The 70,605-nt window shown below is 50.8% G+C and overlaps 3 long non-coding RNA genes across 3 annotated transcripts; all 3 read left to right on the top strand.

Moving 5' to 3' along the window:
* The first annotated feature begins 9,964 nt into the window (after positions 1-9,964).
* On the top strand, positions 9,965-11,764 carry LOC135293039 (uncharacterized). Its single transcript, XR_010355192.1, has 3 exons — positions 9,965-10,082; positions 10,711-10,876; positions 11,407-11,764. It is a non-coding gene; the product is annotated as an uncharacterized LOC135293039 (long non-coding RNA).
* Positions 11,765-43,971: 32,207 nt separating this feature from the next.
* LOC135293008 (uncharacterized) lies at positions 43,972-45,133 on the top strand. The gene is made up of 4 exons (XR_010355149.1): positions 43,972-44,066; positions 44,704-44,775; positions 44,864-44,944; positions 45,032-45,133. It is a non-coding gene; the product is annotated as an uncharacterized LOC135293008 (long non-coding RNA).
* A 453-nt stretch (positions 45,134-45,586) lies between these two features.
* LOC135293022 (uncharacterized) lies at positions 45,587-47,273 on the top strand. The gene is made up of 3 exons (XR_010355173.1): positions 45,587-45,691; positions 46,320-46,485; positions 47,016-47,273. It is a non-coding gene; the product is annotated as an uncharacterized LOC135293022 (long non-coding RNA).
* The last annotated feature ends 23,332 nt before the right edge of the window (positions 47,274-70,605 follow it).

The raw sequence follows: 70,605 nt of genomic DNA, 5'->3' as shown, positions 1-70,605 counted from the left end.
TCTAAAAATATGTGAACTTCTACCATGTTCTGTGGCTGTATTTCTTAACTGCACAAGTTCTTTATTTGTAATAGGTTCCCATGTCTTTCTAGTAGTGGCACCTCCTCTTTTTCCCTTCTTATAATCTACTGGAAAGGCATTAATTCTCTGAGCTAATTGCCAGTCCCCTGCCTGTGTGGCTTCCATTTTTATTATTGCCCAAAGATCAACATATTCTATTTCCAAATCAGAATCGCTGTCACTGCTGTCATCAGATGACGAGAAGTGAGAGCTATCAGGCCTTGCCTTATGTTTCTTATGGCTGGCTGGAGCAACATTTGGCAGAGGTGCATGTGGCTGTGGAGAGTGTAAGGCAGCACATGGCAGAACGTGGCTACAGGGAGGCAGCAGGGCTGGAGTGGCCGTGCAATGCGTGATACAGCAGGCACAGGACTGGGGGGCGTGGGGAGGGGGGGCAGAACTGAAGGAAGTCTGGGGGGTCCCGACCAGGGGCTGTGGAGCGTGGGTATGGGGGCAGGGGAGGTGCGGGATGGAGGAGGCGGCGGGACTGGAAGAGGGTGCGGCGGATACAGGGTGGCTTGGGTCTGGGGCCGATACGCGGGCAGGCACGATTCCGGCGGCAGGCGAAAGCGCGATGGTGGGGGGGGGCGCGGATACGCAGGCAGGCTGATCCCCTGCCGCAGCCTGGATGATGCCGGGGGCAGGGAAAGACACGATGGTAGCGGGGGGGGCGAGGGTGGGGGAGGGAGTGGGGGCGGGCGTGGCAGGGGCAGGAGGGACGGCAAAGGGGGTGGGGGGGGCCCCAGTAGGGTCGGGGGGAGCAGGGGGAGGGGTGGGGTTTGGGTCGGTCCTGGCGGGAACTGGCGCAGATGCTCTCGGAGATAACACAGAGCAAGGAGGCACGCAGGGTGTGGCTCCCGAGGGGCAGGCAGGGGGGAAGAGGGGGTGGGCAGGGGCCATGGGCGCCCTGGGGTCGGGGGGTTGCGGCGCAGATGGCAGGACGCTTGGATCCAGAGGAGTACTGGAATCCATGGTGGAGGGGGTGTTATCTCCTCGATTAGCATTTGAAATAGGCGCTTCTGTTGAGTCAGATAAGAACTTCCCCTTTCGTTCAACAGAAGTTAGCCCTGAAGTTACTATCTTTTTGTTAGTTTTTTCTACAGCTTTAGTGATAGCGTGAAATATAGGTAAAAACCGGGTTACAGAAAAGTCTTGGTTAGTTTGAAACTTATATATCGTGGTCCCAATTGTATCCCAAAAGGAGTCTAAGGTAATAGTCTGTGTATTAGTGTCTGGGAAGTGGCAGAGAATCCACTTTATAAATTTTTTCAGGTTAGTTTTTGAAAGGTTACCTTTAGAAAAAGAAAAGTTGTTAGAAGATAGGATTTCTAGGATTAGTGAATATAAATCTCTCTCGTTCTGGGATGGCTTAAACGTACTAAGCTTTGATCCCATTTTTCAGTTCCCGCCAGCAGAAAAAAGAGAAAAAAAAAAGAAAAAAACCCAAAAAAAAAGGACCCAAGGAAAAATATTTTGTGCGCAAGAAAGGCTGTGTTAAACTTACACTTTTCAGCCTGTTGTGGGTCAAAGTTCTGCTGGGGGTCGTCTGCTCATCAGCCTCCATGAACAAGTGTTCAGGTGTCGGGGTGCGGGTCGGCTGACCTCCTGTCCAGAAGAGTCCTTCTATAACGGAGAGCTTCTCCTTCCAGGATTTCTGGCGCGGAGGCAGTGACAATTTCACGAAGAAATGCTGCTCCTCTGAAATGCCAGGTCCGGCATTCAGTTCCGCGGCCAGGATATCACGGCGGTTCAGATGTCGGCCCAGGGGCCCCTCGCTGTTCGGGCGTCCGCTATGTTCGGTGCACCATCTATGGCTGGGCTATTACCCTCAGGGCAGAAGCCCAGCGGGGAATGCCGGCCGGCCAGGATAGCTCAGCGGAGGGCCAGGATAGCTCAGCGGGGGGCTCAGGCAACCCAGGCAGGCTATAGTGATTTGCAGTCAGCTCTTTAGTGATTTCAGCTCTTTTAGCTTGCCTGGTGCCATCGGTACCGCCGCCGCAGCAGACGCAGAGAGAGAGGGAGAAGCGCTGTATGGGTTCCGCAGGGTTCTTTTATTCGGGTCTCCGCGAAGGGTCCAGTGACAGCTCTTCTCTCCCGAAGTGGGCAGAGTTAGGGGTTTTATACCTTACAGGGGTTTTGAAAACTGTCCAATAGTAAGGGTCAGGGGAAAAGTGACCTATGGATATACAGGGAGATAACAGGGTCCGGAAAGGCGGAAGAGAGGGGTTTCTAAAGCCTTAGTCATGCTACTCTTTGGCATTTCCTAGCTCAGGCTTCTGATCGCCAGGGAGGCCGTGCAGGCCCTGTGCCTGCTACAATAAACATTTTCCTGGTGTCCAACCAAATTCTCCTCTCTTCCAACGAAATTTAGTCATAGTTATCTCTTGCTTCCTCCTGTTCTGAACATCTGCAGGAGAAGGTTGGGGGTGGACCCCTCCTCTCCCTTTCTTGCTTGGCATGACATCTTTAACTGGTTTTTTATTTCCAAATATTAATTATCAATATTGATTACTGTTTCAATTTTGTCAGCATGAATCATATCTATTTATCCATTGTTCTCTGCTATCTTGTCCTCATCTTTCCACAATTCCTGTGCCTATTCAAGTCCAGCCTGGGACCGTGCACGCATTTGCTTTAGTTCTGTAGTGATTTATGCCCAGCCATCCTGCCAACCACACCCATTTCAATGTTGCAACAACCTAACTCTGGGCTGCAGTATGTGAATCACACTCTGCTGTGTGAGATGGCAGAGCACCAGAGCAGGCTCTGAAGAAGGGGCATTCGGTACATTAGTGAAGTGAGTGCTGGAACCTGGGCTAGCTCTTAGAACTCCGGCACTACGGCAGGAGTCGGGAACTGCCTCGCTATGGGGATTTACCAGAGGCAGAGCCTTTAGTGCCACTTGCTCTCCAGTGCCAGACACAAGCCACGACAGGGACGAAGCACAGGAGAAAGGAGGAGGCGTCCCGTCTTCAGGTTCCACAAGGAACAGCTTAGTCCAGGCGAAGAGAACAGGATGAAAAGCCCCTAGCTGTACTGCCCAAGGGGTTTTGTACACATACAAGTCATGGGGTGGATGCAAACAATGAACCAATAGGGAATCCTCAGGAGAGGAGTGAGGGGATTACATCAAGTGTCTGGGGCCAATTGGGGTAGGAGGGTGGAGAGGATGGGTCACAAGGGCCAATGGGGCTCCCAGGAGTAGGGGAATTCCAAAGGGGAGTTGCAGTCAGGGATTGGCCCAAAGGTTTGGGAACCAAGGGGCTGGGTTGCCTTGACAGGCAGGGAAAGAGCTGGAACAAGGGGTGGGGAAGGGCACGAGGGACAGTTTGGAGGGAGGGTAAAACCCACAGGTGAACCAAGTCAGGAAAAACATGGGGGATAACAGAGCCCTTAAACAACACTTAAAATGAAATCAATAAAATAAATTTGAACTGCAACAATCAAGAGCATCTTGAGGGACGCAGCCTGACCAGCAATGTCAGCAGGCAAAAGAAAGGTTTTGCTAAGCAATGGCCCTTTGATGAAGCAAAACATTTACAATCAGGGCAGTCCATTCATGCGGACGGGCGCACACTCTGGGGGTAGAGCTGAGGCCATGAGGTCACAGCAGGGCTCTGGGGTCACAGCAGGCTGAGCTCTCAGCAGGCCCTGAGGTCACAGAGGTGCCAGAGGTGCCAGAGCTCCGTGGTTGCACAGCAGCACAAGGAGCCAGCACTCAGTCCCTGAGCACAACTGTTGCGGCAGCAGCAGCGGTGGCAGCAGCGGTGCTGACGTTGGGACAGCGGTGTCGGGACAGCGGTGGCAGCAAGAGCTGCAGGACTGGCGGAGGACAAGGCACCATGGCCCTTGCTCTGCGCCTCCTACTCCTGCTGCTCCTGGCCGTGGCCCTGCCTGCCAGGGCTGCCCAGGCTGCTCCGCTGCAAGCGCGGCGAGCAGGTGAGCCGGCAGCCTGGCTGCCGTTTCCCGGGACAGCGCTCCCGGCTCCCTGGGAAGCGCTGGGGATGGTTTTGCCCAGGGCTTTTGGGAGGGTTTCCTCTGTGGGAGGGAGAGAGACCCCACGGGCCCTGGGTTACTCCAGCCACCCCTCCAGAGATGTTGCAAAGGGCCTGCAAAGAGGTTGGAGAGTGACCAGGAGCCAGCCCAGAGCTCCCCAGGCCCCTCTGCACCTTTGGCCATGTCCATTCACATCTGGCTCCCACAGCCTTACCCAACACCCCTGCATTGCCCAGTTCTCTGTGGCAGAAGGGGATCCCAGCATGCCACAGATATGGTTCTGATCTCCGCTCCCTTTTAGACTGGAATCGTGACATGGGTTCTCAGGAAATCCTGATGAAGGATGGTTTGAAGTTCCTGGAGGATGCTGGAGGCAAGTTTTCATTCTGCCTTTCCTTAGTGAATAATAAGGGTCAGTGCAACAGAAGCTCACTTATAAACCATTTCCCTTAATATAATCTTAAGATTAAAAGAATCTGGAAACCTTGCCCTGCTCCCTTCTGGAGGCCTGCGGGCTCCCACAGGATCACTGTCAGTGGGAGGAAGGAGCATTTAGCTATCAATCTTCCTCCCGTGTGCTGTGCCAGTGTGTCCTTCCGTGTGCTCTGTGCAGTCACAGAGAAGAGCAGAGAGGGAAGGTGCCGGGCCCAGGGCTGTGCCTCGGGGCTGAGCCTTGTGGGCAGCCTGAGGATCTCCTGCAGTGCCACAGGAGCTCTTCTGTCCTGCCTTTCTTTGCAGCTGAACCTGCCGGTGAAGGTCCCACATCCAGGACTGAGGCTCTGGGAGATGCTGAGGGTAGGTCAAGGCCTTTCCCCTGGGAGAGCTGCCAGCTCAGAGCCCAAAGCTGGGCCAGGGAGGCAGCGCTGCAGGTGCCAGCACAGAACCATGCACGTGTGTGCCCGCGCCCTGCACGATCCCCTCACCGCTGCTGCGGCTCAGTGGTGCCCGTGCAGATCAGCAGAGATGGCAGAAGCTTCTGTGGCTGTTGAGTTACAGGTGTGTCTGCGGGGAGGACTTCTCAAGCTCCAGGGCTGGATGCTTGGCCCCAACCCAGCTCCCATGGCAGGGGTGAGTAGTGTGTCCCTGCTGACCCCACAGGCTGAGCCCCGCTTTTGTGGGATCCATTCCTGGGAAATGGAAGTATTTTTCTCTAAGTTCTTCTGACAGGGAAGATCCAAGACACAAGAGACAAGATATCCCTGGAACCACCCACACAGATGAAGCAAGAGCTGAAGAAAATGCGGCAGGGAGGACAAGGTGGGTGCATTTCCCTCGTGCTTCCCGTGGAACTCAGCAGCCGGGGGCTTTGGCTGCACATCTGGACACGCTGTGCCCGGCACAGCGTGAAGGGATCCATGGCAGCCTCACTGCCCCGCTGCTGCTTTCACGCCCTGCAGGGGTGTTTCCCAGCCCACCTGGCTGCAGCTTCTGCCCAGCCTCTGCAGGAAGGCATTTGGCATCAGCTGACAGGAAGCCCAAACTGTAACACACCCTGAGATCCCCCACTATATCCAGCCCTGCAGATTAGGAAAAGGGTGGCTGTTTGGAGGTGGAAGTGCTCTCATCATGCCACTGTAATCTGGCCATTTTCCTGCTCCGTAAATTTCACAAATATTACCTCTGATGCCACCGCCCAAGTGGGGAACAGCTCCATCTGATGCAGCTGTCTCACTTCCTTTGTCAAGAGATAGACATAGAGCTTCAGTGGAAGTTGGCATTTCCTGAAGGAAGCACTCCATCTTTGGTGCCAGCCCCTGCTGCAGGAAAGAAGGCAATGCCAGACATGGGCACAGGCACAGCAGGTAATTGCTGTGCCGGGCTCAGCCCTGGCCGGGGCTGTGTGGCAGCAGCTCTTCCCCCAGGGCCTGCCCTTGCCTGGCCCAGCAGCAGCCAAAGCTGGAGGCGCCTCGGCTTCCAGGCCTCTGGAGCTGGTTCAGAGCCCCGGGGAAACGGGACGGGTGCAGCAAGGTCCCTGGCGCTGCAGCTGCTGCGGAGCTGGCCCTGAGTGCCCAGAGGCCCAAGGCACAGGAGCAGCCCCGAGCGGGAGCCCTGCCGCCAGCCCAGGGCCAGAGCCAGCCCTGGCACACAATGGAAACAGTTCTCATCTTGGTTTGCTTCCAGACTGGGATGCTGGGACGGTTCCTCCATTAGCATGGCCCTCTGAAGTTGTGAAGCCCTCTGAGCATTCTGCAGGTATGTTCTCACTGTCCCACCAAGGCGTAATGTTTGACTGACTGGTAAGAACTAGGTGACAGAAGCTTCTGTGGCTGTTGTTTTACAGCCATGTCTGAAGGGACAACTCCACCAACTCCTACCTTGGATGCTGCACAAAAGCCCAGCTCCCATCACAGGGGTGAGTAGTGTGTCCCTGCTGACCCCAAAGGCTGAGCCCTGCTTTTGTGGGATCCATTCCTGGGAAATGGAACTACTTTCTCTTAAGGTCCTACGACAGGAGAGACCAAAGACATGGCCGGCAAGAAATTCCAGGACCCATTAGAAATCATGTGGCAAATGCTGAAGGAACGTCTGCAAAGAAGGCAAGGTGGGTGCATTTCCCTCATACTTCCCCCGGGACTCAGCAGCCGGGGACTTTGGCTCCACATCTGGACACGCCGCTGGAAGGGATCCATGGCAGCCTCACTGCCCCGCTGCTGCTTTCACGCCCTGCAGGGCTGTTTCCCAGCCTGGCCTGGCTGCAGCTTCTGCCCAGCCTCTGCAGGAAGGCATTTGGCATCAGCTGACAGACAGCCCAAACTGGACCAACGGACATGCCCACCCTCAGATCCCCTGCAATTTCCTGGTGTCCAGGCAGATCAGATGTTGGGGCTGTTTGAGGAAGGAAGCAGCCATGGGTTGTCCCAAAATCCTGGGTGTTTTCTGATCCTTATCCATTCCTTTCACAAGTGATGCCTCCTGAAATTGTCCCCTTCCCTATTCCCAGTGAGGAATGTTTCCATCTGATCCAGCTGTCTCTTTTCCATTTTCCAGAAATGAAAGGAGAGCCTGTGCAGATGGAAGCATTTCCCAGAGGAAGTAGTGGTTCCGTGCCAGCCTCTGCTGCAGGAAGGGAGGCCATGCCAGGCACAGACACAGGAGGTAATTGCTGTGCCTCTGGGCCTGAGCCCTGCTGAGGCTTGAGCTGCCCTCTCTGCTGCTTGGCAGTGCGGGCACAGCCTGGACTAGAGCAGCGCAGCCCAGGGGAATTATCCCCAGCAGGCTCAGGGCACTCGGGTCCTGAGCAGTCCTGCTGGGGTCCCTCCATGGGAGACATGTCCTGAAACCTGGCAGTGACTGCACGGGGTGCCCACGGTGGGGAAAGGACAGAGAGGGAGAGCAAGGCTCCAGTGTGTCCTGAGAGGGCCTGGCTGTTTGCCCTTGGGATCTGGGGGGTGTCCCCACAGAAGGAGGGCAGGAGGGACAGAGGGAGGTAGGGAGGCATAGCTGTGGCACTGCCTGCTGCAGTCTGCCCCAGGGCTTTAGGGAGGATTTCCTCTGTGTCTGAGGGAGAGAGCCCCAGGGCCCTGTGCTGCTCCAACCACCCCTCCCTGGGATGTTGCTGAGGGCAGGGAAACAGTGTGGAGAGTGACCAGGAGCCAGCCCAGAGCTCCCCAGGCCCCTGTGCACCTTTGGCCATGTCTATTCACATCTGGCTCCCACGGCCTTAGCCGACCCCCTTGCAGTGCCCAGTTCTCTGTGGCAGAAGGGGATCCCAGCACACTCTGGAAAGTGTTTTAATCTGTGCTCCGTTCTAGATGAGGTTGCTGGGAAGGCTTCTCCATCAGCTTGGATGAATAAAGTTTTGAAGCCCTTGGAGCCTCCTGCAGGTATGTTCTCAGTGTGCTACCAAGGAAGTATTGTAGACAAGCGGGCAGGAACCAGGTGACAGAAGCTTCTGTGGCTGTTGTGTTACAGATGTGTCTACAGGGAGGACTTCTCCAGCTTCTCCAGCTCCTACCTTGGATGCTATACGCAAGCCCAGCTCCCATCACAGGGGTGAGTAGTGTGTCCCTGCTGACCTCAAAGGCTGAGCCTTGCTTTTGTAGGATCCATTCCTGGGAAATGGAAATATTTTTCTCTAAGGTACTCCAACAGGGAAAGTCCAAGATACAACAGATAAGATGTCCCTGCAAACTTCCAAACAGATTAGGCAAGAGCTGAAGGAACCCCTGCAGACAAGAGAAGGTGGGTGCATTTCTCTCATGCTTCCCCTGGGACTCAGGAGCCGGGGGCTTTGGCTGCACATCTGGACACGCCGTGCCTGGCACAGCGGGAAGGGATCCATGGCAGCCTCACTGCCCCGCTGCTGCTTTCACGCCGTGCAGGGCTGTTTCCCAGCCTGGCCTGGCTGCAATTCCTCCCCAGCCTCTGCAGGATGGAATTTGGCATCAGCTGACAGGCAGCCCAAACTGTAACACACCCTGAGATCCCCCACTATATTCAGCCCTGCAGATTAGGAAAAGGGTGTCTGTTTGGAGGTGGAAGTGCTCACATCATGCCACTGTAATCTGGCCAATTTCCTGCTCCATAAATTTCACAAATATTACCTCTGATGCCACCGCCCAAGTGGGGAACAGCTCCATCTGATGCAGCTGTCTCCCTTCTTTTGTCAAGAGATGGACATAGTGCTTCAGTGGAAGTTGGCATTTCTTGAAGGAAGCACTCTATCTTCGGTGCCAGCCCCTGCTGCAGGAAAGAAGGCAATGCCAGACACGGGCACAGGCACAGCAGGTAATTGCTGTGCCAGGCTCAGCCCTGGCCGGGGCTGTGTGGCAGCAGCTCTTCCCCCAGGGCCTGCCCTTGCCCAGCCCGGCAGCAGCCAAAGCTGGAGGCACCTGGGCTTCCAGGCCTCTGGAGCTGGTTCAGAGCCCCGGGGAAACGGGACTGGTGCAGCAACATCCCTGGCGCTGCAGCTGCTGCGGAGCTGGCCCTGAGTGCCCAGAGGCCCAAGGCACAGGAGCAGCCCCGAGCGGGAGCCCTGCTGCCAGCCCAGGGCCAGAGCCAGCCCTGGCACACAATGGAAACAGTTCTCATCTTGGTTTGCTTCCAGACTGGGATGCTGGGAATGATTCTGCATTAGCCTGGCGCTCTGAAGTTGTGCAGCCCTCCGAGCATTCTGCAGGTATGTTCTCACTATCCCAACAAGGCGTAATGTTTGACTGACTGGTCAGGACCAGGTGACAGAAGCTTCTGTGGCTGTTGTGTTACAGATGTGTCTGCAGGGACGACTTCACCAGCTCCTACCTTGGATGCTGCACAAAAGCCCAGCTCCCATCACAGGAATGAGTAGTGTGTCCCTGCTGACCCCTCAGGCTGAGCCTTGCTTTTGTGGGGTCCATTCCTGGGAAATGGAACTACTTTCTCTTAAGGTCCTACGACAGGAGAGACCAAAGACATGGCCAGCAAGAAATTCCAGGACCCATTAGAAATCATGTGGCAAATGCTGAAGGAATGTCTGCAGAGAAGACAAGGTGGGTGCATTTCCCTCATGCTTCCCCTGGGACTCAGCAGCCGAGGGCTTTGGCTGCACATCTGGACACGCCGTGCCCGGCACAGCGGGAAGGGATCCATGGCAGCCTCGCTGCCCCGCTGCTGCTTTCACGCCCTGCAGGGCTGTTTCCCAGCCTGGTCTGGCTGCAATTCCTCCCCAGCCTCTGCAGGATGGAATTTGGCAGTAGCTGATAGGGTGCCCCAACTGTACCGTGGGCCTGAGATCCCCTGCCATTTCCCAGTCTCTGAGAAGATCAGGCGGTGCAGCTGTTTGCACAAGGGAGTGCACTGGCCCAGCCCCATTTACCTGGGCTTTTTCCTGATCTTTACCTGTGACTTAGACAAGCATTGCCTCCTGAAGGTGCCACCTCCCCAGTAGGCAATATTTCCATTTGATCCAGTTGTCCCTTTTTTCCTTTTTCAAGTGATGGACCAAAAGGCTGTTCAGGAGGAGGAACACTCAGGGAGAAGCAGTGGCTCATTGGCAGCCCCTGCTGCGGGAAGGAAGGCGATGCCAGACACGGGCACAGGCACAGCAGGTAATTGCTGTGCCGGGCTCAGCCCTGGCCGGGGCTGTGTGGCAGCAGCTCTTCCCCCAGGGCCTGCCCTTGCCCGGCCCGGCAGCAGCCAAAGCTGGAGGCGCCTGGGCTTCCAGGCCTCTGGAGCTGGTTCAGAGCCCCGGGGAAACGGGACTGGTGCAGCAACGTCCCTGGCGCTGCAGCTGCTGCGGAGCTGGCCCTGAGTGCCCAGAGGCCCAAGGCACAGGAGCAGCCCCGAGCGGGAGCCCTGCCGCCAGCCCAGGGCCAGAGCCAGTCCTGGCTCCCGACTGAGCAGGGGCTGCGCTGGGTCCTGACAGGGCCTGAGCCTGTCCCCTGGGGCTGGGGGTGCTGTCACAGGGCAGGGAAGGCCAGGGCTGGCAGTGGCTGCTCAGGGTTGGCTTTGGCCTGTGTCCCTGGCAGCAGCCACTGCCCAAGCAGCTGCACTGCCCCCGGGCTCTCCTCCCGGCCTGCTGGGCTTTGTTGGCTGGCACAGCCTTTTCCCAGGGCCGGCAAGGTGCCTGCAGGCCCCAGCTCTGGGGGAAACAGAGAACGTCCTGCCCGTATCCACCGTGCTGCCAGCTCAGCAGTGCAGCACAGCATGGGCTCACGCTCCCCATCGCTCCCACAGATGCAGCTGGCACCACAAGACCTGTTACCGATGCCCAGGATGGCCTCGGAAGGGGTTTCTGTCAGGGAACAGTCTGCTGGCTAGGGTTACTGGGAGGCGTGCTTTCTTTGGAGCTTGTCTTCATGTTGGGCTGCTTTGGAATCGGGTATTCCTGGAATAGAAAACAGTGAGTGTTTTGTTGCTCTCCCCCTCAAACAGCTTCTTTTGAAAGTCTAACATGGTCAGGGAACATTCCCATTGAGACTGCAGTGGGGTTGTGGCCAGTCCATGATTGTCCAAATAACTCTGCTGAGGGTTCTGCTGCTGCCCAGTGCTTCCATTGGCCTCTCAGTTGCTGGGCCTTGTCCTGGGGGCCCCGCTGGGGCTGCAGCCAGAGCTGGCTCCCACTGAGGCTGCCTGGCCAAGAGCAGCCCCAGGGGCACGGGGCAGAGGCAGAGGGAGGTGGGGAGGAGAAAGAGCAGGGCCGAGATTGCCCTTGAAAGGCAGAGGCGCTCTGGGGCCCGCTCCTGGCCAGGGACCCTGCCCAGAGCCGTGCCCTGCTGGCCGGGGCCTTGAGGGGCAGCTGTCCAGCTGGGCCCAGCTGTGCCAGCAGCTCCAGCCGTGCTGGGGAGCCTTGCCAGCTCTGGGCCCTGCTGTGCACGAGGGTCCCTGTGTGCCACTGGCAGCTGGGGCCTCAGCCACCTCCTCTCTGCACAGGAGCACCTCAGGACAGGAGTTGGAAGACAGTGGCTGCACCTCACACCCAGACAGCGTGAGCAGCTCCTCCAGCAGCAGGAACAGCCTGGACAGCCCTCTCAAGTGTTCTGTGAAGAGGACCCCAGAACAACCGTCTACGACGAAGCCACCTCTTACACTGTAGATCCCACTGTGACCTGCTCTCTCCATGGGCCTCCCCAAGCAGCCTTCATTCCTTTTTTTCTCTCCGTCTGTCCCATCCCAGCCAACCCGAGTTCCTCCAGGGACCCCAGGACCAGCCCAGCACATTCCAGCACCTCCTGAGACCAACACATCCCTTCCCCTGCCCCTGAGCCCCCTGGCCTTGCCCTCTAGGCAACACTGAAGGTGACACCCCACCCCACCCCACCCCACCCCACCCTCCCCCCCCCTCCAACTCCCGCTTGCAGGGTAGGCAATGGCCCATTCCTATGTTGAAATAAAGAGATGGATTTGTGTCCTAGTTTGAAAGCAAAACCAGTGAGAGGCTCCAAGTCAGAAATACAATTTATTAGGAAAAGGGAAAAAAAACCAAAATACATGCAATAATACAAAAGAAAAACCACTGACAGGGTCAGAATACAGCCTGACACACTGCTAGTTAGGGTGGTGGTAGCAGTCCAGATGAAATGGACTTGTGGAAGTGGTGATCCTGTCGAAACAATCTGGTAGCTCTCATCCTCTGGAAAAGCAGTGGGTAAGGGCGGCGGTTCCTCTGGGAATCCAGTGGAAAGACTGCTTGTTGTGTCCCAAAACCCAGATTATATCCAGCTGGGGATGCTTAGCTCCTCCCCCATGGGCAGAGCATCTCACAGTGGGCTGATATCATTCTGCCTCATGCTGTGGGTCCTTGATTAGCCATGAAACAGAAATGGCTCTGGGAGGGAGTTATCTCTGAGTCATGTGGCAAGACATTGATGGGCCCATTAACAGGAGATAAGGAAGAAACAATGCCCCTCCTGGTTTCAGCAGCTCTTCAGGATGGCATTAGAATACATCTTTACACTGCAACCCAGGACAAGCGGTCACCCCAGTGTCCAGGTGGCAGCAGCAGCAAAGCCACCCAGCACCAGCACTGACTGACCTCCATGCCCAGGAGGAGCTGTGGATGCCCACGGTGTGGGCAGGCAGAAGCCAGGCAGGGGCTGCTGTTGAAATGGAGGTTTTGGGGGGTTCAATTAAGTTAGCAATATGGACTAAGCATTTAAATTTTAAATTGTAGAATTATGTGTTGAATTTTAACCTTTTACTTAAGGAACCTCTGCCATGGTACAAAGGGCATAGGAAAATGCAAATTTCTGAAGCTTCTTGCTATGAAGGACAATACCAGTATCAAAAATAGGGCAGGAGATCTTTCTCCTTTTTAATGCCTTTATTAAAAACATTCAGCTCAGGTTGGGGAGAAAGGACAGGTTGCCCGCACCCCCACTGCTCCCAGGAGTGGCACAGAGGAGGAGGATGATGCAGCTGTGCCCGCTGGTATGCAGGCAGAGCTGAGGCTTCCATCATCGAGGGAGTAGTGGGAATTCCACTTTTTTGGACTAACATTCCAGGTCCTCTTTCTAGCTGACATCCTTTCAGGTTAGGGTGAGGAGTAAAAAGGATCTTAGCAGGTACTGGATTAAGTTCCTCACCTTTAGACCTTACTTAGGTTTCTTAATTTTATGTCGGCTGATTGTTTTTAGGGGTTTTTTCCTGGAAAATTGCAAAATTTGGTGAAATGCATTCTCATCTGCATACTAGCTCTGATGTCACCCCCCCCCCCACCCTGCTACCTGCAGGCTCTGGGGAAGCAGCAGGGGGACAATTGCGCTTGATTTCTAACCATTAACAGGTAATTGAAGAAAAACTGTTAACAAGAGGTGATTGCAACATGAAGCTATCAACAACAAATAGTCAACATTTCAACTCACAACAACTGGCCCAACCTGTTTAACTTTGCAGCCTTAAAAAAAATGGATAATTTGTTGGGGCGAACACCCCAGGTGTGGAGACACGAGACTTGACTCCATTTCAGAGGGCTGATTTATTATATATTCTATTAAAATACTACATTAAAATACTACAATACTATACTAAAAGAACAGAGAGGAAAAAATGACCAGAAGGCTACAAAGAAGAAGAATAGAATGGAATGCATAACAAAAATCTTGTGACTGCTCACAGGCTCAACACAGTTGGCTGTGATTGGTCATCCAGTGAAACCAATCCACATGGACCAATGGTAGATGCACCTGTTGCATTCCACAGCAGCAGATAGTTATTGTTTACATTTCTTTCCTGAGGCCCTCAGCTCCTCAGGAGGGGAAAAATCCTAGGAAAGGATTTTTAATAAAATATCATAGCTACAGATAACTTTTTTACTCATAACACCAGGAGAAGACCAGGGAATGCAGGAAGCCTAGACTAAGGAGCTCCTCTGTCTCCAAGCTGATCCAAACCAACAGACGTACTCAGATAAGCACCAGGGGACCACAGTGCACGCACAAAGGAGAAAAGTTCAAAAGTTCAGCCATGAGGAAGACCACAGCCTTCGGCCTCAGAGACCACCAAAGACCCCAGTGTGACCACCACAGGAAACAACGCGTGCCCAGAAGGGCGTGGATCTAATCGCCATGTGAGGGGAGGACAGGCGGGGCCAGGGGTTGAATGTGCATGAAGAAATTGTGTAATGCATTGCATATGGAACAGGTTTGTGAACAAAGATGTGGCTCGGACCAGGGCTCGGGGCACAAGTTTTCATGAGAGCCATCTCGCCTGTGCCAGGCCCTGACACACACACCCACTTCATAACTACATCAGGTTGTGGAGTGTCGCTATAGGACATGAAATAAAACAACGCAGACACGCATCTCTCCAAGGTAAAAAAGGGGGCAGTTGAATTTCTGACTCCAACATTTACAGATTTCCAAAAGTGAGAGTGGATTGGAGGGTGAAAGTGCCACCTCTCCAATGACACTGGACAAACCAACAGTCCATCAAATTTCTCCTCCTGCAGAAAAGAATGCATAACAATACGTTATTTGCATAAAGTCTGTGACAAAGTTTGTTACAAGAATGTAAACATCAGAAGGCTTAGAAGAACTTGTCCTAGGGTGAGGTTATGATGCTTGCATCCCCAGTCGTGTGTTCTGTTAATGCTGGATATTACGTACTGTGCCTTCACGACTGGCCCTGAAGAGCAAGGTTTGTTTTGGTTTGTTATCAGCCTGCTCCCCCACGGCTGGCAGGACAGACAGATGGCGCAGTTCATAGTGCAGCTTTTGCTTTCTGCTTTGCTTGCTGTTGCTTGCTTTGCTCTTGCTTCTGCTGTGCTCCTGCTTTACTTTTGCTTTTTGGCTTCTGCTTGTTAGTTCAGCTAAGCAGTCCAGATTTTTCCCTGGACTGTTTTTGCTTTCCCTTTTTGGAACCACTCACACCTGCTCCGGACTGGGACCTGGGAAACACCGAGAGTTTGCATCCTGTGGCTGCAGCAGCTATCCCCAGCGCCGGAGGGAGCGACAGCAGAGCCACCACTGCCAGGAAAGACTTTCTGAATTTGTCATCCTTTTCAGATCGGTGAAAGCATTGTCATCTGGTATTGTTCATTTTGTGTGCTGGGGGTGTTTTGCCTGTCAAATAAACAGGTTCTTTCCACTTCTCTCCAAGGAATCCTTCCCGAACCGCTGGGGGGAAGGGGCCATGTGGGGTTGCTTTCTGGGGGGCCCCTTTGGAGGTTTTCTCCCAGAGTGACCCTAATCCAGGACAGAACATTAAAAACCAGGGTGACAGTGGAGTCTATTCATTCTGCATATGGCTTCACTGTGATCAGCGGTGGGGCCCCGAGGGGATGGGGCAGCCCATGCTGAGCGTCCCTGGGCTGAGGGACATTTCCTTCCGTGGGATCATCTGGGCCCAGACCTCCTCCAGTGCCGTGCCCAGGAAAAGAGGGAAGCCATCAAGAGTATCTCCAGGGACACAGCCTGACCAGCAATGTCAGCAAGCAAAACAAAGCTCCTCCCTAATTAACACACACAGGATAGGACCTAATTGATGGGCCATCACCAATGCAGGGTGCTGCACAGGGTCTTCTGCTCTCAGCCAGGGCCAGAAGGAAGGGAAGGGAAGGGAAGGGAAGGGAAGGGAAGGGAAGGGAAGGGAAGGGAAGGGAAGGGAAGGGAAGGGAAGGGAAGGGAAGGGAAGGGAAGGGAAGGGAAGGGAAGGGAAGGGAAGGGAAGGGAAGGGAAGGGAAGGGAAGGGAAGGGAAGGGAAGGGAAGGGAAGGGAAGGGAAGGGAAGGGAAGGGAAGGGAAGGGAAGGGAAGGGAAGGGAAGGGAAGGGAAGGGAAGGGAAGGGAAGGGCTGTGTAGCCTCAGGGTCCGACAGGGCTGGTGATCAGCCCCAGAGACACAACAACCCAGGTGCAACCAGACTTGATTTCCAGGTCGAAACACTCGGCATAGCTGGCCTGGACTTCCCTGTAGGGCACGTGGGGGCTTTGGAGTCCCCCGTAAGGTGCACGACGGGGTGGGGCCCCTTGTGACACACCCAGGGATATTTTAGGTTTCCTCTGAGGCAGGGAGGGCAATGGGGTCCACTTCAAGTCATGCAAGGGATTTGGAATCCTGTGTGAGGCATGTAGAGGGTTTGGGATCTCTCCCAAGGTGTGCAGGGTGCTGGGATCTCTCCTGAGGCACATGTCGGGGTCCTGGGGTCTCATTTCCCATGTAGAAAGGGCTGTGGACTCTCGTAAGCGTGCAGGTGCTTTGTGTCCCTCCTGCTGTACACAGTGGGGCTGGAGTGTCTGCTGAGGCACGCAGGGGATGGGGACCTCCGGCAGTCCCTCCCGGGCCCGTGCGGCTCGGGGCTGCCGCGGCCCAGGGCCAGCCGCCGTGCCGGGATGGCGGTGGCGAGGCGCCGAGGCGGAGCTGCCCCGCCGGGTCACGCTGCACCAGCACGGCATGGGCGGTGCTGAGTGCCGGGCAGTCGGCACCACCAGCCCAGGGGCCACAGCCCCGGCCCTGCCTCTTTTGGGGCCAGGCACAGACAGCCCCGTGGGACGGGCACCGCTCAGCGCCTGAGGGGACGGAACAGATGCCAGAGGAGCCCCAGGAGCCCTGGACAGGGCCCTGGCGTTGCCCGCCCGGCTCCCCCGGGCCTGTGGCCATCCCGGGCAGCAGGGGCTCGCTCTGGGCCGTGCTCTCCCCGGCCAGCGGGGCTCCGGGCCAGCACCCGGCTCCTGCCACTGCCCTGAGAATGCTGAGGGGCTTTCGTGGCGGAACTGAACTTGACAGGGACAGAATTCATAGGAGACTTGTTTTGGCCTTTTACAAGGTTAACTGAGAAACAACTTAAAATCCCAGGCTAAATCGTCTGCTTTAACGTGTGGGGATTCCTTCAAGACCCTTCCTAATTCCCGTGGTGCCGGGCCGGGCCACGTCCCAGCGAGCACCAAGACCCAGCAGCTCGATGGATGCAGCACGGCTGGCACCAGGGAAATGAGTCAGTGTCCCTACAGCTGCCTGCTCTGCCTGCACGGCTGTCACACAACAGCAATGTTACAGAAGGAACAGGCATTTTTACATCCTCACGACCGTGTGATCTTTGGTCCTGGCGGTGGATCAGAGAGAAAAGCCAAATGTGACAGAGTAAACGTGACTCTAGGAGAGGGATGCCTCAGCAGAGGGTCTGGGGACCTGTGGTGCCAGCCAGTGGCCCGGCACTTGGACACAGCAGCAAGACCCCAGACTATCACACTTCACCTGGGAGGGTAGAAAAGCTCAGGGCTTCTTTGTTCAAGGTCCTCCAGAGGCACCAGCTGAAGCTGCCACAGTTCCACCTTGATAAAACTGTTTAAAAAGATCCAGAGGTCTGACACTCTGCTGTGGAGGACATTCCACATGTTATATTTGCCCAATTATCCAATTTTAAAAGAAGCCACAAAAACAACCAAACAAAATGAAACGAAACAGCAATTTGAATTATGTAGCTTAATATATATACAATTGAATACATTCAAAATATTGACAGTATCATTTGCTGGAAGTAACGAATAATTTGGTCCTGATAATAGCGTATAAGCAAAACTAACCATGCGGGGTATGCGTGGGGTACGGAGTGCAGGGCTTTTGGACCCCCGTCACCTCACGTACTAGCGTGTCAAGCCAAAATTCCCCTTTTTATGCTGTATGTCATTACCATCTCCTCCCATTTTCAATTCATCACACTTGTATCACTGCCCTCATCATCACCTTTACCACGCATGCTCCACACTTCTTTAAGTAAGTTGTACCACTGTTTGGGGATCTTCTTTGAGGAAGGCCTCTCCTCTTCCTCCATGTCCTGTAGTTCACCTTTTGGATTACACATGCGCACCAAGCTGCTACAGTATAAGCCAATACTGTGTTCTAACATTAAAGCAGTGGATCTCATATAATCAACATTTTCCTGGTGTCCAACCAAATTCTCCTCTCTTCCACTAAATTTAATCATAGTTATCTCTTGCTTCCTCCTGTTCTGAACATCTGCAGGAGACCTGTAGGGAGAGGGATAAACCCTCCTCTCCCTTTCTTGCTTGGCATTACACCTTTAACTGTTTTATTATTTCCAAATATTAATTACTTTATTAATATTGATTACTCTTTCAAATTTGTCAGCATGAATGATATCTATTTACCACACACAGTTCTCATCTTTTGGGCATTTAGGAGCTTTTCATTTTGCTTTGCACCCAAGAAAAATATACCCCCAAATGTGCACAAATAACTCCTTTCGCATATCCTCCTTTTCAGCTGGTTTTTCCATTTTTCTCTGCTATCTTGTCCTCATCTTTCCACAAGTCCTGTGTCTATTCAAGTCCAGCCTGGGACCGTGCACGCATTCGCTTTAGTTCTGTAGTGATTTATGCCCAGCCATCCTGCCAACCACACCCATTTCAATGTTGCAACAACCTAACTCTGGGCTGCAGTATGTGAATCACACTCTGCTGTGTGAGATGGCAGAGCACCAGAGCAGGCTCTGAAGAAGGGGCATTCGGTACATTAGTGAAGTGAGTGCTGGAACCTGGGCTAGCTCTTAGAACTCCGGCACTACGGCAGGAGTCGGGAACTGCCTCGCTATGGGGATTTACCAGAGGCAGAACCTGTAGTGCCACTTGCTCTCCAGTGCCAGACACAAGCCACGACAGGGACGAGGCACAGGAGAAAGGAGGAGGCGTCCCGTCTTCAGGTTCCACAAGGAACACCTTAGTCCAGGCGAAGAGAACAGGATGAAAAGCCCCTAGCTGTACTGCCCAAGGGGTTTTGTACACATACAAGTCATGGGGTGGGTGCAAACAATGAACCAATAGGGAATGCTCAGGAGAGGAGTGAGGGGATTACATCAAGTGTCTGGGGCCAGTTGGGGTAGGAGGGTGGAGAGGATGGGTCACAAGGGCCAATGGGGCTCCCAGGAGTAGGGGAATTCCAAAGGGGAGTTGCAGTCAGGGATTGGCCCAAAGGTTTGGGAACCAAGGGGCTGGGTTGCCTTGACAGGCAGGGAAAGAGCTGGAACAAGGGGTGGGGAAGGGCACGAGGGACAGTTTGGAGGGAGGGTAAAACCCACAGGTGAACCAAGTCAGGAAAAAAAATGGGGGATAACAGAGCCCTTAAACAACACTTCAAATGAAATCAATAAAATAAATTTGAACTGCAACAATAAGAGCATCTTGAGGGACGCAGCCTGACCAGCAATGTCAGCAGGCAAAAGAAAGGTTTTGCTAAGCAATGGCCCTTTGATGAAGCAAAACATTTACAATCAGGGCAGTCCATTCATGTGGACGGGCGCACACTCTGGGGGTAGAGCTGAGGCCATGAGGTCACAGCAGGGCTCTGGGGTCACAGCAGGCTGAGCTCTCAGCAGGCCCTGAGGTCACAGAGGTGCCAGAGGCGCCAGAGACCCGTGGTTGCAGAGCAGCACAAGGAGCCAGCACTCAGTCCCTGAGCAGAACTGTTGCGGCAGCAGCGGCGGTGGCAGCAGCGGTGCTGACGTTGGGACAGCGGTGTCGGGACAGCGGTGGCAGCAAGAGCTGCGGGACTGGCGGAGGACAAGGCACCATGGCCCTTGCTCTGCGCCTCCTACTCCTGCTGCTCCTGACCGTGGCCCTGCCTGCCAGGGCTGCCCAGGCTGCTCCGCTGCAAGCGCGGCGAGCAGGTGAGCCGGCAGCCTGGCTGCCCTTTCCCGGGACAGCGCTCCCTGCTCCCTGGGAAGCGCTGGGGATGGTTTTGCCCAGGGCTTTTGGGAGGGTTTCTTCTGTGGGAGGGAGAGAGACCCCACGGGCCCTGGGCTACTCCAGCCACCCCTCCAGAGATGTTGCAAAGGGCCTGCAAAGAAGTTGGAGAGTGACCAGGAGCCAGCCCAGAGCTCCCCAGGCCCCTCTGCACCTTTGGCCATGTCCATTCACATCTGGCTCCCACAGCCTTACCCAACACCCCTGCATTGCCCAGTTCCCTGTGGCAGAAGGGGATCCCAGCACACCATGGAAATGGTTCTGGTCTCTGCTCCCTTCTAGCCTGGAATCGTGACATGGATTTTCAGGAAGTCCTGATGAATGATGGTTTGAAGTTCCTGGAGGATGCTGGAGGCAAGTTTTCATTCTGCCTTTCCTTAGTGAATAATAAGGGTCAGTGCAACAGAAGCTCACTTATAAACCATTTCCCTTAACAAAATCTTAAGATTAAAAGAATCTGGAAACCTTGCCCTGCTCCCTTCTGGAGGCCTGCAGGCTCCCACAGGATCACTGTCAGTGGGAGGAAGGAGCATTTAGCTTTCAATCTTCCTCCCGTGTGCTGTGCCAGTGTGTCCTTCCGTGTGCTCTGTGCAGTCACAGAGAAGAGCAGAGAGGGAAGGGGCCGGGCCCAGGGCTGTGCCCCGGGGCTGAGCCTTGTGGGCAGCCTGAGGATCTCCTGCAGTGCCACAGGAGCTCTTCTGTCCTGCCTTTCTTTGCAGCTGAACCTGCCGGTGAAGGGCCCACATCCAGGACAGAGGCTCTGGGAGATGCTGAGGGTAGGTCAAGGCCTTTCCCCTGGGAGAGCTGCCAGCTCAGAGCCCAAAGCTGGGCCAGGGAGGCAGCGCTGCAGGTGCCAGCACAGAACCATGCACGTGTGTGCCCTCGCCCTGCACGATCCCCTCACCGCTGCTGCGGCTCAGTGGTGCCCGTGCAGATCAGCAGAGATGGCAGAAGCTTCTGTGGCTGTTGAGTTACAGGTGTGTCTGCAGGGAGGACTTCTCCAGCTCCAGGGGTGGATGCTTGGCCCCAACCCAGCTCCCATGGCAGGGGTGAGTAGTGTGTCCCTGCTGACCCCACAGGCTGAGCCCTGCTTTTGTGGGATCCATTCCTGGGAAATGGAACTACTTTCTCTTAAGGTCCTCCGACAGGAGAAACCAAAGACATGGCAGGCAAGAAATTCCAGGACCCATTAGTAATCATGTGGCAAATGCTGAAGGAACGTCTGCAGAGAAGACAAGGTGGGTGCATTTCCCTCATTCTTCCCCTGGGTCTCAGCAGCTGGGGAAGACTTTGGCTGAACATCTAGACACGCCGTGCCTGGCACAGCTGGAGGGGATCCATGGCAGCCTCGCTGCCCCGCTGCTGCTTTCACGCCCTGCAGGGCTGTTTCCCAGCCTGGCCTGGCTGCAGCTTCTGCCCAGCCTCTGCAGGAAGGCATTTGGCATCAGCTGACAGACAGCCCAAACTGGACCAACGGACATGCCCACCCTCAGATCCCCTGCACTTCCTGGTGTCCAGGCAGATCAGATGTTGGGGCTCTTTGGGGAAGGAAGCAGCCTTGGGTTGTCCCAAAATCCTGGGTGTTTTCTGATCCTTATCCATTCCTTTCACAAGTGATGCCTCCTGAAATTGTCCCCTTCCCCATTCCCAGTGAGGAATGTTTCCATCTGATCCAGCTGTCTCTTTTCCATTTTCCAGAAATGAAAGGAGAGCCTGTGCAGAAGGAAGCATTTCCCGGAGGAAGCAGTGGTTCCGTGCCAGCCTCTGCTGCAGGAAGGGAGGCCATGCCAGGCACAGACACAGGAGGTAATTGCTGTGCCTCTGGGCCTGAGCCCTGCTGAGGCTTGAGCTGCCCTCTCTGCTGCTTGGCAGTGCGGGCACAGCCTGGACTAGAGCGGCACAGCCCAGGGGAATTATCCCGAGCAGGCTCAGGGCACTCGGGTCCTGAGCAGTCCTGCTGGGGTCCCTCCATGGGAGACATGTCCTGAAACCTGGCAGCGACTGCACGGGGTGCCCACGGTGGGGAAAGGACAGAGGGGGAGAGCAAGGCTCCAGTGTGTCCTGAGAGGGCCTGGCTTGTTGCCCTTGGGATCTGGGGGGTGTCCCCACAGAAGGAGGGCAGGAGGGACAGAGGGAGGTAGGGAGGCATAGCTGTGGCACTGCCTGCTGCAGTTTGCCCCAGGGCTTTAGGGAGGATTTTCTGTGAGTTTGAGGGAGAGAGCCCCAGGGCCCTGTGCTGCTCCAGCCACTCCTCCCTGGGATGTTGCTGAGGGCAGGGAAAGGGTGTGGAGAGTGACCAGGAGCCAGCCCAGAGCTCCCCAGGCCCCTGTGCACCTTTGGCCATGTCTATTCACATCTGGCTCCCACGGCCTTAGCCGACCCCCTTGCAGTGCCCAGTTTCCTGTGGCAAAACGGGATCCCAGCACACCCTGGAAAGTGTTCTCATCTGTGCTCCATTCTAGATGAAGTTGCTGGGAAGGCTTCTCCATCAGCTTGGATGAATAAAGTTTTGAAGCCCTTGGAGCCTCCTGCAGGTATGTTCTCAGTGTGCCACCAAGGAAGAATTGTAGACAAGCGGGCAGGAACCAGGTGACAGAAGCTTCTGTGGCTGTTGTGTTACAGATGTATCTACAGGGAGGACTTCTCCAGCTTCTCCAGCTCCTACCTTGGATGCTATACGCAAGCCCAGCTCCCATCACAGTGGTGAGTAGTGTGTCCCTGCTGACCTCAGAGGCTGAGCCTTGCTTTTGTAGGATCCATTCCTGGGAATTGGAAATATTTTTCTCTAAGGTACTCCAACAGGGAAAGTCCAAGATACAACAGATAAGATGTCCCTGCAACCATCCAAACAGATTAGGCAAGAGCTGAAGGCACCCCTGCAGACAAGAGAAGGTGGGTGCATTTCTCTCATGCTTCCCCTGGGACTCAGCAGCCGGGGGCTTTGGCTGCACATCTGGACACGCCGTGCCTGGCACAGCGGGAAGGGATCCATGGCAGCCTCGCTGCCCCGCTGCTGCTTTCACATCCTGCAGGGCTGTTTCCCAGTCTGGCCTGGCTGCAGCTTCTGCCCAGCCTCTGCCGGAAGGCATTTGGCATCAGCTGACAGGCAGCCCAAACTGTAACACACCCTGAGATCCCCCACTATATCCAGCCCTGCAGATTAGGAAAAGGGTGTCTGTTTGGAGGTGGAAGTGCTCACATCATGCCACTGTAATCTGGCCATTTTCCTGCTCCATAAATTTCACAAATATTACCTCTGATGCCACCGCCCAAGTGGGGAACAGCTCCATCTGATGCAGCTGTCTCCCTTCCTTTGTCAAGAGATGGACATAATGCTTCAGTGGAAGTTGGCATTTCTTGAAGGAAGCACTCCATCTTCGGTGCGAGCCCCAGCTGCAGGAAGGAAGGCAATGCCAGACACGGGCACAGGCACAGCAGGTAATTGCTGTGCCGGGCTCAGGCCTGGCCGGGGCTGTGTGGCAGCAGCTCTTCCCCCAGGGCCTGCCCTTGCCCGGCCCAGCAGCAGTCAAAGCTGGAGGTGCCTCAGCTTCCAGGCCTCTGGAGCTGGTTCAGAGCCCCGGGGAAACGGGACGGGTGCAGCAACGTCCCTGGCGCTGCAGCTGCTGCGGAGCTGGCCCTGAGTGCCCAGAGGCCCAAGGCACAGGAGCAGCCCCGAGCGGGAGCCCTGCTGCCAGCCCAGGGCCAGAGCCAGCCCTAGCACACAATGGAAACAGTTCTCATCTTGGTTTGCTTCCAGACTGGGATGCTGGGAATGATTCTGCATTAGCCTGGCGCTCTGAAGTTGTGAAGCCCTCCGAGCATTCTGCAGGTATGTTCTCACTGTCCCACCAAGGCGTAATGTTTGACTGACTGGTCAGGACCAGGTGACAGAAGCTTCTGTGGCTGTTGTGTTACAGATGTGTCTGCAGGGACGACTTCACCAACTCCTACCCTGGATGCTGCACAAAAGCCCAGCTCCTATGGCAGGGGTGAGTAGTGTGTCCCTGCTGACCCCTCAGGCTGAGCCCCGCTTTTGTGGGGTCCATTCCTGGGAAATGGAACTACTTTCTCTTAAGGTCCTACGACAGGAGAGACCAAAGACATGGCCGGCAAGAAATTCCAGGACCCATTAGAAATCATGTGGCAAATGCTGAAGGAATGTCTGCAGAGAAGACAAGGTGGGTGCATTTCCCTCATGCTGCCCCTGGGACTCAGCAGCCGGGGGCTTTGGCTGCACATCTGGACACGCCGTGCCCGGCACAGCGGGAAGGGATCCATGGCAGCCTCGCTGCCCCGCTGCTGCTTTCACGCCCTGCAGGGCTGTTTCCCAGCCTGGCCTGGCTGCAGCTTCTGCCCAGCCTCTGCAGGAAGGCATTTGGCATCAGCTGACAGGCAGCCCCTATTGCACCACAGTCCATGCCCACCCTCAGATCCCCTGCAATTTCCTGATGTCCAGGCAGATCAGAAGCTGGGGCTGTTTGGGGAAGGAAGCAGCCTTGGGTTGTCCCAAAATCCTGGGTGTTTTCTGATCCTTATCCATTCCTTTCACATGTGATGCCTCACCTTCCCCATTCCCAGTGAGGAATGTTTCCATCTGATCCAGCTGTCTCTTTTCCATTTTTCAGAAATGAAAGGAGAGCCTGTGCAGAAGGAAGCATTTCCCGGAGGAAGCAGTGGTTCTGTGCCAGCCTCTGCTGCAGGAAGGGAGGCCATGCCAGGCACAGACACAGGAGGTAATTGCTGTGCCTCTGGGCCTGAGCCCTGCTGAGGCTTGAGCTGCCCTCTCTGCTGCTTGGCAGTGTGGACACAGCCTGGACTAGAGCGGCACAGCCCAGGGGAATTATCCCGAGCAGGCTCAGGGCACTCGGGTCCTGAGCAGTCCTGCTGGGGTCCCTCCTTGGGAGACATGTCCTGAAACCTGGCAGTGACTGCATGGGGTGCCCATGGTGGGGAAAGGACAGAGGGGGAGAGCAAGGCTTCAGTGTGTCCTGAGAGAGCCTGGCTGTTTGCCCTTGGGATCTGGGAGCTGTCCCAGCAGAAGGAGGGCAGGAGGGAGTGTAGGAGGGAGGGATAGCTGTGGCACTGCCTGCTGCAGTTTGCCCCAGGGCTTTAGGGAGGATTTTCTGTGAGTTTGAGGGAGAGAGCCCCAGGGCCCTGTGCTACTCCAGCCACCCCTCCCAGGGATGTTGCTGAGGGCAGGGAAAGAGTGTGGAGAGTGATCAGGAGCCAGCCCAGAGCTCCCCAGGCCCCTGTGCACCTTTGGCCATGTCCATTCCCATCTGGGTCCCATAGCCTTACCCGACCCCCTTGCAATGCCCTTTTCCCTGTAGCATTAGGGGATCCCAGCACACCATGGAAATGGTTCTGATCTCTGCTCCCTTTTAGACTGGAATCGTGACATGGGTTTTCAGGAAGTCCTGATGAAGGATGGTTTGAAGTTTCTGGAGGATGCTGGAGGCAAGTTTTCATTCTGCCTTTCCTGAGTGAATAATCAGGATCAATGCAACAAAAGCTCATTTATAAAGCATTTCCCTTAACATTATGTAAGGGCTGAAGGATTCTGAGAATCTTTCCCTGCTCCCTTCTGGATCCCTGAGGAATCCCACTGGATCGCTGTCAGTGGGAGGAAGGAGCATTGATCTTTCAGTCCTCCTCCCGTGTGCTATGCCAGTGTGTCCTTCCGTGTGCTCTGTGCAGTCACAGAGAAGAGCAGAGAGGGAAGGGGCCGGGCCCAGGGCTGTGCCCCGGGGCTGAGCCTTGTGGGCAGCCTGAGGATCTCCTGCAGTGCCACAGGAGCTCTTCTGTCCTGCCTTTCTTTGCAGCTGAACCTGCCGGTGAAGGTCCCACATCCAGGACTGAGGCTCTGGGAGATGCTGAGGGTAGGTCAAGGCCTTTCCCCTGGGAGAGCTGCCAGCTCAGAGCCCAAAGCTGGGCCAGGGAGGCAGCGCTGCAGGTGCCAGCACAGAACCATGCACGTGTGTGCCCGCGCCCTGCACGATCCCCTCACCGCTGCTGCGGCTCAGTGGTGCCCGTGCAGATCAGCAGAGATGGCAGAAGCTTCTGTGGCTGTTGAGTTACAGGTGTGTCTGCAGGGAAAACTTCTCAAGCTCCAGGGCTGGATGCTTGGCCCCAACCCAGCTCCCATGGCAGGGGTGAGTAGTGTGTCCCTGCTGACCCCACAGGCTGAGCCCCGCTTTTGTGGGATGCATTCCTGGGAAATGGAACTACTTTCTCTTAAGGTCCTCCAAAAGGAAAGACCCAAGATACTGCAGCCAAAAAGTCTCATGACTCAGATGAATTCCTGAGACAAACACAGAAGGAAGCACCCGGAGGACAAGGTGGGTGCCTTTCCCTCATGCTTCCCCTGGGACTCAGCAGCCGGGGGCTTTGGCTGCACATCTGGCCACGCCGTGCCCGGCACAGCGTGAAGGGATCCATGGCAGCCTCGCTGCCCCGCTGCTGCTTTCACATCCTGCAGAGCTGTTTCCCAGCCTGGCCTGGCTGCAATTCCTCCCCAGCCTCTGCAGGATGGAATTTGGCATTAGCTGACAGGGTGCCCCAACTGTACTGTGGGCCTGATATCCCCTGCCATTTCCCAGTCTCTGAGAAGATCAGGCGGTGCAGCTGTTTGCACAAGGGAGTGCACTGGCCTAGCCCCAATTACCTGGGCTTTTTCCTGATCTTTATCTGTGACTTAGACAAGCATTGCCTCCTGAAGGTGCCACCTCCCCAGTGGGGAATATTTCCATTTGATCCAGTTGTCCTTTTTTTCCTTTTTCAAGTGATGGACCAAAAGGCTGTTCAGGAGGAGGAACACTCAGGGAGAAGCAGTGGCTCATTGGCAGCCCCTGCTGCGGGAAGGAAGGCGATGCCAGACACGGGCACAGGCACAGCAGGTAATTGCTGTGCCGGGCTCAGCCCTGGCCGGGGCTGTGTGGCAGCAGCTCTTCCCCCAGGGCCTGCCCTTGCCCGGCCCGGCAGCAGCCAAAGCTGGAGGCGCCTGGGCTTCCAGGCCTCTGGAGCTGGTTCAGAGCCCCGGGGAAACGGGACTGGTGCAGCAAGGTCCCTGGCGCTGCAGCTGCTGCGGAGCTGGCCCTAAGTGCCCAGAGGCCCAAGGCACAGGAGCAGCCCCGAGCGGGAGCCCTGCCGCCAGCCCAGGGCCAGAGCCAGCCCTGGCTCCCGACTGGGCAGGGGCTGCGCTGGGTCCTGACAGGGCCTGAGCCTGTCCCCTGGGGCTGGGGGTGCTGTCACGGGGCAGGGAGGGCCAGGGCTGGCATTGGCTGCTCAGGGATGGCTTTGGCCCGTGTCCCTAACAGCAGCCACTGCCCAAGCAGCTGCGCTGCCACTGGGCTCTCCTCCCGGCCTGCTGGGCTTTGTTGGCTGGCACAGCCTGTGCCCAGGGCCGGCAAGGTGCCTGCAGGCCCCAGCTCTGGGGGAAACAGAGAACGTCCTGCCCGTATCCACCGTGCTGCCAGCTCAGCAGTGCAGCACAGCACGGGCTCACGCTCCCCATCGCTCCCACAGATGCAGCCGGCACCACAAGACCTGTTACCGATGCCCAGGATGGCCTCGGAAGGGGTTTCTGTCAGGGAACAGTCTGCTGGCTAGGGTTACTGGGAGGCGTGCTTTCTTTGGAGCTTGTCTTCATGTTGGGCTGCTTTGGAATCGGGTATTCCTGGAATAGAAAACAGTGAGTGTTTTGTTGCTCTCCCCCTCAAACAGCTTCTTTTGAAAGTCTAACGTGGTCAGGGAACATTCCCATTGAGACTGCAGTGGGGTTGTGGCCAGTCCATGATTGTCCAAATAACTCTGCTGAGGGTTCTGCTGCTGCCCAGTGCTTCCATTGGCCTCTCAATTGCTGGGCCTTGTCCTGGGGGCCCCGCTGGGGCTGCAGCCAGTGCTGGCTCCCACTGAGTCTGCCTGGCCAAGAGCAGCCCCAGGGGCACGGGGCAGAGGCAGAGGGAGGTGGGGAGGAGAAAGAGCAGGGCCGAGTTTGCTCTTGAAAGGCAGAGGCGCTCTGGGGCCCGCTCCTGGCCAGGGACCCTGCCCAGAGCCGTGCCCTGCTGGCCGGGGCCTTGAGGGGCCGCTGTCCAGTGGGGCCCAGCTGTGCCAGCAGCTCCAGCCGTGCTGGGGAGCCTTGCCAGCTCTGGGCCCTGCTGTGCACGAGGGTCCCTGTGTGCCACTGGCAGCTGGGGCCTCAGCCACCTCCTCTCTGCACAGGAGCGCCTTGGGACAGGAGTTGGAAGACAGTGGCTGCACCTCACACCGACAGCGTGAGCAGCTTCTCCAGCAGCAGTAACGGCCTGGACAGCCCTCTCAAGTGTTCTGTGAAGAGGACCCCAGAACAACCGTCGACAAGGAAGCCTCTTATTGCCCCGTAGATCCCACTGCCACCTGCTCTCCCCATTGGCCTCCCCAAGCTGCCTTCATTCCTTTTTTTCTCTCAGTCTGTCCCATCCCAGCCAACCCGAGTTCCGCTAGGGACCCCAGGACCAGCCCAGCACCTTCCAGCACCTCCTCAGACCAACACATCCCTTCCCCTGCCCCTGAGCCCCCTGGCCTTGCCCTCTAGGCAATACTGAAGGTGACACCCCACCCCACCCCACCCCACCCCACCCCACCCTCCCCCCACCTCCAACTCCCGCTTGCAGGGTAGGCAATGGCCCATTCCTGTGTTGAAATAAAGAGATGGATTTGTGTCCTAGTTTGAAAGCAAAACCAGTGAGAGGCTCCAAGTCAGAAATACAATTTATTAGGAAACGGGAAAAAAAACTAAAATACATGCAATAATACAAAAGAAAAACCACTGACAGGGTCAGAATACAGCCTGACACCCTGCTAGTTAGGGTGGTGGTAGCAGTCCAGATGAAATGGACTTGTGGAAGTGGTGATCCTGTCGAAACAATCTGGTAGCTCTCATCCTCTGGAAAAGCAGTGGGTAAGGGCGGCGGTTCCTCTGGGAATCCAGTGGAGAGACTGCTTGTTGTGTCCCAAAACCCAGATTATATCCAGCTGGGGATGCTTAGCTCCTCCCCCATGGGCAGAGCATCTCACAGTGGGCTGATATCATTCTGCCTCATGCTGTGGGTCCTTGATTAGCCATGAAACAGAAATGGCTCGGGGAGGGAGTTATCTCTGAGTCATGTGGCAAGACATTGATGGGCCCATTAACAGGAGATAAGGAAGAAACAATGCCCCTCCTGGTTTCAGCAGCTCTTCAGGATGGCATTAGAATACATCTTTACACTGCAACCCAGGACAAGCGGTCACCCCAGTGTCCAGGTGGCAGCAGCAGCAAAGCCCACCCAGCACCAGCACTGACTGAGCTCCATGCCCAGCAGGAGCCGTGGATGCCCACGGTGTGGGCAGGCAGAAGCCAGGCAGGGGCTGCTGTTGAAATGGAGGTTTTGGGGGGTTCAATTAAGTTAGCAATATGGACTAAGCATTTAAATTTTAAATTGTAGAATTATGTGTTGAATTTTAACCTTTTACTTAAGAAACCTCTGCCATGGTACAAAGGGCATAGGAAAATGCAAATTTCTGAAGCTTCTTGCTATGAAGGACAATACCAGCGTAATAAATAGGGCAGGAGATCTTTCTCCTTTTTAATGCCTTTATTAAAAACATTCAGCTCAGGTTGGGGAGAAACGACAGGTCACCCGCACCCCACTGCTCCCAGGAGTGGCACGGAGGAGGAGGATGATGCAGCTGTGACCGCTGGTATGCAGGCAGAGCTGGGGCTTCCGTCCTCGAGGGAGTAGTGGGAATTCCACTTTTTTGGTCTAACATTCCAGGTCCTCTTCCTAGCTGACATCCTTTCAGGTTAGGGTGAAAAGTAAAAAGGATCTTAGCAGATACTGGATTAAGTTCCTCACCTTTGGACATTACTTAGGTTTCTTAGTTCCATGTTGGCTCATTGTTTTCAGGGTTTTTTTCCTGGAAAATTGCAAAATTTGGTGAAATGCATTCTCATCTGCATACTAGCTCTGGTGTCATCCCCCCCACCCTGCTACCTGCAGGCTCAGGTGAATCAGCAGGGGGACAATTGCGCTTGATTTCTAACCATTAACAGGTAATTGAAGAAAAACTATTAACAAGAGGTGATTGCAATGTGAAGCTACCAACAAGAAACAGTCAAAACTTCAACTCACAACAACTGGCCCTACCTGTTTAACTTTGCAGCCTTAAAAAAAAAGGACAACTTTTTTACACATAACAGTCCCCCCTTTTTTTCTTTGATCAGGCTGAAGCTTAAGCTTGCATCAACTTGCAATTTTTGGCTCATTAGCATAGAATTTCTTATAATTTTTATATTGATTATAAAATTCCTGAGCACTTTGGTGATCATAGTTACTCAATTTCATTCCTTTTTTTGTTTTTTTTCAGGTTAATTTCTTTAGAGATCCGTAGGTTATTCTGTACGGCAGATGTCACTATTTTAAATAAGCAGGGAAATAAGAAGAGCAAACTAACATGTGTACACACTGTGAAGAAGGCTTTAGTTTTCCAACCTCTTTTGAAAGTCCATGGGTTATCCCACAAGTGGAATCCAGTGCAGGAGTTCTTTCTTGATTTCTTACATATGCTAGTTTTCTTATTTCGTTTAAGATGCTTCAAACGACTGCTACAACTAATTTGATTTGATAAATTACTGTTTTGGTTTAGGTGAGTTGGTCATTAATATGATTAAGAGCTAATGCGGTCTGATTAGATATTATCTCTAATACTGCTTGTAGCTTCATAATTTTGTTTACTATATATTGCTTCTTCCATTTGGTTTTTCTTAAATCGCTGTATATAGGAACTGTTCAACTTGATCCAGATTCTTTGGGTAATATAAAGAAAGCTTGTTTTATAATCCTAATGATGCAACTGCCAGACCAGTCTCTTGGCAATTTAGTGGATGCTGTAGTAGCATAGATCCAAAACAGGTGTTTAGGGGTCTCCCGAAATGTATGATTAGTTTCTGTTGGGCCCTGCCAATATTTAGAAATTTCTTTCATTCTCCAAAAGAGGTTTATCTCTTTTTTATCATACTCATAAAGTCTATATGTTTTATTGTAAATGCACTTGTTCTCTTTTTTCTTAACAGGCCAAATTCTATTTGGATCTCTTGGGATCCACCGCGTAGCAGAGTCTTTTACTGCTAAATACCTTTTACAAGCCATTCTTCCTACTGGCGTACTGTACCCCTTCCTTTCCTTAACATACATTCTTCTCTTATTAGATTTTTACTTGGGGGTGTTGCTAAATGGTCTTGTTCTCTTCTTGCTTTTACTATTTCTTTTCCTCTGACCAGATTTACCAGGCTTGCTTCAGTAGCATCATGTTCAAAGTACCACCAGGCCTCTTCTACAGGGTGCTCTGCCAGGAGTTGCTGCCTAGAGGTGGCGGTGTTCCGGGCCATCCAATAGATTTTCTCATTCTCTTGATAAAAGATCAACTGGGAGAGGTTAACACAATTACGGCTTGTAATTGGTGTGGACTCTCAACAAAGAACTTACTTCTTCTTCCTCACAGAGGGGTTGGTAGTACTCACTGCACGGCTCTCTTGGGCTCCCCAGAGCACCACTAGCAATGAAAGCCATTATTACTACCCTTCCCAAGAGTCCGGTATGGGTCATCTTGCACAGCCTGCCCACCCGGCCTTGCTTCTTGGGGATTTTACTAAGGAGAAGTTCCCAAGCTCTTTAGAGTCTCTTCTATTTGCTTCCCTGGTTAAACCTCTCTTGATCTGTCCTTACTGATTTGGTCTCTCTTAGGGGAGTACTCTGCAGAAGCTTAACCCTCAGTCTTTGGTACTAAGTTGGGAGGACTTCACCAGAATTACCTATTAACAATTTTTAACTTTTACAAATCTCTTAAAACACTTTAGGATATGTTATGATTCTAAACTCTTTTCTTATGCAGTTCATCAGTCTTTTTGGCTCTTCCTTTTGAGTGTCAACTTTAAGTCTTTTGGTCCTTTTACAATGGTATACTCAGCTGAATTAACTCCTGATGTGGCTGAATCCTGTCCTGAGTTAGGGGGTGAGGGTGGTGTGGAATCTGATCCAATACCAGAGGGAAACACTGACCAATCTTGTCCAATGCTGGCGGGTGGGACTGGTCCTTTAATTCTCGTGATGTGGGTCCAACCCTTTTCTCTGGTCCGCACAGCTGAATTAGCGATGAGGAGTACCTGAAAGGGGCCTTCAAATTTAGGCATTAATGGTCTACTATTGCAGGATTATTTCAAAACCCAATCTCCTGGGTTAATGTTACGTGCTTTTCTGTCAAGAGGGGAGGTTTGGGGGAGGTATCCTCTTTTTCTAAGTCCTTCCAGGGTTCTTCCAATGACTTCTAAATATTTTCTGGTAGCTGCTTCTTCTTCCAAATAGTCTCCTGTGCTACAGGGTGTTAACAAGAATGGCAGTCCAAGCATCATTTCATAGGGTGAAATCCCTATATCAGACCGGGGTCTTGTTCTGATGCGCAAAAGCATTAGGGGCAAACACTTTAGCCAATTCATTTTTGTTTCTTCGATCAGTTTAGTTAATACTAATTTTTGAGAGTTTTGTTCATCCCTTCCATCCTCCCAGAACTCTGGGGGTGCCACGGAGTATGTAATCTCCATTTTATTCCTAAAACTTCAATTATATTTTGCAATGTTTGGGCCACAAAATGTGGACCTCGGTCTGAGTCTATGGTATTCACCATTCCATATCTGGGGATGATGTTCTCCAAGATTACCCTTGCCACAACCTGGGCTGTTTCCTTTTTTGTCGGGAAGGCTTCTACCCAATGGGTGAGATGATCTACTATAACCAGTAGATGCTTCTATCCTTACTCTGGGGGCATCTTAGTGAAATCCATCTCTATGCTCTGGAAAGGCCTGAGAGTCAATTCCCTCCCTCCAGCTGCTACCTTTTTCATAACCTTCTGGTTCACTTTTTGGCAAATTAAACAGCCTTTTCTAATTGCTTTTGCTAGGTCATATACACTTATGCACAAGTTATTTCTTAGGAAATGATCACATAGTCCTTGGACTCCTCAGTGACTTAAATTATGTGGTCCTGTTAGCACTGTCCCAGCAAGTGCTTTGTTTAGAAACACCCGTCCATCTGATCTTAACCACTCCCCTCGCTGCCCTTGGTGCAACTTTAAATCTTTTATAGCCTTTACTTTTTTTTTTACTAAATATAGGTTCTTATCTTCCTCCCTCCTCAGGCATGGTTTCTGCTTTAAAAACTTCTACCGGATCCCCTGGTTCTAAAGCTGCTTCCTTTGCTCTCCTGATCAGCTAGCCACGGTTTCACAACTTTAGGCTGAACAGTTTTGGGGGTCCAGTTGCTCCACAGTACCAGCAGCGCCTTTCGCTCAAAGGGGCTTGAGGCCTCTCCATTCCTCCTGTCCCTGACGGTACTGGCGTTTCCTTGCCTGCTCCTGGTGGTGGACTCTCCCACTCTTTTGTTACCTTGGATTGTAGGATAGAGTTGCTTGCCCCCCACATTTCCTCTAGCTATAGCGACCATGATACTAGCCTTGGCCTTTGCTTTTTCTTCTTGCCTCCTTAAATATACCTTCAATGCTTCTTTCAATAACTCATTAATGTCCTTCTCTGGCCAATCTTCAATCTTTTCCAGTTTTCTCTGTTTATCAGGCCAAGATGTAGTAAGAAATTGGACCTTTAGTAGCACCTGACCCTCCTTGGTGTCCGGGTCTGTTCTGGAGTACAACTGGAAGTTCTGCTTTAGGCAATTAAGCCAAGTAGCAGGAGTTTCATCCTTCTCTTGTGCACTCTTGAATGCTAATTCTGTATTAGTTGCATTGGGAACTGATTCTCTGATTCCCCCTGATTATCAAAGACCTGTACTCTATCATGGCCTTCCTTGCTTCCTTCCTCCTGATTAGGGTTCCAATTGGGATCCACTAGTGGCAATTTTTCTGCACCTGATGGCACTTGGGGCCCTGGATGATTATCTTTGTCCCAAATTCTTATGCTAGCACCTCTAATAATTCGGAACTCTTCTGGGGAAAATAATATATTTAGAATGGAATTCATTTCCCCCAAGTGCAGATATTTAGACCTAAGAATTGATCCACTTGGTTTGCAATACCCACAGGGTCTTCAACTAAATTCCCTAACTCCCTCTTGAATCCTCTCACCTCAGAAGCAGTTAGAGGAGCATTCACAAAACCAACACCTCCTGCTACTCCTCCCATAGGAACTTCTCTAAGGGGAAAAAGTCTCTCTACCTTGGAGGTCATGGATCGGGTACCGCAGTGTGGCCCATCTTCAGACACAAAATTACTCATTTGAGGGCTATTAGCATTAACCTGGACCTGCTGTAGGCCAACAGCTGTATCTGGTGATAAGAGGTTACCAGGTAAGGAGGCATTTGTCTCCCAGTTAGGAGGAGGTGGAGGGACAGCAGTAGGAGGGGGAGAAGAGCTTGAGTGCATGTTAAGTGGAGCTGGAGAAGGGGTGGAGCGTGCAGCAGCTGAAGGAGGCACTAGTGGGGGTGCAGAAGCAGCTAAAGGAGTCGAAGGGGGTGGTGAGGGAATGGCCCCCATGGCCGCCGGGGGAAGAGACGGATCTGCTATTTGAGGTGCCCGAAGGAGAGGGTTCTAAGGTGGAGGGGCATCAGGAGGCAAGTAGTCCAGGGGGTGCCACCTTTTACTAATCTCTTTAATTCCAGCATCCCCTCCTTCATTCCCCTCTTTTGTCCTCTGCACCTTACAAATTCGCACTCCTTCATCCTCGAAAGCACTCTTTAACCAACAAGCTACATATAATAATTGCTGGGGATCAGTATCCTCTCGAGCTGTCACACACTGACTCAGCTGTTGACACATCCACTTGTCTTTTGTCCCACACCAGAGCCATCCACCTTGCACATCCAATTCTGGCCACGCTTCTGAACAGTAGTGAATCATCTTAAATTTATCTAAGCCCTCTGTGGCCTCTATAGAGTCCCATGTCTCTAACAGTTCACCTAGGGGAATATGGGGAGTTATATTCCCCAGTCTCTGGCCACTTTCCTTACTATTACACCCTTCCATTTTTTCGGGCCTCAAAAATTACAAAGGTGCTTCTGCTACTGACAGGCAGCTCAAAAGTAAATCCTATTTGTGAAGTCCCAGCCTCCTCTGCCGAAACTCCAATATGCCTGACCCTTTTCGTCAGGACTTTGTTGAGACCTCGGCCTCCTTTGCCAAGACTCAACAAAAAAAACCTCAAGACCCTGGCCTCTGAGGCTGAGTTTGCCTGACCTCCTTTCGTCAGGACTTCGTTTGCCTACAGGACTTTTGGACTTGCCCAAATCCTACTCAGGACTTCTGAATTTGCCTGACGTCCCTTGTCAGGACTTAAAACAAAGGTATGGCCTGATTTTTAGTTTGCCTGACTTCCCCCTGTCAGGACTTACATTACCAGAGCTTTAAAAAACTCGGGATAGGCTTCCTCTGCCAGACCTTGTGCTTTGACTTCCGTCGTCAGGACTTAATAACAAAACTGCCTGATTTTCTAAATTGCGTAACTTCTTTCATTAGGACCTGTATCAGGGCTTTTGGGATGCGTGCCACTCACATACTATTTCCTCCCCATGCCCCGAGGGGGGTCCTCTTTACCCCTTTGGAGGCGCCTCAATCACCAATTCCACTCGCTTCCCCCTGTTCCCGGCCGGCCCCCTGGCGGGGGTGCGGAACCGCGGTACTGAGGGGTCCTCACTCGCTTCGAGGGCCCGAGCTGCCGGCCCTCGTCTCACTCACACACACTCGCTCGCCTCCCCCTCCTGCCGCCGGATACTCTCACCAGTCCGGCGCTGCTCCCTCTCACTGTCCCAAGCCGATCGTCTCTGATCCTGAGAGCCAGCTGTCCTGCAGGTCCAGGGCGGGCGGCCGTCCCAGTCCTGGTGTCCTCTTCAGGTGTGGATCTCCTGGACGAGACCCTAGCATAATAAATAGGGCAGGAGATCTTTCTCCTTTTTAATGCCTTTATTTAAAAAATTCAGCTCAGGTTGGGGAGAAACGACAGGTCGCCCGCACTCCCGCTGCTCCCAGGAGTGGCACGGAGGAGGAGGATGATGCAGCTGTGCCCGCTGGTATGCAGGCAGAGCTGGGGCTTCCGTCCTCGAGGGAGTAGTGGGAATTCCGCTTTTTTGGTCTAACATTCCAGGTCCTCTTCCTAGCTGCCATCCTTTCAGGTTAGGGTGAGGAGTAAAAAGGATCTTAGCAGGTACTGGATTAAGTTCCTCACCTTTAGACCTTACTTAGGTTTCATAATTCCATGTTGGCTTCTTGGTTTTAGGGGTTTTTTTCCTGGAAAATTGCAAAATTTGGTGAAATGCATTCTCATCTGCATACTAGCTCTGATGTCACCTCCTCCTGCTACCTGCAGGCTCCTGGGAAGCAGCAGGGGGACAACTGCGCTTGATTTCTAACCATTAACAGGTAATTGAAGAAAAACTATTAACAAGAGGTGATTGCAACATGAAGCTATCAACAACAAATAGTCAACCCTTCAACTCTCAACAACTGGCCCAACCGGTTTAACTTTGCAGCCTTAAAAAAAATGGATAATTTGTTGGGGCGAACACCCCAGGTGTGGAGACACGAGGCTTGACTCCATTTCAGAAGGCTGATTTATTATATATTCTATTAAAATACTACATTAAAACTATACTAAAAGAACAGAGAGGAAAAAATGACCAGAAGGCTACAAAGAAGAAGAATAGAATGGAATGCATAACAAAAATCTTGTGACTGCTCACAGGCTCAACACAGTTGGCTGTGATTGGTCATCAAGTGAAACCAATCCACATGGACCAATGGAAGATGCACCTCTTGCATTCCACAGCAGCAGATAGTTATTGTTTACATTTCTTTCCTGAGGCCCTCAGCTCCTCAGGAGGGGAAAAATCCTAGGAAAGGATTTTTAATAAAATATCATAGCTACAGATAACTTTTTTACTCATAACACCAGGAGAAGACCAGGGAATGCAGGAAGCCTAGACTAAGGAGCTCCTCTGTCTCCAAGCTGATCCAAACCAACAGACGTACTCAGATAAGCACCAGGGGACCACAGTGCACACACAAAGGAGAAAAGTTCAAAAGTTCAGTCATGACCAAGACCACAGCCTTCGGCCTCAGAGACCACCAAAGACCCCAGTGTGACCACCACAGGAAACAACGCGTGCCCAGAAGGGCGTGGATCTCATCGCCATGGGAGGGGAGGACAGGCGGGGCCAGGGGTTGAATGTGCATGAAGAGATTGTGTAATGCATTGCATATGGAACAGGTTTGTGAACAAAGATGTGGCTCGGACCAGGGCTCGGGGCACAAGTTTTCACAAGAGCCATCTCACCTGTGCCAGGCCCTGACACGCATCCCCACTTCATAACTACATCAGTTTGTGGAGTGGCGCTACAGGACATGAAATGTAACAACGCAGACACGCATCTCTCCAAGGTAAAAAAGGGGGCAGTTGAATTTCTGACTCCAACATTTACAGATTTCCAAAAGTGACAGTGGATTGGAGGGTGAAAGTGCCACTTCTCCAATGACAAACCAACAGTCCATCAAATTTCTCCTCCTGCAGAAAAGAATGCATAACAATACGTTATTTGCATAACGTGTGTGAGAAAGTTTGTTACAAGAATGTAAACATCAAAAGGTTTAGAAAAACTTGTCCTAGGGTGAGGTTATGATGCTTGCATCCCCAATCGTGTGTTCTGTTAATGCTGGATATTACGTACTGTGCCTTCACGACTGGCCCTGAAGAGCAAGGTTTGTTTTGGTTTGTTATCAGCCTGCTCCCCCACGGCTGGCAGGACACACAGACAGCTCAGTTCATAATGCAGCTTTTGCTTTTTGCTTTGCTTGCTGTTGCTTGCTTTGCTCTTGCTTCTGCTGTGCTCCTGCTTTGCTTTTGCTTTTTGGCTTCTGCTTGATAGTCAGTTTAGCTAAGCAGTACAGATTTTTCCCTGGACTGTTTTTCCTTTCCCTTTTTGAAACCACTCACACCTGCTCCAGACTGGGACCTGGGAAACACCGAGAGTTTGCATCCTGTGGCCTGCAGCAGCTATCCCCAGCACCGGAGGGAGCGACAACAAAGCCACCACTGGCAGGAAAGACTTTCTGAATTTGTCATCCTTTTCAGATGGGTGAAAGCATTGTCATCTGCTATTGTTCATTTTGTGTGCTGGGGGTGTTTTGCCTGTCAAATAAACAGGTTCTTTCCACTTCTCTGCAAGGAATCCTACCCGAACTGCTGGGGGGAAGGGGCCATGTGGGGTTGCTTTCTGGGGGGCCCCTTTGGAGGTTTTCTCCCAGAGTGACCCTAATCCAGGACAGAACATTAAAAACCAGGGCGACAGTGGAGTCTATTTATTCTGCATATGGCTTCACTGTGACCAGCGGTGGGAAGGGAAGGGAAGGGAAGGGAAGGGAAGGGAAGGGAAGGGAAGGGAAGGGAAGGGAAGGGAAGGGAAGGGAAGGGAAGGGAAGGGAAGGGAAGGGAAGGGAAGGGAAGGGAAGGGAAGGGAAGGGAAGGGAAGGGAAGGGAAGGGAAGGGAAGGGAAGGGAAGGGAAGGGAAGGGAAGGGAAGGGAAGGGAAGGGAAGGGAAGGGAAGGGAAGGGAAGGGAAGGGAAGGGAAGGGAAGGGAAGGGAAGGGAAGGGAAGGGAAGGGAAGGGAAGGGAAGGGAAGGGCTGTGTAGCCTCAGGGTCCGACAGGGCTGGTGATCAGCCCCAGAGACACAACAACCCAGGTGCAACCAGACTTGATTTCCAGGTCGAAACACTCGGCATAGCTGGCCTGGACTTCCCTGTAGGGCACGTGGGGGCTTTGGAGTCCCCCGTAAGGTGCACGACGGGGTGGGGCCCCTTGTGACACACCCAGGGATATTTTAGGTTTCCTCTGAGGCAGGGAGGGCAATGGGGTCCACTTCAAGTCATGCAAGGGATTTGGAATCCTGTGTGAAGCATGTAGAGGGTTTGGGATCTCTCCCAAGGTGTGCAGGGTGCTGGGATGTCTCCTGAGGCACATGTCGGGGTCCTGGGGTCTCATTTCACATGTAGAAAGGGCTGTGGACTCTCGTAAGCATGCAGGTGCTTTGTGTCCCTCCTGCTGTACACAGTGGGGCCGGAGTGTCTGCTGAGGCACGCAGGGGACGGGGACCTCCGGCAGTCCCTCCCGGGCCCGTGCGGCTCGGGGCTGCCGCGGCCCAGGGCCAGCCGCCGTGCCGGGATGGCGGTGGCGAGGCGCCGAGGCGGAGCTGCCCCGCCGGGTCACGATGCACCGGCACGGCACGGGCGGTGCTGAGCGCCGGGCAGGCGGCACCACCAGCCCAGGGGCCACAGCCCCGGCCCTGCCTCTTTTGGGGCTGGGCACAGACAGCCCCGTGGGACGGGCACCGCTCAGCGCCCCAGGGGACGGAACAGATGCCAGAGGAGCCCCAGGAGCCCTGGACAGGGCCCTGGCGTTGCCCGCCCGGCTCCCCGGGCCTGTGGCCATCCTGGGCAGCAGGAGCTCGCTCTGGGCCGTGCTCTCCCCGGCCAGCGGGGCTCCGGGCCAGCACCCGGCTCCTGCCACTGCCCTGAGAATGCTGAGGGGCTTTCGCGGCGGAACTGAACTTGAAAGGGACAGAATTCATAGGAGACTTGTTCTGGCCTTTTACAAGGTTAACTGAGAAACAACTTAAAATCCCAGGCTAAATCGTCTGCTTTAACGTGTGGGGATTCCTTCAAGACCCTTCCTAATTCCCGTGGTGCCGGGCCGGGCCACGTCCCAGCGAGCACCAAGACCCAGCAGCTCGATGGATGCAGCACGGCTGGCACCAGGGAAATGAGTCAGTGTCCCTACAGCTGCCTGCTCTGCCTGCACGGCTGTCACACAACAGCAATGTTACAGAAGGAACAGGCATTTTTACATCCTCACGACCGTGTGATCTTTGGTCCTGGCGGTGGATCAGAGAGAAAAGCCAAATGTGACAGAGTAAACGTGACTCTAGGAGAGGGATGCCTCAGCAGAGGGTCTGGGGACCTGTGGTGCCAGCCAGTGGCCCGGCACTCGGACACAGCAGCAAGACCCCAGACTATCACACTTCACCTGGGAGGGTAGAAAAGCTCAGGGGTTCTTTGTTCAAGGTCCTCCAGAGGCACCAGCTGAAGCTGCCACAGTTCCACCTTGATAAAACTGTTTAAAAAGATCCAGAGGTCTGACACTCTGCTGTGGAGGACATTCCACATGTTATATTTGCCCAATTATCCAATTTTAAAAGAAGCCACAAAAACAACCAAACAAAATGAAACGAAACAGCAATTTGAATTATGTAGCTTAATATATATACAATTGAATACATTCAAAATATTGACAGTATCATTTGCTGGAAGTAACGAATAATTTGGTCCTGATAATAGCGTATAAGCAAAAATAACCATGCGGGGTATGCGTGGGGTACGGAGTGCAGGGCTTTTGGACCCCCGTCACCTCACGTACTAGCGTGTCAAGCCAAAATTCCCCTTTTTATGCTGTATGTCATTACCATCTCCTCCCATTTTCAATTCATCACACTTGTATCACTGCCCTCATCATCACCTTTACCACGCATGCTCCACACTTCTTTAAGTAAGTTGTACCACTGTTTGGGGATCTTCTTTGAGGAAGGCCTCTCCTCTTCCTCCATGTCCTGTAGTTCACCTTTTGGATTACACATGCGCACCAAGCTGCTACAGTATAAGCCAATACTGTGTTCTAACATTAAAGCAGTGGATCTCATATAATCAACATTTTCCTGGTGTCCAACCAAATTCTCCTCTCTTCCACTAAATTTAATCATAGTTATCTCTTGCTTCCTCCTGTTCTGAACATCTGCAGGAGACCTGTAGGGAGAGGGATAAACCCTCCTCTCCCTTTCTTGCTTGGCATTACACCTTTAACTGTTTTATTATTTCCAAATATTAATTACTTTATTAATATTGATTACTCTTTCAAATTTGTCAGCATGAATGATATCTATTTACCACACACAGTTCTCATCTTTTGGGCATTTAGGAGCTTTTCATTTTGCTTTGCACCCAAGAAAAATATACCCCCAAATGTGCACAAATAACTCCTTTCGCATATCCTCCTTTTCAGCTGGTTTTTCCATTTTTCTCTGCTATCTTGTCCTCATCTTTCCACGAGTCCTGTGTCTATTCAAGTCCAGCCTGGGACCGTGCACGCATTCGCTTTAGTTCTGTAGTGATTTATGCCCAGCCATCCTGCCAACCACACCCATTTCAATGTTGCAACAACCTAACTCTGGGCTGCAGTATGTGAATCACACTCTGCTGTGTGAGATGGCAGAGCACCAGAGCAGGCTCTGAAGAAGGGGCATTCGGTACATTAGTGAAGTGAGTGCTGGAACCTGGGCTAGCTCTTAGAACTCCGGCACTACAGCAGGAGTCGGGAACTGCCTCGCTATGGGGATTTACCAGAGGCAGAGCCTGTAGTGCCACTTGCTCTCCAGTGCCAGACACAAGCCACGACAGGGACGAGGCACAGGAGAAAGGAGGAGGCGTCCCGTCTTCAGGTTCCGCAAGGAACACCTTAGTCCAGGCGAAGAGAACAGGATGAAAAGCCCCTAGCTGTACTGCCCAAGGGGTTTTGTACACATACAAGTCATGGGGTGGATGCAAACAATGAACCAATAGGGAATGCTCAGGAGAGGAGTGAGGGGATTACATCAAGTGTCTGGGGCCAGTTGGGGTAGGAGGGTGGAGAGGATGGGTCACAAGGGCCAATGGGGCTCCCAGGAGTAGGGGAATTCCAAAGGGGAGTTGCAGTCAGGGATTGGCCCAAAGGTTTGGGAACCAAGGGGCTGGGTTGCCTTGACAGGCAGGGAAAGAGCTGGAACAATGGGTGGGGAAGGGCACGAGGAACAGTTTGGAGGGAGGGTAAAACCCACAGGTGAACCAAGTCAGGAAAAAAATGGGGGATAACAGAGCCCTTAAACAACACTTAAAATGAAATCAATAAAATAAATTTGAACTGCAACAATAAGAGCATCTTGAGGGACGCAGCCTGACCAGCAATGTCAGCAGGCAAAAGAAAGGTTTTGCTAAGCAATGGCCCTTTGATGAAGCAAAACATTGACAATCAGGGCAGTCCATTCATGCGGACGGGCGCACACTCTGGGGGTAGAGCTGAGGCCATGAGGTCACAGCAGGGCTCTGGGGTCACAGCAGGCTGAGCTCTCAGCAGGCCCTGAGGTCACAGAGGTGCCAGAGGTGCCAGAGCCCCGTGGTTGCAGAGCAGCACAAGGAGCCAGCACTCAGTCCCTGAGCACAACTGTTGCGGCAGCAGCGGCGGTGGCAGCAGCGGTGCTGACGTTGGGACAGCGGTGTCGGGACAGCGGTGGCAGCAAGAGCTGCGGGACTGGCGGAGGACAAGGCACCATGGCCCTTGCTCTGCGCCTCCTACTCCTGCTGCTCCTGGCCGTGGCCCTGCCTGCCAGGGCTGCCCAGGCTGCTCCGCTGCAAGCGCGGCGAGCAGGTGAGCCGGCAGCCTGGCTGCCCTTTCCCGGGACAGCGCTCCCGGCTCCCTGGGAAGCGCTGGGGATGGTTTTGCCCAGGGCTTTTGGGAGGGTTTCCTCTGTGGGAGGGAGAGAGACCCCACGGGCCCTGGGCTACTCCAGCCACCCCTCCAGAGATGTTGCAAAGGGCCTGCAAAGAAGTTGGAGAGTGACCAGGAGCCAGCCCAGAGCTCCCCAGGCCCCTGTGCACCTTTGGCCATGTCCATTCACATCTGGCTCCCACAGCCTTACCCAACACCCCTGCATTGCCCAGTTCCCTGTGGCAGAAGGGGATCCCAGCACACCATGGAAATGGTTCTGGTCTCTGCTCCCTTCTAGCCTGGAATCGTGACATGGATTTTCAGGAAGTCCTGATGAATGATGGTTTGAAGTTCCTGGAGGATGCTGGAGGCAAGTTTTCATTCTGCCTTTCCTTAGTGAATAATAAGGGTCAGTGCAACAGAAGCTCACTTATAAACCATTTCCCTTAACAAAATCTTAAGATTAAAAGAATCTGGAAACCTTGCCCTGCTCCCTTCTGGAGGCCTGAGGGCTCCCACAGGATCACTGTCAGTGGGAGGAAGGAGTATTTAGCTTTCAATCTTCCTCCCGTGTGCTGTGCCAGTGTGTCCTTCCGTGTGCTCTGTGCAGTCACAGAGAAGAGCAGAGAGGGAAGGGGCCGGGCCCAGGGCTGTGCCCCGGGGCTGAGCCTTGTGGGCAGCCTGAGGATCTCCTGCAGTGCCACAGGAGCTCTTCTGTCCTGCCTTTCTTTGCAGCTGAACCTGCCGGTGAAGGGCCCACATCCAGGACTGAGGCTCTGGGAGATGCTGAGGGTAGGTCAAGGCCTTTCCCCTGGGAGAGCTGCCAGCTCAGAGCCCAAAGCTGGGCCAGGGAGGCAGCGCTGCAGGTGCCAGCACAGAACCATGCACGTGTGTGCCCGCGCCCTGCACGATCCCCTCACCGCTGCTGCGGCTCAGTGGTGCCCGTGCAGATCAGCAGAGATGTCAGAAGCTTCTGTGGCTGTTGAGTTACAGGTGTGTCTGCAGGGAGGACTTCTCAAGCTCCAGGGCTGGATGCTTGGCCCCAACCCAGCTCCCATGGCAGGGGTGAGTAGTGTGTCCCTGCTGACCCCACAGGCTGAGCCCTGCTTTTGTGGGATCCATTCCTGGGAAATGGAACTACTTTCTCTTAAGGTCCTCCGACAGGAGAAACCAAAGACATGGCAGGCAAGAAATTCCAGGACCCATTAGTAATCATGTGGCAAATGCTGAAGGAACGTCTGCAGAGAAGACAAGGTGGGTGCATTTCCCTCATTCTTCCCCTGGGTCTCAGCAGCCGGGGAAGACTTTGGCTGCACATCTAGACACGCCGTGCCTGGCACAGCTGGAAGGGATCCATGGCAGCCTCGCTGCCCCGCTGCTGCTTTCACGCCCTGCAGGGCTGTTTCCCAGCCTGGCCTGGCTGCAGCTTCTGCCCAGCCTCTGCAGGAAGGCATTTGGCATCAGCTGACAGACAGCCCAAACTGGACCACCGGACATGCCCACCCTCAGATCCCCTGCACTTCCTGGTGTCCAAGCAGATCAGATGTTGGGGCTCTTTGGGGAAGGAAGCAGCCTTGGGTTGTCCCAAAATCCTGAGTGTTTTCTGATCCTTATCCATTCCTTTCACAAGTGATGCCTCCTGAAATTGTCCCCTTCCCCATTCCCAGTGAGGAATGTTTCCATCTGATCCAGCTGTCTCTTTTCCATTTTCCAGAAATGAAAGGAGAGCCTGTGCAGAAGGAAGCATTTCCCAGAGGAAGCAGTGGTTCTGTGCCAGCCTCTGCTGCAGGAAGGGAGGCCATGCCAGGCACAGACACAGGAGGTAATTGCTGTGCCTCTGGGCCTGAGCCCTGCTGAGGCTTGAGCTGCCCTCTCTGCTGCTTGGCCTAGAGCGGCACAGCCCAGGGGAATTATCCCGAGCAGGCTCAGGGCACTCGGGTCCTGAGCAGTCCTGCTGGGGTCCCTCCTTGGGAGACATGTCCTGAAACCTGGCAGCGACTGCACGGGGTGCCCACGGTGGGGAAAGGACAGAGGGGGAGAGCAAGGCTCCAGTGTGTCCTGAGAGGGCCTGGCTTGTTGCCCTTGGGATCTGGGGGGTGTCCCCACAGAAGGAGGGCAGGAGGGACAGAGGGAGGTAGGGAGGCATAGCTGTGGCACTGCCTGCTGCAGTTTGCCCCATGGCTTTAGGGAGGATTTCCTCTGTGTCTGAGGGAGAGAGCCCCAGGGCCCTGTGCTGCTCCAGCCACTCCTCCCTGGGATGTTGCTGAGGGCAGGGAAAGGGTGTGGAGAGTGACCAGGAGCCAGCCCAGAGCTCCCCAGGCCCCTGTGCACCTTTGGCCATGTCTATTCACATCTGGCTCCCACGGCCTTAGCCGACCCCCTTGCAGTGCCCAGTTTCCTGTGGCAAAACGGGATCCCAGCACACCCTGGAAAGTGTTCTCATCTGTGCTCCATTCTAGATGAAGTTGCTGGGAAGGCTTCTCCATCAGCTTGGATGAATAAAGTTTTGAAGCCCTTGGAGCCTCCTGCAGGTATGTTCTCAGTGTGCCACCAAGGAAGAATTGTAGACAAGCGGGCAGGAACCAGGTGACAGAAGCTTCTGTGGCTGTTGTGTTACAGATGTATCTACAGGGAGGACTTCTCCAGCTTCTCCAGCTCCTACCTTGGATGCTATACGCAAGCCCAGCTCCCATCACAGTGGTGAGTAGTGTGTCCCTGCTGACCTCAGAGGCTGAGCCTTGCTTTTGTAGGATCCATTCCTGGGAAATCGAAATATTTTTCTCAAAGGTACTCCAACAGGGAAAGTCCAAGATACAACAGATAAGATGTCCCTGCAACCTTCCAAACAGATGAGGCAAGAGCTGAAGGAACCCCTGCAGACAAGAGAAGGTGGGTGCATTTCTCTCATGCTTCCCCTGGGACTCAGCAGCCGGGGGCTTTGGCTGCACATCTGGACACGCCGTGCCCGGCACAGCGGGAAGGAATCCATGGCAGCCTCGCTGCCCCGCTGCTGCTTTGACGCCCTGCAGAGCTGTTTCCCAGCCTGGCCTGGCTGCAATTCCTCCCCAGCCTCTGCAGGATGGAATTTGGCATTAGCTGACAGGGTGCCCCAACTGTACTGTGGGCCTGATATCCCCTGCCATTTCCCAGTCTCTGAGAAGATCAGGCGGTGCAGCTGTTTGCACAAGGGAGTGCACTGGCCTAGCCCCAATTACCTGGGCTTTTTCCTGATCTTTATCTGTGACTTAGACAAGCATTGCCTCCTGAAGGTGCCACCTCCCCAGTGGGGAATATTTCCATTTGATCCAGTTGTCCCTTTTTTCCTTTTTCAAGTGATGGACCAAAAGGCTGTTCAGGAGGAGGAACACTCAGGGAGAAGCAGTGGCTCATTGGCAGCCCCTGCTGCGGGAAGGAAGGCGATGCCAGACACGGGCACAGGCACAGCAGGTAGTTGCTGTGCCAGGCTCAGCCCTGGCCGGGGCTGTGTGGCAGCAGCTCTTCCCCCAGGGCCTGCCCTTGCCCGGCCCGGCAGCAGCCAAAGCTGGAGGCGCCTGGGCTTCCAGGCCTCTGGAGCTGGTTCAGAGCCCCGGGGAAACGGGACTGGTGCAGCAAGGTCCCTGGCGCTGCAGCTGCTGCGGAGCTGGCCCTAAGTGCCCAGAGGCCCAAGGCACAGGAGCAGCCCCGAGCGAGAGCCCTGCCACCAGCCCAGGGCCAGAGCCAGTCCTGGCTCCCGACTGAGCAGGGGCTGCGCTGGGTCCTGACAGGGCCTGAGCCTGTCCCCTGGGGCTGGGGGTGCTGTCCCGGGGCAGGGAGGGCCAGGGCTGGCAGTGGCTGCTCAGGGTTGGCTTTGGCCTGTGTCCCTGGCAGCAGCCACTGCCCAAGCAGCTGCGCTGCCCCCGGGCTCTCCTCCCGGCCTGCTGGGCTTTGTTGGCTGGCACAGCCTTTTCCCAGGGCCGGCAAGGTGCCTGCAGGCCCCAGCTCTGGGGGAAACAGAGAACGTCCTGCCCGTATCCACCGTGCTGCCAGCTCAGCAGTGCAGCAGAGCATGGGCTCACGCTCCCCATCGCTCCCACAGATGCAGCTGGCACCACAAGACCTGTTACCGATGCCCAGGATGGCCTCGGAAGGGGTTTCTGTCAGGGAACAGTCTGCTGGCTAGGGTTACTGGGAGGCGTGCTTTCTTTGGTGCCTGTCTTCATGTTGTGCTGCTTTGGAATCGGGTATTCCTGGAAGAGAAAACAGTGAGTGTTTTGTTGCTCTCCCCCTCAAACAGCTTCTTTTGAAAGTCTAACGTGGTCAGGGAACATTCCCATTGAGACTGCAGTGGGGTTGTGGCCAGTCCATGATTGTCCAAATAACTCTGCTGAGGGTTCTGCTGCTGCCCAGTGCTTCCATTGGCCTCTCAATTGCTGGGCCTTGTCCTGGGGGCCCCGCTGGGGCTGCAGCCAGAGCTGGCTCCCACTGAGGCTGCCTGGCCAAGAGCAGCCCCAGGGGCACGGGGCAGAGGCAGAGGGAGGTGGGGAGGAGAAAGAGCAGGGCCGAGGTTGCCCTTGAAAGGCAGAGGCGCTCTGGGGCCCGCTCCTGGCCAGGGAGCCTGCCCAGAGCCGTGCCCTGCTGGCCGGGGCCTTGAGGGGCAGCTGTCCAGCTGGGCCCAGCTGTGCCAGCAGCTCCAGCCGTGCTGGGGAGCCTTGCCAGCTCTGGGCCCTGCTGTGCACGAGGGTCCCTGTGTGCCACTGGCAGCTGGGGCCTCAGCCACCTCCTCTCTCCACAGGTGTTTCTGTGCATCCTCAGCAGATGGGCCAAACAACGCAGGCAGTGGGAACTTGACAGTTTATCCCAGCTATCCACTTCTGCCTGTATCTGCCCTGCCATGGCTGCAGCAGCGTCATGAGGCCGTCCCAAAACCCACCCCTCCACAACGAGACCCTCTACCCCCGAGCCCCCTTGTCCTGTTCCCTGGCCAGGACTGAAGTTCGGCAGCCCCTGTCTGCCAGGGCAGGGCTTGGCCCACATTTTATGTTTAAGTAAAGAAATGGAGTTTTCACAGTTGTGTCCACGTGGTAGCAGCAGCAAAGCCCACCCGGCACCAGCACTGCCTGAGCTCCATGCCCAGGAGCAGCTGTGGATGGCCACGGTGTGGGCAGGCAGGAGCCAGGCAGGGGCTGCTGTGCCCAGCGGCGGGGCCCCGAGGGGATGGGGGAGCCCATGCTGAGCGTCCCTGGGCTGACGGCACATTTCCTTCTGTGGCATCATCTGGGCCTGGACCTGAAGAGGCACAAAGGGATATTTTGGGGTCCCTGCTGAGGGGTGCAGGGATCCCTCATGAAATAAATGGGCAGGAGATCTTTCTCCTTTTTAATGCCTTTATTAAGAAGAATCAGCTCAGGTGGGAAGAAATCGACGGGTTGCGCCCTCGCCGCCGCTGCTCCCAGGCGTGGCACGAAGGAGGAGGACGATGCAGTTTTGTCCGCTGGTCTGCAGACAGAACTGGGGACTCTGTCCTCACGGGAGAGTCGTTGAGTCCTTGGTTTGTTGGTTTAGAAACCCGGGGGGGTCTCTTTAATCAGTTTCTTTTCAGGTTAGGGTGAGAAATAAAAAGATACAAGCAGGTACGGGACAATGCTCCCATCCTTAGACGTCACTTTAAGTCACTTGTTGGCTCGTGATTTTAGGGGTTTTTCTTATAAAAACTGTAAAACTGTAAAAACCCAGGTTGCACTGCATTTCTCATTTGCATGTTGTCTCTGGTGTCACTGCCCATCTCTTTACCCTGGAGGGTTTCCCTTGGTATCTTCTTGGCATGCGGCCAGCATCAGGGAAACAATCAGTTAATCACCGGCCATCAATGAGTGATTAAGGGCTTTTCTTCCACAGGGAACCTAAAGGAGTCTGACTTGGTCTGGCTTGTTTTTTTTAACTCTGAAACTTAAAAAAAATACAACTTTCTATTCATAACACCTCATGAGGCACAAAGGAGTATTGATGGCCTCTCCTAAGGTGTGCAGGGATCCCTCATGCGGTGGGCAGCAGGGTTAAATTTGATAGGGTATTTTACTCTTCTCAGCAAAGCACAGGGACACTTGGCCGAGGTTTTGCCAAGCTGGGAGAAAGCCTCTTGCAAAGCCTTGGGCCCAGCCTGTGGGCACAGCGGGCGGGCGCAGCCCATCCCCTGGGCCAGTCCGGGCTGCTCAGGCCGGGCCGGGCCGGGCCAGGCTCGGGCCCCGGCAGGGAAGGGCTGCGGCCCTGGGCTCTGCTGAGGCTGCTGAGCTCCAGCCTGCCCTGTGCTGCAGCCCAGCACATTGACAGCCTTGGCCGTGCCCTGGGCCACCGCAGGCACCCGGGGCTACAGCTGAGGCCGCGCCTTCTCCCACTGAAGGGAGGCTGGCTCTGTTCCCTCGGAGGGCACAGCTTAGCTCCCAGCACCTTTGGGAACCTGCCTGCCGGGGAACTGCTGGGAGCCAGAGAGTTCCAACCCTTCTCACTGGGAAGTGTGTCTGGTGGTGTAGGGATTTTAAATTTTTTTCCCTCTAAATTTGTGTCCTGGCAGAGGGTTAAGTTTGCTTGCTCTCAGTAGGGTGCTTTTCTTCTTGGCAGTCAGTGGGGCTTCAAAGCAGCCAGGGTTGAAGGAGGATCTCTGGCTGCTTGGGCTGTGGTTGTGGGACACCTTGGCTTCAACCTTCCTTTAGGTGTGATTTGCACTGGTGCTTGTGAAGGCATTTTACACTAAGTGCCTTCAGTTTGTTCCTTTTGGTACCAAAAACCGAGAATAAACCTCTTTAACACCACTGTAATATTAAGAGGCAGGCCTTACTTTCTTGACTTGCTGGATGCACAGGCCATTAGCATCACAGGGCCTTCTTGGTGGGGTCTTCAGATACCCTGGTGGTCACTGAAGAAGGAAGCTGATTTTTCTGGGAAAAAGATTGTTTTCCATGTGTGGAAAAGAATAATCTGTCACTTCCCCATCCCTTTCTATACAAAGTTATACAGGCAAGTGCATTCATCTATCTCTATCTGCCTTGTCAATCCATTTATCTATCTATCTATCTATCTATCTATCTATCTATCTATCTATCTGTCTGTCTGTATATCTCTCTATCTATCTATCTATCTATCTATCTATCTATCATCTATCTGTCATCTATCTATCTTATTAATCTATTGTGGTGTTGCATTTTATTCAAATGATATGCTCTGTCTCAAAAATGTACCTCTTGAAAATATATGGTTTATTGCAAGCTGTGTTCCTCCCCTGAAGTCCCATGAATCTGCAATCCCATTTGCCCAAATCTTCTTTCGCACCCACTTTGAATTTCCCTCTTAAGATGTGCGAGGAAGACCAGATTCTCTCATGGCCCATCTCTCCCCTTCCTTTCCCTTTCCCCCTTCTCCCTCTGAAACCATGTTACACCCGGGGCTGGGACCCCAATAAACCCTTATCTAATCAGCACCCTCAGAAGCTGTGTGGAGTCTCCTTGCGTGCCTGCTGCTGCCAGCGAACTCACAGACCTGGGGGCCCTCTGGGGACTCCCTGGGGAGCTCCCCTCAAAGGAACTGCTACAATCTGTGAAATATTTCTACGCATGATATTTTGTTTATTTGTAAATTATGACACATCTCTTGAGAGCTGGAAAAGAATACCATCCATCTTTGATACAGCAAAGCTTGGGTGGAGGAGCAGACATGAACTGTGATTTCCTTCTTGCTAGACATATGCTGGATTATTTAGATTGACTTTGAACCAAAATCCTGCAAAGCTGGAAAATGACTGGTGGCCATCACTCTGATATCCTTAAAAGCCCTTTTTTCCTTTTAATTTTTTTCATCTATGGTGGCTGGTAAATACCTTTCTTCCTTAATCTATGTGCTGGCAATATTGGAGGTAGAAAATAACATAACACTGCATATTTTAGATACTTGATAACTTTCTTGTGAAATTTTATGGCAGTATCTCCTGCCTCAAAACTAAAGCAGCAGGTCAGCTACTGAGCACAACTTACTGCATAGCAGCAGCTCATGTTTCTACAGTGGAATTGGCTTTTTGTTCTTCTGCATGGGTATGAAACACTACCAATTGAAAGGCTGCTTACAGAGCAAAGAGCCTTGTTTAGGGTAACCTGGACTTTGGGAAGGTGGTAGCTGTTAGATCAAGACCCAGCAAACTGCTGAAATTAATTTTTGTGACTACTTTCTCATGATTTTGGCCTGGCTTCTTTAGGAGGTTCAATTTTCATTTAGAAATGGCACAGTGGAGCCAGTGCTGCCTCAGGACAGGTGGAGCTGGGACAAATGGCTCATTGATTTTGATCTCAACAAAAAGCCACCTGAGCTCCTCATGACAGCAACCCCACAGACTGGTAATGGGTCCATTAAAACTAACTCATCACAGAGGTTTTAACTCGAAGCTCTGACACATGGAGCTTGTTCAGTTCTGCCATGGAGGAAGGGAGTTTGAAGACAAAGAGGTTTAGCAAGGAGATCCATGTACAACAAAAGTGTTTGTATTTTAGCAAATGAAGTATCTTAGATGTAAAACTTCATCCGTACTCCAGTCTTATTCCTCCATTTTCCCAAATTCTTTGTCTTAATTCCTTTGTCAGTAGGAAAATATGACAGGGAAGTGTAGATCCTCCTTTCCTTCTTGAGCTGGGCAGCTTGTAATCTCGTCTTCTTCCACAAACAGGAGCAGAGAAACGGGAATCATGTCATGAAACCATACTTGGGAAAGTTTGCCCTGTGTTTGTTTTTGCCCTGAAGCAACTGAAATTCCCTGGAATATTGACAAGCCATAAAGGATGGATTTATTGGGGTTGCTAGAATCTTTCATATTTTATGACTTTTCTGCTGCACAAGAGCCTGGCACTTGCAGAATTCTTGCCCCATGCACTTCTCCAGTGCTTCTTGCAGAGAAGCTTTGGGAAGCACTCAGGAAAAGTGCCATGTTCATGTGTGGTTTATGGAGCCCACAGGACAGGGAAATGTCTTTGCAGTGGACACTGCCTTTGATTCCAAGGTGTAGAAGGATTCTTGGCTGAACAGGGCCATGATATTCCCCTGTGGGAATTGGACAGCCCTGGGCTGCAGATTACAGAGTTACTCTGAAAACCATGTAGCGTCCTCAAACAGGAACAAGATAGACCATGTACTGTCCTCAAATAGATGCAACAAGGAAGAATGAGCTTTGTGCCAGGATGAAACCAAATGCGCCAAGCTCATCGTGGGAACTGCTCATTTGGCACACCTTAGCTAAAGATGCTTATAGTGTGACAACCAATCAGTAATTAAGATGTATGTGTGAATATAGCTACTTAACCAATGAGCATTAAGCACCAGTGGTGTGAGACAGTATATAGAGAAGGATAAATATGTCAAAGTTGCTTAATAGAGGAGGATGACATGTAGCCACATTTGTTGTGAGTGTCGTTACTCAGCCGACTCTCCATGGGACCCTCCTCACCAAGGAATTGGCATTGCTGTGGGAAGTGGCTGTTATTCCAACACCCGTGTCATTTGTTCTACTGGAATCCTTGTGAGAAAGGTTGTTCTTCGCCATTGAGATTTTTAGGTGACATTTTTGATCTCAAACAGCCCAAAGTTTTCCATCTCACACGTTTCTGATGCTGGTTTTTCCTTTCCAGTCTGTTGTTGGCCAATGAAGATGCTGCTTACATTCTGCAGGACCCCATACATGGATACTGTTATAGGTAAAAATCGATCCAGCCAATTTAATAAAAATAAAATATAAATTTATTCACAACCGATATACAGTCCCGACAGCCAACAATCAAGGACAGCACCGACCCTGGGATGGAAGCTGGGTGAACACAGATCCGCCTTCTATCGCACCCAATCCCCGCTGTTCACCAATGCCGCTTGGCAGAATCCGTTCTTATACTCTTTTTCTAGCCCGTGGCAGAGTCCCTTTGTCTTTCCTCAGGGTTCTTCATATTCATGATGCCTCTATTCTCCGTCCTGTGCTGGACAGAACCTTGTCCGGGAACTGATGTGTATCCACTCTTCGGTTACCGGAATCCCGTATGCAGATGTATGTCCTTGATGGTCCCCTCTGTCTAAGATGAACATGTCCATGGGCCACCATCGCTGGGCCTCCTCCTGTTCACACCAGTGAGAACGACATTCTCCTGTGCCGGCGAGGTTCACTTCCTGTGTTAATGACACTCCTCCTACCCGACTGCCAGCTGCGGTTTCCTCACCCTGTGAAGCAATCCCCTCTTCCCTTGCTACTGTGATTTCAAGGTATGATATTTTATTCTTTTATATATATATATATTTGTGTTCTATCAGTACGAATTACCATAATATACATAACAGGAACCAAGCTGAAAGTTCTGCAGTGCTCCACAGCAGCCCAGTTATCCACAGGAGGGCCAAGAGCAGCTCCAGAAGCTCCAAGGGATTCTAACAGATGAATTGCTGTCCCTCAGGAAAGCAGGGCTGTGTCTGAAGTTAAGGGTCTGACCCTGCACCCACATTTGCATAGCAGCAGCTTTCCCACTCTTTATGGAAGGCACATAATATGTGGCACTCTTAATTCAGCACTGGCTTAGTCAGTCTTATAAAGCTCTTTTAAAAAAACCAGACGGGTCAAAAAATTATTTGTATTTTAGTTGGTTGGGGTGTTTTTGGCTTTTTTTTTTCTTGGTCTTTGCTTTGGTGCTCAGAGATCATGATGTAAAAGAGATTTTCTGTTCAACTTGCCTGTGAGTGTGCAGGGGGCAAGAAAAGAAGATCAGTGTTTCACCATCTGGTTGATGAGCTCTAAAAGCAATTGTGCTGTCCCTAATCAGGGGGTGGGGGCACTGCTAACAGCCTGGATTGTCCCCACCTGTGTTCCCCTCCTTACCAAAGTGCTGTGTAGATCCAGAGCCTTGTACCTTGGCCTGATGGTGCAAAAATCCTCCCAACATCCCTCAGATTGCAAAAATAAAGGCTTCTTGCTCATTAATGTGAAAAGCTGTATTGGTGGCCTGCAGCTAATGTTCTTTTGTTGCCTGGACCCCAGTCAGTGCTCACATCTAAATGACTGACCAGCCCCAAGCTGCTCTTAAGACTGATTTGATCAAAGGCACTGAAGCTGTGTTGAGTGCAAATTCTCCAGGAAAACAAGCACAGGAACTTGGATAATGTTGGTGGCAAAAGCATATTACAGAATGGTACCAATTCCAGCCTTTATTTTGCCTTCTTTTGCTGCCATGCATCAAACTGTGTCAGACTCATCTCTGACATGGGCTCTTCCAGGATGGGGTGTGCAAGAATGATCCCTCAGCTCATGTGTAGATCTGGTGTGCACCAGGCCAGAGAGGTGACTGTCATCCATAGCCAGCCCCTGTCTGCCAAGAGAACAGGGAGCTGCAGCTCTGAGGAACTCAGGGGTTAGGCAGCAAACAGCCCAAATGCCTAGTTTATATCAGTTACTTGTCAGGAGAATTTACTGTGGAGAAATTTTTATCGTCCTACCCAGAGCTGGAAAAAAAGAACCCTGTCAGTTTGCTTTAGCTGTGAAGAGACTCTTTTCAACAGGTTCCAGCTCTGCTGCTTGTTTCAATTAAAAGCAGAGCCAAACTCTTCTGTCGGTCACATCAAACCAACATAAGTATCAGGAGTCTGTGAAAGACATAAGAGCGTCAACATTATTTTATTTTATAATACTTACAGTCTTCTAATTCAGCCATGGGATAATTAGGCCATCACTGACTATATCAAATAACTGGAAAAAGCACTGGAAAAAAGTTTTTTTACACCTAAGTTTTAAAAACTAATGAATGAATTTCATTAAGAAAACCATGTAGTAAGAATACAGTAATTTAAACTTCTCAAAGCCCTTTGATAATGGAGCCCTGAACCCCAGTCATGTGCAGTGCAGCCTCAGCTGTCCCTTTGAGGCCAGAGAACTCAGGGCTGGGATGAGCCTTTGTCCAAAAGTGGCTCCAGGACTGATTGGGAATCAATCCAGAGCAGGGCTCACACAAAGAGCAAAGTCTCAAGGCCAAAGCCGAACCTTCATCACGTTGGATTTGTTTTAACATTGATCTGGAGCAAATTTTGCTTCACTGCAACACCACTGTTACCATGAAATTTTACACAAGCTACTAAAAAAGCGCTGTCCTGTCCTGTCCTGAGCTGTGCTGCCCAAATGATGTACAGAAGTTTCTCTACCTCTGCCCTGTGCTCTTAGCCAGGCAGCCTCAGTGGGAGCTGATGTTAAAGGAAAGGGCACATGAGTGAGCTCTTGGCACATGGACCTCAATTATTTTGTCAGGAAATGCACACAGAGCATTTGCCTCCAGCATGCTGTAGAATCTTCAAACTGTCATTCACCAGCTTTCTGATATAAGCAATGTCACGATCCCAAAGCAGAAGGGAGCACAGACCAGACCCATTTCCATGGTGTGCTGGGATCCCCCTGTGTCTTGGGGAACTGGGCACTGCAAGGGGGTCAGGTAAGGCCTTGGCTGCCAGATGTCAGTGGACAAGGCCAAAGCTGCACAGGGGACTGGGGAGCTCTGGAATGGCTCTGGCCACTCTCCACCCTCTTTGCAGGCCTGTGCAACATCCTGGGAGGGGTGGCTGGAGGAACCCAGGGCCCGTGGGGGCTCTCTCCCTCCCACAGAGGAAACCCTCCCAAAAGCCCTGGGCAAAACCATCTCCAGCGCTTCCCAGGGAGCAGGGAGCGCTGTGCCAGGAAAGGGCAGCCAGGCTGCCGGCTCACCTGCTCGCCGCGCTTGCAGCGGAGCAGCCTGGGCAGCCCTGGCAGGCAGGGCCACGGCCAGGAGCAGCAGGAGGAAGAGGCACAGAGCAAGGGCCATGGTGCCTTGCCCTCTGCCAGTCCCGCAGTTCTTGCTGCCACCGCTGTCCCGACACCGCTGTCCCAACGTCAGCACCACTTGTTAAGGACGGATTTGTGGGACATTGTGGTGCTGTAGAACCACAGGGCTCTGTGACCCCAGAGCCTGCTGTGACCTCACAATCCTGCTGTGACCTCACAATCCTTCTGTCACTTCATGGCCTGGCTCGGGATGGATCTCAGGGCTGGACTTTTCCTTTCTGGGGAGGGAGCTTGTCCTGCCTGGCAGTTATGTCCAAGGGCTGGGCCAGTCCCCCCAGTCAAGCTCACTGCTCTGTGTTCTGCACACTGGCCCAGGAGATAACATCCAAGGATTTCTGAGCTCCTCAGGCACTGTCAGTCACAGCCCACAATGCTGAGGAGCAAATGATCTCTGGCTGGAGATGAGTGCCACATTCCCTCCTGTCAGCAGCTTCCCAGCTGGAAGTTTGGCACCTTGGGAGGACCCTGGCTCACACAGCCCTTTTGTTTCATAGGAAAGGTGAAGCCTTTCCTTCACCATTTGCTCTTCATGTGCTATTGAAGGCTCTGCTTCCTCTTGTGGCCCTCAAAGGACACAGTTAGTCAATAACACAGCGGGGGAAACCATCCGAGCTCTTCAATGCTTTGGTATGGCAAAGGAAACCTTGAGGAGCACACGGTGGGTCTGTGCTGCCTGACCAAGCCAGAGGCCTTCCATGATGGAGTGGCTTCCTCAGTGCACAAGGGAAGAGCTACAGATGCCACCACTCTGCACTTCTGTAATGCCCTGGACACATCAGCCCTGCCCAGCATCCTTGTCCCTCGTTTGGTGAGCTGTGGATCTGACGGAGACACTGTTTGGAGTATGAGGCATTGCCTGGCTGGTCACATCCACGGGGTTGTGGACAATGGCTCAGAGGCCCAATGGATGTCAGTGACCAGTGGTGTCCCTCAGGGCGACAGCAAAACCAGCCTGGACACTGGGAACTCAATGTCCTGATGGTGCTGCTGGACAAGAGAGCTGGAGGTGCCTCCCAAACAGAACTGTTCTCATTCCCCAAGTCTTTCAGCCTTGCTCAATTAATGAGCAGCTTTAAAAAATATATATTTTTTTATCCTTTTCCTATGAAGTTTTGGTTAGAAAGAAATTTTATTTTACACAGTTACATTTAGCAAAGACATTAAATAGCAGATGCTTTTAAGATGCCAAATACTGGAACTGCAGCCAATTCCTCCCTGACTGACATTCATGAGTGCCTGCTCTCAGGGAGGAATCAGAAGGGCCTGTCCAGAGGGTGAGAGCAGATGTATGCCCTCTTCTCCAGGATCTGCTTTCCAGCTTTTTTAATGTAATGATCCAGGTTTTCATTGGCGTCTGTGGAGAAAGAGAGAAAAGTCAACTAAGGGACCACAAAGAACTGTTGTAAATTTCTTTCAAGAAGTGTTTTTGAACACAAATGAAAGAGTGTGAGGGCCAGGAAGAAACTGAACATTCTCTATTGAAAAAGATTGGTTATTACAGACTGAGCTTCAGAGAGCCAATGCCCAACTGGTCAGTACTTCCCAAAGAGTCCAAATCCCTCATTTCTATCAGCTACTTGTCAGGAGTATATACATGAAATATAGATATTATATTCCTCAATAAAGAACCCTGGCAGTTGGCTTTAGCTATGAAGTGAAGAGACTCTTTTCAACAGGTTCCAGCTCTGCTGCTTGTTTCAGTTAAAAACAGAGCCAAACTCTTCTGTTGGTCACATCAAACCAACGTAAGTTTCAGGAATCTGTGAAAGACCTAAGAGTGTCAACATTATTTCATTTTATAATATTTACAGTCTTTTAATTCAGCCATGGGATAATTAGGCCATCACTGACTATATCAAATAACTGGAAAAAGCACTGGAAAAGAAGTTTTATTACAACGAAGTTTTAAAAAATATTGAATGAATTTCATCAAGAAAACCATGTAGTAAGAATACAGTAATTTAAACTTCTCAAAGCTCTTTGATAATGGAGCCCTGAACCCCAGTCATGTGCAGTGCAGCCTCAGCTCTCCATTTGAGGCCAGAGAACTGCCAAGGCTCAGGGCTGGGATGAGCCTTTGTCCAAAAGCGGCTCCAAGACTGATTGGGAATCAATCCAGAGCAGGGCTCACACAAAGAGCAAAGTCTCAAGTCGAAAGCCAAACCTTCATCACATTGGATTTGTTTAACACTGATCTGGAGCAAATTTGCCGGACCTGCAACACCACTGTTACCATGAAACTTTACACAAGCTACTAACTAAGCACTGTCCTGTCCTGTCCTGAGCTGTGCTGCCCAAATACTGTTGAGAACTTGCTCTGCCCCTACACTGTGCCCCTGGAGCTGCTCTTGGCCAGGCAGCCTCAGTGGAAGCCAGCACTGGCTGCAGCCCCAGCGGGGCCCCAGGACAAGGCCCAGCAATTAAGAGGCCAGTGGAAGCACTGGGCAGCAGCAGAACCCTCAGCAGACCATTTTGAAAATCATGGAAAATCCCACAGCAGCATGATTCCCAGTCAGGCTACCAGTGCCAAGAGCAGAATTATAAGAAAACTGTGGAGAAAAATCAACAACTGACCGTCTGAGCTCGTACAGCTTGCGAATGCCAAGGTAGCAGCCTATCAGCACAAGTGGCACAGTGAACACTGTCACCACCGTGCCTAACATGCAGGACCTGCGCGCATCCTGGGGACAAATAATTCTTGGGAGGCGCACTGGATCTGGGGCATATATTCCTGTTTCATTGATAACGTCTGTGGGAGCAATGGGGAGCGTGAGCCCGTGCTGTGCTGCACTGCTGAGCTGGCAGCACGGTGGATACGGGCAGGACGTTCTCTGTTTCCCCCAGAGCTGGGGCCTGCAGGCACCTTGCCGGCCCTGGGAAAAGGCTGTGCCAGCCAACAAAGCCCAGCAGGCCGGGAGGAGAGCCCAGGGGCAGCGCAGCTGCTTGGGCAGTGGCTGCTGCCAGGGACACGGGCCAAAGCCATCCCTGAGCAGCCAATGCCAGCCCTGGCCCTCCCTAACAAATTCTAGGTTACATCTGTGAATTGCATGCTACACTTTCCTTCATGTTTTTCCCAATACCAGGAAGTTTCTATATATAGTAATGCCCTTGAGAATCTCTGATTATTTTCAGGTTTTATTTTCTTTTTTTTTTTTTTTTTTTAATTGAGACAGATGAAACAGCCTTATTGGTTTTAGTTTTGGCAGGTCTGGTTTTTTTCTCTGCATGATGGTTTACTTATTATCTACATTTAAGCTTCTTTTTATTTATGGGTTTTTTGTTCCCCAAGCAATTATTTTGACAGTCTTTTGTTCACTTCTTACTTAATGTTCCATAGATGAATAGTTTGGACTCTCTTTTTATAGGAATATAAAGATCTCAGAAAGCTGTATTTCTAATTTTGATAACATTCTCTCTAGTAATATGTGTCCAACCCTTTTCTTGAGTCAGTATCGCCGTGTGAGTGGTCAGCAACACCTGAAAGGGACCTTCAAACTTAGGCATTAGAAGCGTATTGTTCCATGATTTAATTAGTACGCAATCCCCAGGATGAATATCATGAACATTTATATCATGAGGAGAGGTTTGAGGTATATATCCCTTTTTTCTGAGGGCTTCTAACGTTTTCCCAATTGCTCCTAAATACTTCCATGTAGCTTCTTCTCCATCTAGATAATTTCCAGTACTGTAGGGGGACAATAAGAAGGGAAGCCCAAACATCATCTCACAGGGGGAGACCCCTATGTCCGCTCGGGGTCTTGTTCTAATACGTAATAAGGCTAAGGGCAAGCACTTTAGCCAATTTAATTTGGTCTCAGATATTAACTTTGTCAACACATTTTTAAGTGTTTTATTCATCCTTTCAACTCTGCCCGGGCTCTGGGGATGCCATGGAGTATGTAGTCTCCATTTCATCTCCAAGGCTTCAATTATTCGTTGTAAGGCCTGAGCAGCAAAGTGAGGCCCTCTATCAGAATCAATCGTGTTTACTAAACCATACCGGGGAATGATTTCTTCCAGGATTATCTTTGCAACCACTTCTGCAGTTTCCTTTTTGGTGGGGAAAGCTTCCACCCAATGGGTGAGGTGATCTACTATTACCAATAGATGCTTATATCCCTGTGCTAGGGGCATTTCAGTGAAATCTGTCTGTATGTTTTGGAATGGTCTTAAAGCCAATTCTCTTCCCCCAGGTTCTATTCTTCTCATTACTTTTTGATTAACTTTTTGACAGATTACACACCCTTTGGTTATTGTCCTAGCTAATTCATACACTCCGATGCATATGTTTTCTCTCAAGAAGTGGTTGCATAGTCCCTGGATTCCCCAATGTGTTAATTCGTGGATTTCTGTTAATACCTTCCGTGCTAATGCCTGGTTTAGAAACCTCCTCCCATCTTGAGTTAACCATTCACCACGTTCCCCTTGGTGTAATTTCAATTCCTCTATCGCCTTTCGTTCCTTCTCACTAAAGATTGGCCTTACTTCGTCTTCTTGTTGTCTGGCTTTCCTTTCTAGCTTGAAGATCTTAATTGGTTCTCCTATTTCTAAGGTTGCCTCCTTAGCCTTTTGGTCAGCAAGTTTGTTTCCTTTTATTTCAAAATTATCTCCTTTCTGGTGTCCTTTTATGTGCACTATTGCTATTTCTGTTGGCTTTTGTAAAGATTTTAATACTAACTTTATTAGTTCTGTATGTACTAGATTTTTCCCTTTAGAATTTAAATATCCACGCTCTTCCCAGATTTTGCCAAATGTGTGTACGATGCCAAATGCATATTGCGAGTCAGTATATATAGTGCCTCTATCTTTTTCTAACAGATCTAGTCCTCTTTTTAATGCAAATACTTCGCAGCACTGTGCTGACCAATTCAAAGACAGCTTCCACTTTTCTACAACTTCCATATTTTTACCATCTATTATCGCATACCCAGAAGCTCTTTTCCCAGAGACTACTCTAGAGGAGCCATCTGTGAACAAGACTCTCCCATAAGGTAAGGGTACATCCCCAAGATCTTCTCTCACCTTTGTTTGCATGTGTATTAACTCTAGGCAATCATGCTCTAAATTGTCCACGGGTTCTCCCAAAAGAAATTGGGCAGGATTAAGGCACTTAGAGGTAGCAAGGTCCAGATTCTTAGTATCTATCAGGATGATCTCATATTTTAAAATCCTAGAATCCGTGAGCCACTGTTGGGCCCTTTGGCTAAGAACAGTTCTGATATCATGCGGTGTATGCACTTTAATTTTTCCTTGTAATGTTAATTTCTGGGCCTCTTCAATCAAGACTGCTGCAGCTGCAATCACTTGCAGGCAAGTTGGCCACCCCAGGGCTACAGGATCTAGTAATTTGGACAGAAATGCTACAGGTTTTCGTGATCCTCCCCATTCTTGGGTAAGTACCCCATAGGCGATTCCTTCTTCTGCACTTACAAATAGATCAAATTCCTTACTAAGATCGGGCAAACTTAGTACAGGGGCTGAAGATAATTTATTCTTTAGGTCTTGTAATTGCCGGTCATCATCTATTGTCCATTTGATTGGTTCTTGATCTATTTATTATACAAAAATTTTACTCTCTGCGTGTAATTATCTATCCACAATTTACAATACCCAAATAATCCCAGGAGTTTTCTCACATCCCTCTTAGTTTTTGGAGCTGGGATAGAAAGAATTCCTGTAATTCTTTCAGAACTTAATTTCTTATACCCCCTTCCAATCACATGTCCTAAATAGGTGACTTCCGATTCTACAAATTGCAACTTATCTCGCGATACCTTCAGCCCCTTTTCCCCTAGAAAATTTAATAGTTGTATACTGGCAATTCTGACTTCGCTTTCCTGTTCCCCAGAGATTAATAAATCATCTACATATTGCAACAATTTTATTTCTCTGTTAAGATGGAATTGATTTAATAGTTCTTCTAGTGCCTGCCCAAACAGGTTAGGGCGCGTCCACCTTAACTGCATTTTCCGGTTTCTATCTGGATGTTCCCACTCAAATGCAAACCAATCCCGGCAATCCTCTGCCAAGGGACAAGACCAAAAAGCATCCTTTAGGTCTATGATAGTAAACCAAGCATGTTCTCTCGGGGTTTGACTTAGCAACGTGTAAGGATTAGGCACTACTGGGTATCTTGCAATAGTCTTCTTATTTACCTCTCTCAGATCTTGGACTAACCTATATTTTCCTTCGGTCTTTTTAATGGCTAGTATGGGGGTATTATGAGGGGACATGCAGGGTTCGAGGATGCCTTCCTTTAATAGGTGTTCAACCACGGGTGCCAGTCCCTTCCTTCCTTCTGATGATATAGTGTATTGCTTTACCCGTATGGGAGGAATGTCTTTTTGCATTTCTACCTTTATTGGTGGAATGTTTAAATATCCATATTTTCCCTCTTCAGCCCACACCGCGGGGTGAATCTCCTCTAAGTCCTTTTGAGTTAACCTCATGAGTCTAACGACCATCTTTCCATTATCTGGTACAATGCCCACTCCCAACAGGACATGTAAATCTCTTCCCAACAAATTGGTTTCTAGTCTTGGCAAATAGATAATATCCACTATACCTTGTCTCGAATTTCCTTTTATTTCTACATTTTCAACAACTGGTGCTGAAAACGGTCTCCCTTCTGCTCCTAATATTTCGCAGATCTTATTTCCAGGAGTCATCCCCATTGGCAGCTTATTAATACTTGATCTATCAGCTCCTGTATCCACAAGGAACTCAAAGTCTTCATCTTGGGGACCCACATTAAAATTTACCAGGGGCTCTTCCTGGTGTCTTATTGGATCCCCTAATAGATAAAGCCCCTGACACCCCTAGTCATCACCCCTCAAAACCCGTTCTAATGCTTCCTGTTCTTGCGCAATTGCTTCATCTAGTCGCAATTTCTTGCAGTATCTCCTAAAGTGTCCAACCTCCCCGCAATAATAGCATGTTCTATCACTGGGTACTCCTTCTATCTTCCTTGGTCTTTCCCCATCCTTTCTAAATCCTGGCTTTTCCCAATATCATCCCACTGACGGAAGTGGCTTGTTTTCGTCTATTCCCGGGGACCGTACCGGTGGATTACTATCCGCCCCGACGCTTTCCCGAGCCACCGCTACCATTATTTTAGCTTTTGACTTGGCCTTTTCCTCTTCCTTCCTTAAGTAAACCTTCAGAGCCTCTTTTAGCAAGTCATTTATACATTTGTCTTGCCAATCCTCAATTTTTTCCAACTTTCTTCTAATGTCGGGCCAAGGTTTGGTAACGAACTGCACTTTTAAAAGTACTTGTCCTTCTGGACTATCGGGATCTATATTAGAGTATAGCTGAAAATTCCTCCTCAGTCTAGTAAGCCAACTTGCTGGAGTCTCATCTTTCTCTTGAGCACCCTCAAAAGCCAATTTGGTGTTACTACTACGAGGGACAGACTCCTTTATACCTTTAATTATCAGAGACCTGTAATCTCTCATATTCCTCCTGCCCTCCTCTCGATTTGGATCCCATCCTGGATGTACTAATGGCATCTTAAGGTCTCCAGGGGGTCCAACTCTATTCTCCTTCTCCCAAATCCTTATTCCCGCTGCTCTGATCATCCTGACCTCCTCAGGACAAAACAAGATATTGAGTATAGAATTGAGTTCTCCCCAGGTGTAAATACCAAGTGGACCAAGGAACTGGTCCACTTGGTTTGAAATGCCCACTGGGTCTTCTACTAAATTTCCTAACTCTTTCTTGAAACCTCTGACTTCCGAAGCTGTGAGTGGTGCATTTACAAATCCTACCCCTCCTATCATCCCACTCATTGGGACTTCCCTGAGAGGCATCATTTTTTCAGGTTTCGATGTCTTTGACCTAGTGTTACACCAAGGGCCTTCAATACTATGGTCAGTTTGGGTGGTCACCTGGGAAACAAGAGTCTTGTTCGTTACTGGACAAAGGGGACGAACTCAGTTTCCAATTGGCGGGTGATAAAGGAATAGATATGGGTGAGGAGGAAGGAGGTAAATTCATGGTATTAACATCAGGAGCTATATTTGGGGATAATAATGGAGGATGTACAGAGGGTGGCATACATGTATCACGACTGGGGGAGGATGAAAGAATAACCATAGGGACAGATGAGGGCTCAGGTCTAGGGTTAGGAATGTTGGAAGGAGGTGAAGTTAAAGGAGCGTTTGAGGATGAGGGATAGATTGTAGGAGGGACTAAATTTGCTGCTGGAAGAGTAGGTACCGGATTGGGATCTGGCCTAGAAGCGTTAGGAGGAGGTGGCAGTGGAATTACTGTTGGGGGAGCAGGTATGGAATTGGGGTTTAGGACTGGGTAAATTGGAGGAGGAGGTGGTAGGTGATCTAGGGGATCCCAGGTCTTAGTGACTCTTTGTTCCCCTTCACTTTCCTCCTTATCTTCTTCTCTTTTTTTAATTTACAGATCTTCATGCTCCCTTCACTCACAACCCCACCCTGCCAACAGGCAGCATATGTTAGTTGTTCTATATCGGGATTCTCCTGAGTTCGCAAAAACTGGTTCAGTTGGGAACACATCCATGGATCATGAGTTCCATACCATGGCCACCTTCCTTGTAATTTCAGCTTTGGCCAAATCTCTGTACAATAATAAATCATTCTAACTTGGTCAAGGGTTTTAGTGGCTTCTTGAGAATCCCAATGGTCTAATAACTGTCCAAGTGGACTATCTAACAGAATACTCTTTATCTTCCTCTTTCCTTTGAAAGGGATCCCTGTTTTACTAACACACTGACCCATCCTTAAATAAATAAACTAAGATCCCAAATGTGCCCCTACCCAAACGGAAATTTACTGACAGGCAACACAAATCTACAAGTAAATCAAGTATTTTTCGTTTTTTTTTTCAACTGAATAAATAACTTTAACTTAAACCTTTCTTCCCCTCTTTTTATAACTTATACCCTTTCTCGATCACTCTCCCTCTCACTCTCTCTCTCTCTTTTACCCAGGTAAACTAACTGCATTCACACCACCTAAATGTACCCCCGCGCCTCGCCTCTACCCTAGAGACTCTTGAGCACCCTTTTCAACGCAGCCAGGGTCCCTAGTATTAGAATCCCCTCCCTGGGCACCAGGACCTTCCCTTGTCTAGCCACCTGCCAAGCTGGACCTCAAGTCCTAACCCCGGACTAGACTGTCCTGTTCTAATACCGTATCTGCCTTCCTCACTTTTTTGAACGGAGGTAGGAAGGTTCCAGGAGACTCCATGGGGTTACCCGGGGGTATCCCTTCCCAGAATCTGGGATCAACCCAAGCGGGGCCTGACCCCTTTGCCGTCCACCATCCAGCTTGGCTATCCCTCCCCAGCAGAATAGCCTAGGCGAAAGGGATGTGTGCAAGAATGTGTGGTGCCTGTCCTTGCCTTAACCTGAAGACTCCCCACCCCAGTGCTCTAGGGCCGTGGGTTCACGATTTCCTCCCTGAAATCGCGGCAGCACACCACCTACAGTACATCCGGCCCGGTCCTGGGAAGCGAGGACCCTCGTGGGCACCTGGTACTGGCAGTGCCTGGGGGCACCCTGTGATGCGTGTGATTCACTCAATATCTAGGCACTCCACATGTCCGGACCTACCTAGACTGCAGTGGTCTTACCAAGGGAGACCAGGCCCTGATGCCTGCCACTCACACCTGGCTATCTCCTGCACGCCCAGGAGGGAGCCCACACTATCCCCAGGAGATGCCTCACTCAGCAGTACCTCTCGCTTCCCCCCGTTCCTGGCCGGCCCCCTGGCGGGAGTCCGGAACTGCGGTACTAGGGGGTCCTCACTCGCTTCGAGGGTCCGGGCTGCCGGCCCTCGTCTCACTCACACACCAATCGCACGCCTCCTACGCCCGCCGCCGGGATTGCTTACTCCTCCAGCGCTCCTTGATGTCGCTGGTCCCAGACTGATCTTTTGGGTCCGAGTAGCCAGCTGTCCTGGAGGTCCAGGGCGGGCAGCCGTCCCGTTCCTGGTGTCCTCTTCAGGCGTGGCTATCCCGGACAAGTCCCCAACTGAAATGAATCAGGCAGGAGATCTTTCTCCTTTTTAGTGCCTTTATTAAATGATCAGCTCTGGGTGGGGGCCGGAGGGGTCGCGCACACCCCCACTGCTCCCGGTAGCGACGCAGAGGAGGAGGTGACGCAGTTTTGCTGCACAGCAGAACTGGGGCTTCCGTCCTCACAAGCGTGCCTAGGAAGTCTACTGCCTCGCTCAAAGTCTAGGGTTCTCACTCTGACTCTGTTCTGTTGAGGTTACAGTGATTTTTAAAACCTCACTAATTGAATAGGAGTACTTTTTGCCAGCAGAACCATTCACTTAGTTTCTTGAATTTTGGTTTAGTTTGTCGGTTTCAGGGTCTTTAGTCAGATTCCCTTGACTTGCCCTTGATTTGCATATTTCCCAGGGAGGTTTCCTCGGCGCCATTTTAGAAAGCAGTGGAGGCAGCACTTGACAGAGGTAACAATGGTAGGTGTGAAATGCGGGGATTAACAGTGGAGGTAACTAACAGGTTTAACCTTGTAACAATAACTTTGCTTATTCCAACTTCAGGTCAACAGTAACATGAAAGGTTTTACATTTTAACAACAACATAATTAACACACTTAATTTATTACAACTTCACATTAACAGTAACACTTTCAATGGCCTTAACTTATAAAATTGTCCATCACAACTTCATTCATCTGTTCCTTTGATTCCCACAGGAGTTTTTGGACTACCTGGACAGCGTGTACATACTTTCTTTGTTTGTTCCCCCTGGAGTTATTGACTCTGACTCATAGTGTGGACCCTCCAGCTGCCCTGTGTAGTCCCAGCCAGGAGCCATGTAGCCCAACTCACCTTCTCCCCAGCAGCACCCTTATCTGCACAGCTGATAGCAGAAAAGAGGAGGTGGTTTTTGTTCTACAGGAATCCCACAGATTTTGTGGACACAATGTATTATAGCTGAGCGTCCAGCATACCAGTGCGAAGTGCCTCTGAAAGGTGAGGACATAGTCCTGATGGGACTTATTGATACTGGAGCTGATGTGACTGTTGTCTCAAAAAGCCAATGGCCCAGTGAGTGGCCACTAATGACTGTGCCTCAGGTACTCCCAGGCATGGGTGGGAGTCATGAAAGCCTGCAAAGCCAACACAGTGCACGTTATAGGGCGGGATGGGTGGATCGCCACAGTTGCACTTTGTGTGCTGTCTGTCCCCATGGTTTTGTGGGGGAGGGATGTGTTAACACAGTGGGGAATTTTTAGGCATTCAGATTTCGTACAGGAGTCATTTGGGACATTCAACACCCCCACAATGGTCCCTGGCTGAAGTGCCCCAGGCACTTTGAAGCATTGGAAGGAGCAGCCCAGCTATCAAAAGCCACAGTTCAGACAGATCTAAAGCCCTGAGGGACACCTAGCCCTGGTCAAATTTCCAGTTACTTGCCTTGTTTTTTAGCAATGTCTTTTGTTGTGAATTTTTTGGTACAACTATTCAGTACTATGTAACTACACCTCTTTTCGGTTTAGCCTTCAGTGTTTATATGCCATTGCTCTTACTAAGCCAAACTTAAACCTATCCTACAAGCAATCTTTAAAGCTGCTGCAGGGCATGTACCCCCCCCCACCCCCCGCCCCACCTGGCACCAGCCAGTGTTGAGATTTATCTTCTAATTTTAGTAACTTGTGATTTGTGATTTTTAATAGGATTGTTACTAGAAGAATTCAAAGGTGTTGGTATAGAGGTGGAGGTTTCTCTACATATTAGTAACATAGCAAAACTACATAGTTCACTAAGAGGAATTAGAGAATTTTAAAGTCAAGATTCTTTAGCTCATATTCAAGACAAACCTTGAATTTTACCTGTAGTGATTTTTCCAGACTTAACTCCATTGTCAGCTTTACTAAGTGCTTGCTTTTTACTCCATATTTCTAACAAGGTAATTTTATTATAAAGATATCAGTACAGTTGTTTATTTGAATGTTGTTTATTTTGATGTTTAACTGTTAGATGAGAAATTTTCACTAACCTTTGTATAATAATAGAGTTTAAATAAGTTAATTCTTGTTAAGATTGATCTTTGTTTAGTCTCGGTGATGTTAACTTTAAGTTCTTTTAGAGATACTTTATTAAGGTTAAGTTTTAGTGAAGCTGATTTTAAGTTTTGTTGAAGCATACCTGTTTGAGCCATAAGATATAATTCCTTTGCTATACAAGTGAATGACATAAAGTCTGAATGAATTTTTGTCAACATTTGCTCATTTAAACTACAAGATAACGCTATTTTGTTATAGAAATAAGAACAATTTTTGCTATTTTATTTTTTATAAGTAATACTAAAGAATGATAAACAATTCCATATTATGACCATTATTAGTTATGAGTTATTGAATGCTTTCTTTTTTACTTTTTTGCTTTAATGTCATATATGCAAAAATGTCTAGGAAAATATAACCTCAATTTCATAAGACAGTTTCTCTTGATCTATTAGTCACCCTGATTATGTTATTAATCTTATGGTGTGAATTCACTGTCTTTTTATAGCAATCATTACTTTTTTCATTTGCTATTTGTCTGTGGTACCATTGACTAAGTAACCATAAATCAGAAAGCCAGCTACTTCACAAACCTTCATTTATGGCTATACAGCTATTTATAAGACATATAGTACTTTTCTAACTACTAGTACTAAGAGGTTATTAAAATATATTAAAAAGACTCTTCCAGTTAAAAGCCTGGACCCTGGCCAAGTCCTGATCTTAACTAGTAGAGAAAATTTTCTCCACCAAAATTATATTCAAATAATTTTGACTTAACAAATTTGGGCTTATAACAGCTACACCTCCTTTTAAGGTGAACTTAGAAATCTTACCCGGGAATGATTTTCCAAGCCATCACTTTAAAAAATAAAGCTTGCCAATTACTACAGACTCTAAGTAATAGTACAATACTTAAGAAATTGATAATGTATTGTTTGAAATCACCATTTATTTTTCATCTATTTATCAACAGATACTGATTGTATCTATTCTCTGATTTATTTTTACTTAGTATAAGTTTATTGCTTTATTACATATTGTTATGCTTTTGTGTGATCTTCATGCTCATAATGAGAAGCACATGTGTTGTTAAAAACCAAAATATTAGGGAGGAATATAGCCTCTCCAGAATTTTATGCTAACATTTACACTAAAAATTTTTGAAAGAAACCAAATCATATCAAATTGGATCCCTTGCCCTCCTGAAACACCCTTGGTGGAGCCCCAAGAATTAGAATTCCTGGGTTCTGTGAAACTGGATTTTTGTGTTAATTTTAAATACACAGGAGGGAATGAGTCTAAACATCTTTCTCCCAATCACCCTGTGTATAAGAATCAAACTTTTGATACAATTACACTTCTGGCAGCCTTTCTAAATCCAGTAGTCCGGCTGCCATCAGGAATGTTTTTAGTTTTTAAAGATAAAGCGTGATGAGCCTTTAAGTGGCTGGAGTTTTTAAACTAAAAGATTCCTTTTAGGATAAGTATGTATGTCGTAATTTTAATAATTATTGTATCAATCATCATACTTTTCAATGTGTGCAGAGATTAATTAACAAGGCCACTAAAATAGTATTTTTGGTCGAAAGGAAAGGGGGAGATATTGCAATGTTGGGGGACACAAGACAAATTATGGACTTTGGGCCTGGTTAACAAAAGAGATTTGATAACAGGATGCCTTGGTAAAAGCAAACGGAACTTTGAAAGTTAGACTTAGATTGCAAGAAGATTAAATCAAACAGGTTTATCAGAAAAAGAAAATCCCATTAAACTCTGCAAGCAAGAGATGTTGTGACATGTAAAAGTTTGTGTATGTGATTTTAACCTAATCATTGTAGTACCCATTACTAGTCTCCCTGCAATAATATGTAAGTGTTTGTATCCCACAATAGAATTGGATTCTGATCACCAAGTCAGTCTTCCCCGTCTCTCTCCATCACTGACAGGTGTCAGGTTGTATTCTGACTCCGGCAGTGTTGTTTTGTATTATCACATTATTTATTTGATTTTTATTTTCTTCCCTAATAAAGAACTGTTATTTCTGCTCCCATATCTTTGCCTGAGAGGCCCCCTTAATTTCAAAACTATAACAATTTGTAAGGAGGGGTTTTACATTTTCCATTTCAGAGGAGGCTCCTGCCTTCCTTAGCAGACACCTGTCTTTTCAAACCAAGACACATTTTAAAAGTTAAAAGTCATCTATTAAATCACTAACTAAATGTCTATCTTTTACAAGGGGAAAAGGGTGAATTCCTTGCACTGTTATTCATGTCTAAAATTTCCGTGCACTAGATATTAGTAAAAGTTTGTTTTTAAAGTATAATTACAAAAAGCCTCCTCCAACCAAGCTCATGATCCTGATCAAGCCATGAACTTGGCTGGTAAAGAAAACTATATTATTAAACCTAGGTGCTCTTTTTCCATTGAGAGAAATTAAAAAAGCCTCATCCAGAAGAGGTTTTTTTCAAGTTCTCATCATGAAGAAGAGACCCAAGCAGAGCTCAAAACCCATGTTTTGTCCTTATTTTTATTTATAATACAAAGAAAAAGGGGGAAACGGGTTTTCATGAAGGTACACTGGCATCTTTGAATCTTAAGTAAATAATATAACAGTAAAATAACCCTATGATATTCATCTGCCTAAAATACACTTCAGTAGACACTGGAAACCACAGACAAGCATCCTGAAGTCTACCTACCTCATGGACAGCTCACATAAGAACTTCATTTGTTTACAATCTATTCCTAAAAATATTAGACCACATCCTATTGTAACTGGTCCTGTTAAAAAAGCTGTCTCCCACTTTCTTCAAAGCCACTCTGAAATTTTGGAAAGTGGAGCTAAAGTCTTCCTGGGGCCTGCTCTTCACAAAGCTGAATAACTCCATGTCCCTCCACATTTCCTGAGAGGACAGCATTGCTGGCTGGGGGTCTGTGTCAATCCATGAACTGGACAGGAATGCTGAGGAACGTGCCTCGAGCTGTTTGTTTTCCAGCTGTTTGGTTTCCACTCTCATTACATGGTTATGAAAATGGAAAGATGCCAGCAGCTCACATCCCTGGCAGCACACAAAAACCTAATGTTACCTTACCTTAAAAAGGTAAACTTTTTTGACCAATCCCACAAAGCAAAAGCATATTAACAGTAGTTCTATCCAACCCCTAGAAGCACAGGTACCTTCGGTTAAAACAATGCTTGCTTATTTGGAATACAATACCTGTTTGCAAGCCTTAAGGTAGAATGGACTGAGCTCCATTATTAAGCTTAGAAGTTCCTAATATCTCACTAGATATACTTTTCTCTAGCTTAGGGAGTTTTTCTAGCCAAGCGTTAATACAAAGACCATTGTTCTATTTGTCCTTACTTTTTTACATCTTATGTAATTTTGCTGTTGACTTATCTTATGGCTGCTGCTTAGCTCTAATCACAGTTCTGATGTCTTTGAACCCTGTCTTTTGCAGCTTTCCCCAAACCTTCTGATTTTAAGGATTCCC

Source organism: Passer domesticus, unplaced genomic scaffold, assembly GCF_036417665.1.
Source record: "Passer domesticus isolate bPasDom1 unplaced genomic scaffold, bPasDom1.hap1 HAP1_SCAFFOLD_63, whole genome shotgun sequence".
In the NCBI taxonomy this organism is placed as follows: Eukaryota; Metazoa; Chordata; class Aves; order Passeriformes; family Passeridae; genus Passer; species Passer domesticus.
This window is presented reverse-complemented; position numbering and strand designations above follow the sequence as displayed.